Below are 72,089 nucleotides of genomic sequence, written 5' to 3'. Positions count from 1 at the left end.
AGGAAACCACTTTTCACACTTGTGTTAGTGTTGAAAACCCACTTTTCGCACATGTGTTGGTGAAGGAAACCACTTTTCGCACTTGTGTTGGTGCAGGAAACCACTTTTGCACTTGTATTAGTGTGGAAAAAACACTTTTTGCACTTGTGATAGTGTTGAAAAACCACTTTTCGCACTTGTGTTAGTGTTGAAAAACCACTTTTCGCACTTGTGTTGGTACATGAAACCACTTTTGCACTTGTATTAGTGTAGAAAAACCACTTTTCGCACATGTGTTAGTGAAGGAAACCACTTTTCGCACTTGTGTTGGTGCAGGAAACCACTTTTGCACTTGTATTAGTGTGGAAAAACCACTTTTCGCACTTGTGTTAGTGTTGAAAAACCACTTTTCGCAATGGTGTTGGTGAAGGAAACCACTTTTCGCACTTGTGTTAGTGTTGAAAACCCACTTTTCGCACATGTGTTAGTGAAGGAAACCACTTTTCGCACTTGTGTTAGTGTTGAAAAACCACTTTTCGCACTTGTGTTGGTGCAGGAAACCACTTTTGCACTTGTATTAGTGTGGAAAAAACACTTTTTGCACTTGTGATAGTGTTGAAAAACCACTTTTTGCGCTTGTGTTAGTGTTGAAAAACCACTTTTCGCACTTGTGTTGGTGCAGGAAACCACTTTTGCACTTGTATTGGTGTGGAAAAACCACTTTTCGCACTTGTGTTAGTGTTGAAAAACCACTTTTTGCACTTGTGTTAGTGTTGAAAAACCACTTTTCGCAATTGTGTTGGTGCAGGAAACCACTTTTGCACTTGTATTAGTGTGGAAAAAACACTTTTTGCACTTGTGATAGTGTTGAAAAACCACTTTTCGCACTTGTGTTGGTGAAGGAAACCACTTTTCACACTTGTGTTAGTCTTGAAAAACCACTTTTCGCACTTGTGTTAGTGTTGAAAATCCACTTTTCCCACTTGTGTTAGTGTTGAAAAACCACTTTTCGCACTTGTGTTTGTGAAGGAAACCACTTTTCGCACTTGTGTTAGTCTTGAAAAACCACTTTTCGCACTTGTGTTAGTGTTGAAAAACTAGTTTTCGCACTTGTGTTGGTGTTGAAAACCCACTTTTCGCACATGTGTTAGTGAAGGAAACCACTTTTCGCACTTGTGTTAGTGTTGAAAAACCACTTTTCGCACTTGTGTTAGTGTTGAAAAACCACTTTTCGCACTTGGTTTGGTGCAGGAAACCACTTTTGCACTTGTATTAGTGTGGAAAAAACACTTTTTGCACTTGTGATAGTGTTGAAAACCCACTTTTCGCACTTGTGTTAGTGTTGAAAAACTACTTTTCGCACTTGTGTTGGTGCAGGAAACCACTTTTGCACTTGTATTAGTGTGGAAAAACCACTTTTCGCACTTGTGTTAGTGTTGAAAAACCACTTCTTTGCACTTGTGTTAGTGTTGAAAAACCACTTTTCGCACTTGTGTTGGTGCAGGAAACCACTTTTGCACTTGTATTAGTGTGGAAAAACCACTTTTCGCACTTGTGATAGTGTTGAAAAACCACTTTTTGCACATGTGTTAGTGAAAGAAACCACTTTTCGCACTTGTGTTGGTGCAGGAAACCACTTTTGCACTTGTATTAGTGTGGAAAAACCACTTTTTGCACTTGTGTTAGTGTTGAAAAACCACTTTTTGCACTTGTGTTAGTGTTGAAAAACCACTTTTTGCACTTGTGTTAGTGTTGAAAAACCACTTTTCGCACTTGTGTTGGTGAAGGAAACCACTTTTCGCACTTGTGTTAGTGTTGAAAAACCACTTTTTGCACATGTGTTAGTGAAAGAAACCACTTTTCGCACTTGTGTTGGTGCAGGAAACCACTTTTGCACTTGTATTAGTGTGGAAAAACCACTTTTTGCACTTGTGTTAGTGTTGAAAAACCACTTTTTGCACTTGTGTTAGTGTTGAAAAACCACTTTTTGCACTTGTGTTAGTGTTGAAAAACCACTTTTCGCACTGGTGTTGGTGAAGGAAACCACTTTTCGCACTTGTGTTAGTGTTGAAAACCCACTTTTTGCACATGTGTTGGTGAAAGAAACCACTTTTTGCACTTGTGTTAGTGCAGGAAACCACTTTTGCACTTGTATTAGTGTGGAAAAAACACTTTTTGCACTTGTGATAGTGTTGAAAAACCACTTTTCGCACTTGTGTTGGTGCAGGAAACCACTTTTGCACTTGTATTAGTGTGGAAAAACCACTTTTCGCACTTGTGTTAGTGTTGAAAAACCACTTTTCGCACTGGTGTTGGTGAAGGAAACCACTTTTCGCACTTCTGTTAGTGTTGAAAACCCACTTTTCACACATGTGTTAGTGAAGGAAACCACTTTTCGCACTTGTGTTAGTGTTGAAAAACCACTTATCGCACTGGTGTTGGTGAAGGAAACCACTTTTCGCACTTGTGTTAGTGTTGAAAACCCACTTTTTGCACATGTGTTAGTGAAAGAAACCACTTTTTGCACTTGTGTTAGTGCAGGAAACCACTTTTGCACTTGTATTAGTGTGGAAAAAACCCTTTTTGCACTTGTGATAGTGTTGAAAAACCACTTTTCGCACTTGTGTTAGTGTTGAAAAACCACTTTCGCACTTGTGTTGGTGCAGGAAACCACTTTTGCACTTGTATTAGTGTGGGAAAACCACTTTTCGCATTGTGTTAGTGTTGAAAAACCACTTTTCGCACTTGTGTTGGTGAAGGAAACCACTTTTCGCACTTGTGTTAGTGTTGAAAACCCACTTTTCGCACATGTGTTAGTGAAGGAAACCACTTTTCGCACTTGTGTTCGTGTTGAAAAACCACTTTTCGCACTTGTGTTGGTGCAGGAAACCACTTTTGCACTTGTATTAGTGTGGAAAAACCACTTTTCGCACTTGTGTTAGTGTTGAAAACCCACTTTTCGCACATGTGTTAGTGAAGGAAACCACTTTTCGCATTTGTGTTAGTGTTGAAAAACCACTTATCGCACTTGTGTTGGTGCAGGAAACCACTTTTGCACTTGTATTAGTGTGGAAAAACCACTTTTCGCACTTGTGTTAGTGTTGAAAAACCACTTTTCGCACTTGTGTTAGTGTTGAAAAACCACTTTTCGCACTTGTGTTGGTGCAGGAAACCACTTTTGCACTTGTATTAGTGTGGAAAAAACACTTTTTGCACTTGTGATAGTGTTGAAAAACCACATTTCGCACTTGTGTTAGTGTTGAAAAACCACTTTTCGCACATGTGTTAGTGAAGGAAACCACTTTTCGCACTTGTGTTAGTGTTGAAAAACCACTTTTCGCACTTGTGTTGGTGCAGGAAACCACTTTTGCACTTGTATTAGTGTGGAAAAAACACTTTTTGCACTTGTGATAGTGTTGAAAAACCACTTTTTGCGCTTGTGTTAGTGTTGAAAAACCACTTTTCGCACTTGTGTTGGTGCAGGAAACCACTTTTGCACTTGTATTGGTGTGGAAAAACCACTTTTCGCACTTGTGTTAGTGTTGAAAAACCACTTTTTGCACTTGTGTTAGTGTTGAAAAACCACTTTTCGCAATTGTGTTGGTGCAGGAAACCACTTTTGCACTTGTATTAGTGTGGAAAAAACACTTTTTGCACTTGTGATAGTGTTGAAAAACCACTTTTCGCACTTGTGTTGGTGAAGGAAACCACTTTTCACACTTGTGTTAGTCTTGAAAAACCACTTTTCGCACTTGTGTTAGTGTTGAAAATCCACTTTTCCCACTTGTGTTAGTGTTGAAAAACCACTTTTCGCACTTGTGTTGGTGAAGGAAACCACTTTTCGCACTTGTGTTAGTCTTGAAAAACCACTTTTCGCACTTGTGTTAGTGTTGAAAAACTAGTTTTCGCACTTGTGTTGGTGTTGAAAACCCACTTTTCGCACATGTGTTAGTGAAGGAAACCACTTTTCGCACTTGTGTTAGTGTTGAAAAACCACTTTTCGCACTTGTGTTAGTGTTGAAAAACCACTTTTCGCACTTGGTTTGGTGCAGGAAACCACTTTTGCACTTGTATTAGTGTGGAAAAAACACTTTTTGCACTTGTGATAGTGTTGAAAACCCACTTTTCGCACTTGTGTTAGTGTTGAAAAACTACTTTTCGCACTTGTGTTGGTGCAGGAAACCACTTTTGCACTTGTATTAGTGTGGAAAAACCACTTTTCGCACTTGTGTTAGTGTTGAAAAACCACTTCTTTGCACTTGTGTTAGTGTTGAAAAACCACTTTTCGCACTTGTGTTGGTGCAGGAAACCACTTTTGCACTTGTATTAGTGTGGAAAAACCACTTTTCGCACTTGTGATAGTGTTGAAAAACCACTTTTTGCACATGTGTTAGTGAAAGAAACCACTTTTCGCACTTGTGTTGGTGCAGGAAACCACTTTTGCACTTGTATTAGTGTGGAAAAACCACTTTTTGCACTTGTGTTAGTGTTGAAAAACCACTTTTTGCACTTGTGTTAGTGTTGAAAAACCACTTTTTGCACTTGTGTTAGTGTTGAAAAACCACTTTTCGCACTTGTGTTGGTGAAGGAAACCACTTTTCGCACTTGTGTTAGTGTTGAAAAACCACTTTTTGCACATGTGTTAGTGAAAGAAACCACTTTTCGCACTTGTGTTGGTGCAGGAAACCACTTTTGCACTTGTATTAGTGTGGAAAAACCACTTTTTGCACTTGTGTTAGTGTTGAAAAACCACTTTTTGCACTTGTGTTAGTGTTGAAAAACCACTTTTTGCACTTGTGTTAGTGTTGAAAAACCACTTTTCGCACTGGTGTTGGTGAAGGAAACCACTTTTCGCACTTGTGTTAGTGTTGAAAACCCACTTTTTGCACATGTGTTGGTGAAAGAAACCACTTTTTGCACTTGTGTTAGTGCAGGAAACCACTTTTGCACTTGTATTAGTGTGGAAAAAACACTTTTTGCACTTGTGATAGTGTTGAAAAACCACTTTTCGCACTTGTGTTGGTGCAGGAAACCACTTTTGCACTTGTATTAGTGTGGAAAAACCACTTTTCGCACTTGTGTTAGTGTTGAAAAACCACTTTTCGCACTGGTGTTGGTGAAGGAAACCACTTTTCGCACTTGTGTTAGTGTTGAAAACCCACTTTTCACACATGTGTTAGTGAAGGAAACCACTTTTCGCACTTGTGTTAGTGTTGAAAAACCACTTATCGCACTGGTGTTGGTGAAGGAAACCACTTTTCGCACTTGTGTTAGTGTTGAAAACCCACTTTTTGCACATGTGTTAGTGAAAGAAACCACTTTTTGCACTTGTGTAAGTGCAGGAAACCACTTTTGCACTTGTATTAGTGTGGAAAAAACCCTTTTTGCACTTGTGATAGTGTTGAAAAACCACTTTTCGCACTTGTGTTAGTGTTGAAAAACCACTTTCGCACTTGTGTTGGTGCAGGAAACCACTTTTGCACTTGTATTAGTGTGGGAAAACCACTTTTCGCATTGTGTTAGTGTTGAAAAACCACTTTTCGCACTTGTGTTGGTGAAGGAAACCACTTTTCGCACTTGTGTTAGTGTTGAAAACCCACTTTTCGCACATGTGTTAGTGAAGGAAACCACTTTTCGCACTTGTGTTCGTGTTGAAAAACCACTTTTCGCACTTGTGTTGGTGCAGGAAACCACTTTTGCACTTGTATTAGTGTGGAAAAACCACTTTTCGCACTTGTGTTAGTGTTGAAAAACCACTTTTCGCACTTGTGTTGGTGAAGGAAACCACTTTTCGCACTTGTGTTAGTGTTGAAAACCCACTTTTCGCACATGTGTTAGTGAAGGAAACCACTTTTCGCACTTGTGTTCGTGTTGAAAAACCACTTTTCGCACTTGTGTTGGTGCAGGAAACCACTTTTGCACTTGTATTAGTGTGGAAAAACCACTTTTCGCACTTGTGTTAGTGTTGAAAAACCACTTTTCGCACTTGTGTTGGTGAAGGAAACCACTTTTCGCACTTGTGTTAGTGTTGAAAACCCACTTTTCGCACATGTGTTAGTGAAGGAAACCACTTTTCGCACTTGTGTTCGTGTTGAAAAACCACTTTTCGCACTTGTGTTGGTGCAGGAAACCACTTTTGCACTTGTATTAGTGTGGAAAAACCACTTTTCGCACTTGTGTTAGTGTTGAAAACCCACTTTTCGCACATGTGTTAGTGAAGGAAACCACTTTTCGCATTTGTGTTAGTGTTGAAAAACCACTTATCGCACTTGTGTTGGTGCAGGAAACCACTTTTGCACTTGTATTAGTGTGGAAAAACCACTTTTCGCACTTGTGTTAGTGTTGAAAAACCACTTTTCACACTTGTGTTAGTGTTGAAAAACCACTTTTCGCACTTGTGTTGGTGCAGGAAACCACTTTTGCACTTGTATTAGTGTGGAAAAAACACTTTTTGCACTTGTGATAGTGTTGAAAAACCACATTTCGCACTTGTGTTAGTGTTGAAAAACCACTTTTCGCACATGTGTTAGTGAAGGAAACCACTTTTCGCACTTGTGTTAGTGTTGAAAAACCACTTTTCGCACTTGTGTTGGTGCAGGAAACCACTTTTGCACTTGTATTAGTGTGGAAAAAACACTTTTTGCACTTGTGATAGTGTTGAAAAACCACTTTTTGCGCTTGTGTTAGTGTTGAAAAACCACTTTTCGCACTTGTGTTGGTGCAGGAAACCACTTTTGCACTTGTATTGGTGTGGAAAAACCACTTTTCGCACTTGTGTTAGTGTTGAAAAACCACTTTTTGCACTTGTGTTAGTGTTGAAAAACCACTTTTCGCAATTGTGTTGGTGCAGGAAACCACTTTTGCACTTGTATTAGTGTGGAAAAAACACTTTTTGCACTTGTGATAGTGTTGAAAAACCACTTTTCGCACTTGTGTTGGTGAAGGAAACCACTTTTCACACTTGTGTTAGTCTTGAAAAACCACTTTTCGCACTTGTGTTAGTGTTGAAAATCCACTTTTCCCACTTGTGTTAGTGTTGAAAAACCACTTTTCGCACTTGTGTTGGTGAAGGAAACCACTTTTCGCACTTGTGTTAGTCTTGAAAAACCACTTTTCGCACTTGTGTTAGTGTTGAAAAACTAGTTTTCGCACTTGTGTTGGTGTTGAAAACCCACTTTTCGCACATGTGTTAGTGAAGGAAACCACTTTTCGCACTTGTGTTAGTGTTGAAAAACCACTTTTCGCACTTGTGTTAGTGTTGAAAAACCACTTTTCGCACTTGGTTTGGTGCAGGAAACCACTTTTGCACTTGTATTAGTGTGGAAAAAACACTTTTTGCACTTGTGATAGTGTTGAAAACCCACTTTTCGCACTTGTGTTAGTGTTGAAAAACTACTTTTCGCACTTGTGTTGGTGCAGGAAACCACTTTTGCACTTGTATTAGTGTGGAAAAACCACTTTTCGCACTTGTGTTAGTGTTGAAAAACCACTTCTTTGCACTTGTGTTAGTGTTGAAAAACCACTTTTCGCACTTGTGTTGGTGCAGGAAACCACTTTTGCACTTGTATTAGTGTGGAAAAACCACTTTTCGCACTTGTGATAGTGTTGAAAAACCACTTTTTGCACATGTGTTAGTGAAAGAAACCACTTTTCGCACTTGTGTTGGTGCAGGAAACCACTTTTGCACTTGTATTAGTGTGGAAAAACCACTTTTTGCACTTGTGTTAGTGTTGAAAAACCACTTTTTGCACTTGTGTTAGTGTTGAAAAACCACTTTTTGCACTTGTGTTAGTGTTGAAAAACCACTTTTCGCACTTGTGTTGGTGAAGGAAACCACTTTTCGCACTTGTGTTAGTGTTGAAAAACCACTTTTTGCACATGTGTTAGTGAAAGAAACCACTTTTCGCACTTGTGTTGGTGCAGGAAACCACTTTTGCACTTGTATTAGTGTGGAAAAACCACTTTTTGCACTTGTGTTAGTGTTGAAAAACCACTTTTTGCACTTGTGTTAGTGTTGAAAAACCACTTTTTGCACTTGTGTTAGTGTTGAAAAACCACTTTTCGCACTGGTGTTGGTGAAGGAAACCACTTTTCGCACTTGTGTTAGTGTTGAAAACCCACTTTTTGCACATGTGTTGGTGAAAGAAACCACTTTTTGCACTTGTGTTAGTGCAGGAAACCACTTTTGCACTTGTATTAGTGTGGAAAAAACACTTTTTGCACTTGTGATAGTGTTGAAAAACCACTTTTCGCACTTGTGTTGGTGCAGGAAACCACTTTTGCACTTGTATTAGTGTGGAAAAACCACTTTTCGCACTTGTGTTAGTGTTGAAAAACCACTTTTCGCACTGGTGTTGGTGAAGGAAACCACTTTTCGCACTTCTGTTAGTGTTGAAAACCCACTTTTCACACATGTGTTAGTGAAGGAAACCACTTTTCGCACTTGTGTTAGTGTTGAAAAACCACTTATCGCACTGGTGTTGGTGAAGGAAACCACTTTTCGCACTTGTGTTAGTGTTGAAAACCCACTTTTTGCACATGTGTTAGTGAAAGAAACCACTTTTTGCACTTGTGTTAGTGCAGGAAACCACTTTTGCACTTGTATTAGTGTGGAAAAAACCCTTTTTGCACTTGTGATAGTGTTGAAAAACCACTTTTCGCACTTGTGTTAGTGTTGAAAAACCACTTTCGCACTTGTGTTGGTGCAGGAAACCACTTTTGCACTTGTATTAGAGTGGGAAAACCACTTTTCGCATTGTGTTAGTGTTGAAAAACCACTTTTCGCACTTGTGTTGGTGAAGGAAACCACTTTTCGCACTTGTGTTAGTGTTGAAAACCCACTTTTCGCACATGTGTTAGTGAAGGAAACCACTTTTCGCACTTGTGTTCGTGTTGAAAAACCACTTTTCGCACTTGTGTTGGTGCAGGAAACCACTTTTGCACTTGTATTAGTGTGGAAAAACCACTTTTCGCACTTGTGTTAGTGTTGAAAACCCACTTTTCGCACATGTGTTAGTGAAGGAAACCACTTTTCGCATTTGTGTTAGTGTTGAAAAACCACTTATCGCACTTGTGTTGGTGCAGGAAACCACTTTTGCACTTGTATTAGTGTGGAAAAACCACTTTTCGCACTTGTGTTAGTGTTGAAAAACCACTTTTCGCACTTGTGTTAGTGTTGAAAAACCACTTTTCGCACTTGTGTTGGTGCAGGAAACCACTTTTGCACTTGTATTAGTGTGGAAAAAACACTTTTTGCACTTGTGATAGTGTTGAAAAACCACATTTCGCACTTGTGTTAGTGTTGAAAAACCACTTTTCGCACATGTGTTAGTGAAGGAAACCACTTTTCGCACTTGTGTTAGTGTTGAAAAACCACTTTTCGCACTTGTGTTGGTGCAGGAAACCACTTTTGCACTTGTATTAGTGTGGAAAAAACACTTTTTGCACTTGTGATAGTGTTGAAAAACCACTTTTTGCGCTTGTGTTAGTGTTGAAAAACCACTTTTCGCACTTGTGTTGGTGCAGGAAACCACTTTTGCACTTGTATTGGTGTGGAAAAACCACTTTTCGCACTTGTGTTAGTGTTGAAAAACCACTTTTTGCACTTGTGTTAGTGTTGAAAAACCACTTTTCGCAATTGTGTTGGTGCAGGAAACCACTTTTGCACTTGTATTAGTGTGGAAAAAACACTTTTTGCACTTGTGATAGTGTTGAAAAACCACTTTTCGCACTTGTGTTGGTGAAGGAAACCACTTTTCACACTTGTGTTAGTCTTGAAAAACCACTTTTCGCACTTGTGTTAGTGTTGAAAATCCACTTTTCCCACTTGTGTTAGTGTTGAAAAACCACTTTTCGCACTTGTGTTGGTGAAGGAAACCACTTTTCGCACTTGTGTTAGTCTTGAAAAACCACTTTTCGCACTTGTGTTAGTGTTGAAAAACTAGTTTTCGCACTTGTGTTGGTGTTGAAAACCCACTTTTCGCACATGTGTTAGTGAAGGAAACCACTTTTCGCACTTGTGTTAGTGTTGAAAAACCACTTTTCGCACTTGTGTTAGTGTTGAAAAACCACTTTTCGCACTTGGTTTGGTGCAGGAAACCACTTTTGCACTTGTATTAGTGTGGAAAAAACACTTTTTGCACTTGTGATAGTGTTGAAAACCCACTTTTCGCACTTGTGTTAGTGTTGAAAAACTACTTTTCGCACTTGTGTTGGTGCAGGAAACCACTTTTGCACTTGTATTAGTGTGGAAAAACCACTTTTCGCACTTGTGTTAGTGTTGAAAAACCACTTCTTTGCACTTGTGTTAGTGTTGAAAAACCACTTTTCGCACTTGTGTTTTTTTTTTTTTTTTTTTTTTTTTTTTTTTTTTTTGTATACTGAATCGAGGCTCGTGAAAGAGCTAACATTTACTTCACAAACAAATCAACCAGACAAACAAAATATATAAAAAGCGGGAGCGGAAAACAAGATGGGGAGAGAAGGTGAAGCACACAAACACAACATTTGAGAGCAGGGAGATGTGTGGAAGGGAGAGGGCCTGGGGGGAGGAGGCATGGGAAGGGGGGGGGGGGGGGGGTGGAGGGAGAAGTTTTAAACACAAGGACACCAATGACTTCCAGGCCAGAAGTTGGCATTTCAAAAAAGTGGAATTGGGGTGAAATTAGCGGGGGTAGAAAAGATCAAGGTTTTGGATGGGGGAAGATAAGAGATGGTGGTGAACAGCTGTTTTAAAGACCTGGAGGGTGGAGTGGGATTGAAGAGAGTGAGGGAGTTTGTTCCAGAGGCGGGAGAAAAGAGGAATGAAGGAGTGAAGGTGAGCAGAGAGTCTTGATTTTGGCAGTTTGACCATAAGAGGGTTGCAGGCAGATCTTGTGCGACCTGTAGGAATATTTGCGGGACAGAGCCCAGAGAGAGCTGGGGGGGCAAGGCCAGAGAGGAGTCGGTAGAAGATGGAAAGACCACCAACCTGCCTGCGGTGAGTGAGTGAGAGGCCCTTGGAGTTAGCTTCATCGCGGGAGATTCCAATAATTCTGAATGCTTTGGTTTCAACAGCGTGAAGACGAGCTAGGTGTGAGGCAGGAGCACCAGCCCAGAGGGGAGAGCAGTATTCCATTGAGCTGCGGATGAAAGCCTTGTATGTGGTGAGGAGCTCAGGTGTGCCAAGGAAGGACTTCGCACGACGGAGGATGCCCAGTCGGCGACTGGCTTTGGAGGCCAGATTTGAAATGTGGTTTTCCCAGGAAAGATCATGGCAGATAGTGAGACCCAAAAGCTTGAGTGACAGAACTTCTTGGAGAGGATTATTCAGAAAGTGGATGGGAGGGTTGTCCAGTCGGTCTTTTCGGAGAGACATCGTAAGAGTGTGAGATTTGTCAGGATTGAAAGACATGTTCCACTTGTTTGCCCAGTCTGTGATTTTGTCCAGGTCTGCAGAGAGTGAGGAGGCAGCAGACTGCCGATCTGAGGGATGAAGAATGGAGCGACAGAGAGTAGAGTCATCAGCAAAGAGATACAGAGGATTTTCAAGAGAGTCAGAGAGATCATTGATGAAGACCAGAAAAAGGACAGGGCCTAGAACACTGCCTTGTGGAACTCCAGCCTGAACAGGAAGAGGAGATGAGAGAAACCCATTCAGGGCCACACGTTGACTACGACTAGAGAGGAAGTCCGCCAGCCATGCGTGGAGATTTCCATGGATACCAAAAGAGGAGAGTTTGGTGAGCAGAGCGGGGTGCCAGACCGTATCGAAGGCACGTGATATGTCAAGGGAGACTGCTCTAATTTCCTGTTTGGCATTGAGGACCTCCATCCATTGTTGAGAAAGCAGAAGCAGCATGTCCAGAGTAGAGTGTCCAGGTCTGAAACCAAATTGATGATCAGAGATCAAGCCATTGGAGAAGAGGAAAGATTTCATATCTGAAGCAATGATGGATTCCATGACTTTGCTGATAATTGGGAGAAGGCTGATTGGTCTGTAGTTGCTGGGATCTGTTTTTGCACCTTGTTTGTGCAAAGCGGTGATGTTGGCAGATTTCCAAGCAGATGGAAGATGACCTTGAGCAAAAGAGAGGGTGAAGAGAACAGAGAGAGGGAGTGAAAGAGCGGAAGCACATGATTTTAGGACCCGTGGGCTGATGCCGTCAGGTCCAGTTGCAGAATCCGAGTCGAGGGTTGACAGAAACTTTTCCACCTTGTCAGGAGGAAAGGACACAGAGTCCAGGAGCAGCTGGGTACGACTGGGTACGGTGGGTACAGAGAGGGATGGGTTTGGGACACAGGATTTAGAGGCAAACACAGAGTTGAGGCATTCAGCTTTTTCACGTGCGGAGTCAGCCGTGTGGCCATTTGAGGTGAGGGAGGGGATGGAGGGGGAACAAACACCAGAAACAGATTTGACCAGACGCCACCAGGATTTGGAAGAGGGAGACAGATAAGAGAGTTCGGTCCTGAGAACGGAGAGATATTGTTTCCTGGCTCTCCTGAGGGTGGACACACACTTGTTTCGGGCTTTGTGAAAGGAAATGAGATTTCCTTCCGTTGGATTTGCTTTCCAGGAGACGAAAGCAAGTTGTTTCTGGGCAATAGCCTCACCACAAGATTCCGTGTACCATGGACGGGAGGAAGGGTATGACAACAGAAGACGAGATGGGATAAATCTGTGCATGAGAGAGAGCAGTTTGCTTTGGAAGAATTCCCAGGAAGAATTTATGTCAGAGGCAGTAGAGATGGGAGACCAGTCCAGATGATTGATGGCTGCTTGAAGACCGTGCCAGTTGGCCTTAGTGAAATGCCAGACTCGTCGACGCTGAGGAGGCTCTCTGAGAATGGTCAGAGAGATGTCCACTTTAACAAGCACATGATCAGAAGAGCCGATTGGAGCAGAAGAAGAGCAGCAGACATTTTCAGGGAAGTTAGTCATAACCAAGTCCAGAAGAGAAGATGCTCCGTTGACTGAAATCCGGGTCGGGAAATTGACAGTTTGTGTCAGTCCCAGTGAGTCACAGAAGTCCTTTGCTGAAGAGCCATGGCTGGTGAGAGAGGTACCCACACCCAGCCAACTGGCATGGTGACAGTTGAAATCACCACATATAATCACCACAAGTGTTGGTGCAGGAAACCACTTTTGCACTTGTATTAGTGTGGAAAAACCACTTTTCGCACTTGTGATAGTGTTGAAAAACCACTTTTTGCACATGTGTTAGTGAAAGAAACCACTTTTCGCACTTGTGTTGGTGCAGGAAACCACTTTTGCACTTGTATTAGTGTGGAAAAACCACTTTTTGCACTTGTGTTAGTGTTGAAAAACCACTTTTTGCACTTGTGTTAGTGTTGAAAAACCACTTTTTGCACTTGTGTTAGTGTTGAAAAACCACTTTTCGCACTTGTGTTGGTGAAGGAAACCACTTTTCGCACTTGTGTTAGTGTTGAAAAACCACTTTTTGCACATGTGTTAGTGAAAGAAACCACTTTTCGCACTTGTGTTGGTGCAGGAAACCACTTTTGCACTTGTATTAGTGTGGAAAAACCACTTTTTGCACTTGTGTTAGTGTTGAAAAACCACTTTTTGCACTTGTGTTAGTGTTGAAAAACCACTTTTTGCACTTGTGTTAGTGTTGAAAAACCACTTTTCGCACTGGTGTTGGTGAAGGAAACCACTTTTCGCACTTGTGTTAGTGTTGAAAACCCACTTTTTGCACATGTGTTGGTGAAAGAAACCACTTTTTGCACTTGTGTTAGTGCAGGAAACCACTTTTGCACTTGTATTAGTGTGGAAAAAACACTTTTTGCACTTGTGATAGTGTTGAAAAACCACTTTTCGCACTTGTGTTGGTGCAGGAAACCACTTTTGCACTTGTATTAGTGTGGAAAAACCACTTTTCGCACTTGTGTTAGTGTTGAAAAACCACTTTTCGCACTGGTGTTGGTGAAGGAAACCACTTTTCGCACTTGTGTTAGTGTTGAAAACCCACTTTTCACACATGTGTTAGTGAAGGAAACCACTTTTCGCACTTGTGTTAGTGTTGAAAAACCACTTATCGCACTGGTGTTGGTGAAGGAAACCACTTTTCGCACTTGTGTTAGTGTTGAAAACCCACTTTTTGCACATGTGTTAGTGAAAGAAACCACTTTTTGCACTTGTGTAAGTGCAGGAAACCACTTTTGCACTTGTATTAGTGTGGAAAAAACCCTTTTTGCACTTGTGATAGTGTTGAAAAACCACTTTTCGCACTTGTGTTAGTGTTGAAAAACCACTTTCGCACTTGTGTTGGTGCAGGAAACCACTTTTGCACTTGTATTAGTGTGGGAAAACCACTTTTCGCATTGTGTTAGTGTTGAAAAACCACTTTTCGCACTTGTGTTGGTGAAGGAAACCACTTTTCGCACTTGTGTTAGTGTTGAAAACCCACTTTTCGCACATGTGTTAGTGAAGGAAACCACTTTTCGCACTTGTGTTCGTGTTGAAAAACCACTTTTCGCACTTGTGTTGGTGCAGGAAACCACTTTTGCACTTGTATTAGTGTGGAAAAACCACTTTTCGCACTTGTGTTAGTGTTGAAAAACCACTTTTCGCACTTGTGTTGGTGAAGGAAACCACTTTTCGCACTTGTGTTAGTGTTGAAAACCCACTTTTCGCACATGTGTTAGTGAAGGAAACCACTTTTCGCACTTGTGTTCGTGTTGAAAAACCACTTTTCGCACTTGTGTTGGTGCAGGAAACCACTTTTGCACTTGTATTAGTGTGGAAAAACCACTTTTCGCACTTGTGTTAGTGTTGAAAAACCACTTTTCGCACTTGTGTTGGTGAAGGAAACCACTTTTCGCACTTGTGTTAGTGTTGAAAACCCACTTTTCGCACATGTGTTAGTGAAGGAAACCACTTTTCGCACTTGTGTTCGTGTTGAAAAACCACTTTTCGCACTTGTGTTGGTGCAGGAAACCACTTTTGCACTTGTATTAGTGTGGAAAAACCACTTTTCGCACTTGTGTTAGTGTTGAAAACCCACTTTTCGCACATGTGTTAGTGAAGGAAACCACTTTTCGCATTTGTGTTAGTGTTGAAAAACCACTTATCGCACTTGTGTTGGTGCAGGAAACCACTTTTGCACTTGTATTAGTGTGGAAAAACCACTTTTCGCACTTGTGTTAGTGTTGAAAAACCACTTTTCACACTTGTGTTAGTGTTGAAAAACCACTTTTCGCACTTGTGTTGGTGCAGGAAACCACTTTTGCACTTGTATTAGTGTGGAAAAAACACTTTTTGCACTTGTGATAGTGTTGAAAAACCACATTTCGCACTTGTGTTAGTGTTGAAAAACCACTTTTCGCACATGTGTTAGTGAAGGAAACCACTTTTCGCACTTGTGTTAGTGTTGAAAAACCACTTTTCGCACTTGTGTTGGTGCAGGAAACCACTTTTGCACTTGTATTAGTGTGGAAAAAACACTTTTTGCACTTGTGATAGTGTTGAAAAACCACTTTTTGCGCTTGTGTTAGTGTTGAAAAACCACTTTTCGCACTTGTGTTGGTGCAGGAAACCACTTTTGCACTTGTATTGGTGTGGAAAAACCACTTTTCGCACTTGTGTTAGTGTTGAAAAACCACTTTTTGCACTTGTGTTAGTGTTGAAAAACCACTTTTCGCAATTGTGTTGGTGCAGGAAACCACTTTTGCACTTGTATTAGTGTGGAAAAAACACTTTTTGCACTTGTGATAGTGTTGAAAAACCACTTTTCGCACTTGTGTTGGTGAAGGAAACCACTTTTCACACTTGTGTTAGTCTTGAAAAACCACTTTTCGCACTTGTGTTAGTGTTGAAAATCCACTTTTCCCACTTGTGTTAGTGTTGAAAAACCACTTTTCGCACTTGTGTTGGTGAAGGAAACCACTTTTCGCACTTGTGTTAGTCTTGAAAAACCACTTTTCGCACTTGTGTTAGTGTTGAAAAACTAGTTTTCGCACTTGTGTTGGTGTTGAAAACCCACTTTTCGCACATGTGTTAGTGAAGGAAACCACTTTTCGCACTTGTGTTAGTGTTGAAAAACCACTTTTCGCACTTGTGTTAGTGTTGAAAAACCACTTTTCGCACTTGGTTTGGTGCAGGAAACCACTTTTGCACTTGTATTAGTGTGGAAAAAACACTTTTTGCACTTGTGATAGTGTTGAAAACCCACTTTTCGCACTTGTGTTAGTGTTGAAAAACTACTTTTCGCACTTGTGTTGGTGCAGGAAACCACTTTTGCACTTGTATTAGTGTGGAAAAACCACTTTTCGCACTTGTGTTAGTGTTGAAAAACCACTTCTTTGCACTTGTGTTAGTGTTGAAAAACCACTTTTCGCACTTGTGTTGGTGCAGGAAACCACTTTTGCACTTGTATTAGTGTGGAAAAACCACTTTTCGCACTTGTGATAGTGTTGAAAAACCACTTTTTGCACATGTGTTAGTGAAAGAAACCACTTTTCGCACTTGTGTTGGTGCAGGAAACCACTTTTGCACTTGTATTAGTGTGGAAAAACCACTTTTTGCACTTGTGTTAGTGTTGAAAAACCACTTTTTGCACTTGTGTTAGTGTTGAAAAACCACTTTTTGCACTTGTGTTAGTGTTGAAAAACCACTTTTCGCACTTGTGTTGGTGAAGGAAACCACTTTTCGCACTTGTGTTAGTGTTGAAAAACCACTTTTTGCACATGTGTTAGTGAAAGAAACCACTTTTCGCACTTGTGTTGGTGCAGGAAACCACTTTTGCACTTGTATTAGTGTGGAAAAACCACTTTTTGCACTTGTGTTAGTGTTGAAAAACCACTTTTTGCACTTGTGTTAGTGTTGAAAAACCACTTTTTGCACTTGTGTTAGTGTTGAAAAACCACTTTTCGCACTGGTGTTGGTGAAGGAAACCACTTTTCGCACTTGTGTTAGTGTTGAAAACCCACTTTTTGCACGTGTTGGTGAAAGAAACCACTTTTTGCACTTGTGTTAGTGCAGGAAACCACTTTTGCACTTGTATTAGTGTGGAAAAAACACTTTTTGCACTTGTGATAGTGTTGAAAAACCACTTTTCGCACTTGTGTTGGTGCAGGAAACCACTTTTGCACTTGTATTAGTGTGGAAAAACCACTTTTCGCACTTGTGTTAGTGTTGAAAAACCACTTTTCGCACTGGTGTTGGTGAAGGAAACCACTTTTCGCACTTGTGTTAGTGTTGAAAACCCACTTTTCACACATGTGTTAGTGAAGGAAACCACTTTTCGCACTTGTGTTAGTGTTGAAAAACCACTTATCGCACTGGTGTTGGTGAAGGAAACCACTTTTCGCACTTGTGTTAGTGTTGAAAACCCACTTTTTGCACATGTGTTAGTGAAAGAAACCACTTTTTGCACTTGTGTTAGTGCAGGAAACCACTTTTGCACTTGTATTAGTGTGGAAAAAACCCTTTTTGCACTTGTGATAGTGTTGAAAAACCACTTTTCGCACTTGTGTTAGTGTTGAAAAACCACTTTCGCACTTGTGTTGGTGCAGGAAACCACTTTTGCACTTGTATTAGTGTGGGAAAACCACTTTTCGCATTGTGTTAGTGTTGAAAAACCACTTTTCGCACTTGTGTTGGTGAAGGAAACCACTTTTCGCACTTGTGTTAGTGTTGAAAACCCACTTTTCGCACATGTGTTAGTGAAGGAAACCACTTTTCGCACTTGTGTTCGTGTTGAAAAACCACTTTTCGCACTTGTGTTGGTGCAGGAAACCACTTTTGCACTTGTATTAGTGTGGAAAAACCACTTTTCGCACTTGTGTTAGTGTTGAAAACCCACTTTTCGCACATGTGTTAGTGAAGGAAACCACTTTTCGCATTTGTGTTAGTGTTGAAAAACCACTTATCGCACTTGTGTTGGTGCAGGAAACCACTTTTGCACTTGTATTAGTGTGGAAAAACCACTTTTCGCACTTGTGTTAGTGTTGAAAAACCACTTTTCGCACTTGTGTTAGTGTTGAAAAACCACTTTTTGCACTTGTGTTGGTGCAGGAAACCACTTTTGCACTTGTATTAGTGTGGAAAAAACACTTTTTGCACTTGTGATAGTGTTGAAAAACCACATTTCGCACTTGTGTTAGTGTTGAAAAACCACTTTTCGCACTTGTGTTGGTGCAGGAAACCACTTTTGCACTTGTATTAGTGTGGAAAAACCACTTGTCGCACTTGTGTTAGTGTTGAAAAACCACTTTTCGCACTTGTGTTAGTGCAGGATACCACTTTTCGCACTTGTGTTACTGTTGAAAACCCACTTTTTGCACATGTGTTAGTGAAAGAAACCACTTTTCGCACTTGTGTTAGTGCAGGAAACCACTTTTGCACTTGTATTAGTGTGGAAAAAACACTTTTTGCACTTGTGATAGTGTTGAAAAACAACTTTTCGCACTTGTGTTCGTGTTGAAAAACCACTTTTCGCACTTGTGTTGTTGCAGGAAACCACTTTTGCACTTGTATTAGTGTGGAAAAAACACTTTTTGCACTTGTGATAGTGTTGAAAAACCACTTTTCGCACTTGTGTTGGTGCAGGAAACCACCTTTGCACTTGTATTAGTGTGGAAAAACCACTTTTCGCACTTGTGTTAGTGTTGAAAAACCACTTTTCGCACTGGTGTTAGTGAAGGAAACCACTTTTCGCACTTATGTTAGTGTTGAAAACCCACTTTTTGCACATGCGTTAGTGAAGGAAACCACTTTTCGCACTTGTGTTGGTGCAGGAAACCACTTTTGCACTTGTATTAGTGTGGAAAAAACACTTTTTGCACTTGTGATAGTGTTGAAAAACCACTTTTCGCACTTGTGTTAGTGTTGAAAAACCACTTTTCGCACTTGTGTTGGTGCAGGAAACCACTTTTGCACTTGTATTAGTGTGGAAAAACCACTTTTCGCACTTGTATTAGTGTTGAAAAACCACTTTTCGCACAGGTGTTGGTGAAGGAAACCACATTTCGCACTTGTGTTAGTGTTGAAAACCCACTTTTTGCACATGTGTTAGTGAAGGAAACCACATTTCACACTTGTGTTGGGGCAGGAAACCACTTTTGCACTTGTATTAGTGTGGAAAAAACACTTTTTGCACTAGTGATAGTGTTGAAAAACCACTTTTCGCGCTTGTGTTAGTGTTGAAAAAACACTTTTCGCACTTGTGTTGGTGCAGGAAACCACTTTTGCACTTGTATTAGTGTGGAAAAACCACTTTTCGCACTTGTGTTAGTGTTGAAAAACCACTTTTCGCACTTGTGTTAGTGTTGAAAAACCACTTTTCGCAATTGTGTTGGTGCAGGAAACCACTTTTGCACTTGTATTAGTGTGGAAAACAACTTTTTGCACTTGTGATAGTGTTGAAAAACTACTTTTCGCACTTGTGTTAGTGTTGAAAAACCACTTTTCACAATGGTGTTGGTGAAGGAAACCACTTTTCACACTTGTGTTAGTGTTGAAAACCCACTTTTCGCACATGTGTTGGTGAAGGAAACCACTTTTCGCACTTGTGTTGGTGCAGGAAACCACTTTTGCACTTGTATTAGTGTGGAAAAAACACTTTTTGCACTTGTGATAGTGTTGAAAAACCACTTTTCGCACTTGTGTTAGTGTTGAAAAACCACTTTTCGCACTTGTGTTGGTACATGAAACCACTTTTGCACTTGTATTAGTGTAGAAAAACCACTTTTCGCACATGTGTTAGTGAAGGAAACCACTTTTCGCACTTGTGTTGGTGCAGGAAACCACTTTTGCACTTGTATTAGTGTGGAAAAACCACTTTTCGCACTTGTGTTAGTGTTGAAAAACCACTTTTCGCAATGGTGTTGGTGAAGGAAACCACTTTTCGCACTTGTGTTAGTGTTGAAAACCCACTTTTCGCACATGTGTTAGTGAAGGAAACCACTTTTCGCACTTGTGTTAGTGTTGAAAAACCACTTTTCGCACTTGTGTTGGTGCAGGAAACCACTTTTGCACTTGTATTAGTGTGGAAAAAACACTTTTTGCACTTGTGATAGTGTTGAAAAACCACTTTTTGCGCTTGTGTTAGTGTTGAAAAACCACTTTTCGCACTTGTGTTGGTGCAGGAAACCACTTTTGCACTTGTATTGGTGTGGAAAAACCACTTTTCGCACTTGTGTTAGTGTTGAAAAACCACTTTTTGCACTTGTGTTAGTGTTGAAAAACCACTTTTCGCAATTGTGTTGGTGCAGGAAACCACTTTTGCACTTGTATTAGTGTGGAAAAAACACTTTTTGCACTTGTGATAGTGTTGAAAAACCACTTTTCGCACTTGTGTTGGTGAAGGAAACCACTTTTCACACTTGTGTTAGTCTTGAAAAACCACTTTTCGCACTTGTGTTAGTGTTGAAAATCCACTTTTCCCACTTGTGTTAGTGTTGAAAAACCACTTTTCGCACTTGTGTTGGTGAAGGAAACCACTTTTCGCACTTGTGTTAGTCTTGAAAAACCACTTTTCGCACTTGTGTTAGTGTTGAAAAACTAGTTTTCGCACTTGTGTTGGTGTTGAAAACCCACTTTTCGCACATGTGTTAGTGAAGGAAACCACTTTTCGCACTTGTGTTAGTGTTGAAAAACCACTTTTCGCACTTGTGTTAGTGTTGAAAAACCACTTTTCGCACTTGGTTTGGTGCAGGAAACCACTTTTGCACTTGTATTAGTGTGGAAAAAACACTTTTTGCACTTGTGATAGTGTTGAAAACCCACTTTTCGCACTTGTGTTAGTGTTGAAAAACTACTTTTCGCACTTGTGTTGGTGCAGGAAACCACTTTTGCACTTGTATTAGTGTGGAAAAACCACCTTTCGCACTTGTGTTAGTGTTGAAAAACCACTTCTTTGCACTTGTGTTAGTGTTGAAAAACCACTTTTCGCACTTGTGTTGGTGCAGGAAACCACTTTTGCACTTGTATTAGTGTGGAAAAACCACTTTTCGCACTTGTGATAGTGTTGAAAAACCACTTTTTGCACATGTGTTAGTGAAAGAAACCACTTTTCGCACTTGTGTTGGTGCAGGAAACCACTTTTGCACTTGTATTAGTGTGGAAAAACCACTTTTTGCACTTGTGTTAGTGTTGAAAAACCACTTTTTGCACTTGTGTTAGTGTTGAAAAAACCACTTTTTGCACTTGTGTTAGTGTTGAAAAACCACTTTTCGCACTTGTGTTGGTGAAGGAAACCACTTTTCGCACTTGTGTTAGTGTTGAAAAACCACTTTTTGCACATGTGTTAGTGAAAGAAACCACTTTTCGCACTTGTGTTGGTGCAGGAAACCACTTTTGCACTTGTATTAGTGTGGAAAAACCACTTTTTGCACTTGTGTTAGTGTTGAAAAACCACTTTTTGCACTTGTGTTAGTGTTGAAAAACCACTTTTTGCACTTGTGTTAGTGTTGAAAAACCACTTTTCGCACTGGTGTTGGTGAAGGAAACCACTTTTCGCACTTGTGTTAGTGTTGAAAACCCACTTTTTGCACATGTGTTGGTGAAAGAAACCACTTTTTGCACTTGTGTTAGTGCAGGAAACCACTTTTGCACTTGTATTAGTGTGGAAAAAACACTTTTTGCACTTGTGATAGTGTTGAAAAACAACCTTTCGCACTTGTGCTCGTGTTGAAAAACCACTTTTCGCACTTGTGTTGGTGCAGGAAACCACTTTTGCACTTGTATTAGTGTGGAAAAACCACTTTTCGCACTTGTGTTAGTGTTGAAAAACCACTTTTCGCACTGGTGTTGGTGAAGGAAACCACTTTTCGCACTTGTGTTAGTGTTGAAAACCCACTTTTCACACATGTGTTAGTGAAGGAAACCACTTTTCGCACTTGTGTTAGTGTTGAAAAACCACTTATCGCACTTGTGTTGGTGCAGGAAACCACTTTTGCACTTGTATTAGTGTGGAAAAACCACTTTTCGCACTTGTGTTAGTGTTGAAAAACCACTTTTCGCACTTGTGTTAGTGTTGAAAAACCACTTTTCGCACTTGTGTTGGTGCAGGAAACCACATTTGCACTTGTATTAGTGTGGAAAAACCACTTTTCGCACTTGTGTTAGTGTTGAAAAACCACTTTTCGCACTTGTGTTAGTGTTGAAAAACCAATTTTTGTACATGTGTTAGTGAAAGAAACCACTTTTCGCACTTGTGTTGGTGCAGGAAACCACTTTTGCACTTGTATTAGTGTGGAAAAACCACTTTTTGCACTTGTGTTAGTGTTGAAAAACCACTTTTTGCACTTGTGTTAGTGTTGAAAAACCACTTTTCGCACTGGTGTTGGTGAAGGAAACCACTTTTCGCACTTGTGTTAGTGTTGAAAACCCACTTTTTGCACATGTGTTAGTGAAAGAAACCACTTTTTGCACTTGTGTTAGTGCAGGAAACCACTTTTGCACTTGTATTAGTGTGGAAAAAACACTTTTTGCACTTGTGATAGTGTTGAAAAACCACTTTTCGCACTTGTGTTAGTGTTGAAAAACCACTTTCGCACTTGTGTTGGTGCAGGAAACCACTTTTGCACTTGTATTAGTGTGGGAAAACCACTTTTTGCATTGTGTTAGTGTTGAAAAACCACTTTTCGCACTGGTGTTGGTGAAGGAAACCACTTTTCGCACTTGTGTTAGTGTTGAAAACCCACTTTTCGCACATGTGTTAGTGAAGGAAACCACTTTTCGCACTTGTGTTGGTACAGGAAACCACTTTTGCACTTGTATTAGTGTGGCAAAAACACTTTTTGCACTTGTGATAGTGTTGAAAAACCACCTTTCGCACTTGTGTTCGTGTTGAAAAACCACTTTTCGCACTTGTGTTGGTGCAGGAAACCACTTTTGCACTTGTATTAGTGTGGAAAAACCACTTTTCGCACTTTAATTAGTGTTGAAAAACCACTTTTCGCACTGGTGTTGGTGAAGGAAACCACTTTTCGCACTTGTGTTAGTGTTGAAAACCCACTTTTCGCACATGTGTTAGTGAAGGAAACCACTTTTCGCACTTGTGTTAGTGTTGAAAAACCACTTATCGCACTTGTGTTGGTGCAGGAAACCACTTTTGCACTTGTATTAGTGTGGAAAAACCACTTTTCGCACTTGTGTTAGTGTTGAAAAACCACTTTTCGCACTTGTGTTAGTGTTGAAAAACCACTTTTCGTACTTGTGTTGGTGCAGGAAACCACTTTTGCACTTGTATTAGTGTGGAAAAAACACTTTTTGCACTTGTGATAGTGTTGAAAAACCACATTTCGCACTTGTGTTAGTGTTGAAAAACCACTTTTCGCACTTGTGTTGGTGCAGGAAACCACTTTTGCACTTGTATTAGTGTGGAAAAAACACTTTTTGCACTTGAGATAGTGTTGAAAAACCACTTGTCGCACTTGTGTTAGTGTTGAAAAACCACTTTTCGCACTTGTGTTAGTGCAGGATACCACTTTTCGCACTTGTGTTAGTGTTGAAAACCCACTTTTTGCACATGTGTTAGTGAAAGAAACCACTTTTCGCACTTGTGTTAGTGCAGGAAACCACTTTTGCACTTGTATTAGTGTGGAAAAAACACTTTTTGCACTTGTGATAGTGTTGAAAAACCACTTTTCGCACTTGTGTTCGTGTTGAAAAACCACTTTTCGCACTTGTGTTGGTGCAGGAAACCACTTTTGCACTTGTATTAGTGTGGAAAAAACACTTTTTGCACTTGTGATAGTGTTGAAAAACCACTTTTTGCACTTGTGTTTGTGTTGAAAAACCACTTTTCGCACTTGTGTTAGTGTTGAAAAACCACTTTTTGCACTAGTGTTAGTGTTGAAAAACCACTTTTCGCACTGGTGTTGGTGAAGGAAACCACTTTTCGCACTTGTGTTAGTGTTGAAAACCCACTTTTTGCACATGTGTTAGTGAAAGAAACCACTTTTTGCACTTGTGTTAGTGCAGGAAACCACTTTTGCACTTGTATTAGTGTGGAAAAACACTTTTTGCACTTGTGATAGTGTTGAAAAACCAGTTTTCGCACTTGTGTTAGTGTTGAAAAACCACTTTCGCACTTGTGTTGGTGCAGGAAACCACTTTTGCACTTGTATTAGTGTGGGAAAACCACTTTTTGCATTGTGTTAGTGTTGAAAAACCACTTTTCGCACTGGTGTTGGTGAAGGAAACCACTTTTCGCACTTGTGTTAGTGTTGAAAACCCACTTTTCGCACATGTGTTAGTGAAGGAAACCACTTTTCGCACTTGTGTTGGTACAGGAAACCACTTTTGCACTTGTATTAGTGTGGAAAAAACACTTTTTGCACTTGTGATAGTGTTGAAAAACCACCTTTCGCACTTGTGTTCGTGTTGAAAAACCACTTTTCGCACTTGTGTTGGTGCAGGAAACCACTTTTGCACTTGTATTAGTGTGGAAAAACCACTTTTCGCACTTGTGTTAGTGTTGAAAAACCACTTTTCGCACTGGTGTTGGTGAAGGAAACCACTTTTCGCACTTGTGTTAGTGTTGGAAACCCACTTTTCGCACATGTGTTAGTGAAGGAAACCACTTTTCGCACTTGTGTTAGTGTTGAAAAACCACTTATCGCACTTGTGTCTGTGCAGGAAATCACTTTTGCACTTGTATTAGTGTGGAAAAACCACTTTTCGCACTTGTGTTAATGTTGAAAAACCACTTTTCGCACTTGTGTTAGTGTTGAAAAACCACTTTTTGCACTTGTGTTGGTGCAGGAAACCACTTTTGCACTTGTATTAGTGTGGAAAAAACACTTTTTGCACTTGTGATAGTGTTGAAAAACCACATTTCGCACTTGTGTTAGTGTTGAAAAACCACTTTTCGCACTTGTGTTGGTGCAGGAAACCACTTTTGCACTTGTATTAGTGTGGAAAAAACACTTTTTGCACTTGTGATAGTGTTGAAAAACCACTTGTCGCACTTGTGTTAGTGTTGAAAAACCACTTTTCGCACTTGTGTTAGTGCAGGATACCACTTTTCGCACTTGTGTTAGTGTTGAAAACCCACTTTTTGCACATGTGTTCGTGAAAGAAACCACTTTTCGCACTTGTGTTAGTGCAGGAAACCACTTTTGCACTTGTATTAGTGTGGAAAAAACACTTTTTGCACTTGTGATAGTGTTGAAAAACCACTTTTCGCACTTGTGTTCGTGTTGAAAAACCACTTTTCGCACTTGTGTTGGTGCAGGAAACCACTTTTGCACTTGTATTAGTGTGGAAAAAACACTTTTTGCACTTGTGATAGTGTTGAAAAACCACTTTTTGCACTTGTGTTAGTGTTGAAAAACCACTTTTCGCACTTGTGTTGGTGCAGGAAACCACTTTTGCACTTGTATTAGTGTGGAAAAACCACTTTTCGCACTTGTGTTAGTGTTGAAAAACCACTTTTCGCACTGGTGTTAGTGAAGGAAACCACTTTTCGCACTTGTGTTAGTGTTGAAAACCCACTTTTTGCACATGCGTTATTGAAGGAAACCACTTTTCGCACTTGTGTTGGTGCAGGAAACCACTTTTGCACTTGTATTAGTGTGGAAAAAACACTTTTTGCACTTGTGATAGTGTTGAAAAACCACTTTTCGCACTTGTGTTAGTGTTGAAAAACCACTTTTCGCACTTGTGTTGGTGCAGGAAACCACTTTTGCACTTGTATTAGTGTGGAAAAACCACTTTTCGCACTTGTGTTAGTGTTGAAAAACCACTTTTCGCACAGGTGTTGGTGAAGGAAACCACATTTCGCACTTGTGTTAGTGTTGAAAACCCACTTTTTGCACATGTGTTAGTGAAGGAAACCACATTTCACACTTGTGTTGGTGCAGGAAACCACTTTTGCACTTGTATTAGTGTGGAAAAAACACTTTTTGCACTAGTGATAGTGTTGAAAAACCACTTTTCGCGCTTGTGTTAGTGTTGAAAAACCACTTTTCGCACTTGTGTTGGTGCAGGAAACCACTTTTGCACTTGTATTAGTGTGGAAAAACCACTTTTCGCACTTGTGTTAGTGTTGAAAAACCACTTTTCGCACTTGTGTTAGTGTTGAAAAACCACTTTTCGCAATTGTGTTGGTGCTGGAAACCACTTTTGCACTTGTATTAGTGTGGAAAAAACACTTTTTGCACTTGTGATAGTGTTGAAAAACTACTTTTCGCACTTGTGTTAGTGTTGAAAAACCACTTTTCGCACTTGTGTTGGTGAAGGAAACCACTTTTCGCAATTGTGTTAGTCTTGAAAAACCACTTTTCGCACTTGTGTTAGTGTTGAAAATCCACTTTTCCCACTTGTGTTAGTGTTGAAAAACCACTTTTCGCACTTGTGTTGGTGAAGGAAACCACTTTTCGCACTTGTGTTAGTCTTGAAAAACCACTTTTCGCACTTGTGTTAGTGTTGAAAAACTAGTTTTCGCACTTGTGTTGGTGTTGAAAAAACACTTTTCGCACTTGTGTTAGTGTTGAAAACCCACTTTTCGCACATGTGTTAGTGAAGGAAACCACTTTTCGCACTTGTGTTAGTGTTGAAAAACCACTTTTCGCACTTGTGTTAGTGTTGAAAAACCACTTTTCGCACTTGTGTTGATGCAGGAAACCACTTTTGCACTTGTATTAGTGTGGAAAAAACACTTTTTGCACTTGTGATAGTGTTGAAAACCCACTTTTCGCACTTGTGTTAGTGTTGAAAAACCACTTTTCGCACTTGTGTTGGTGCAGGAAACCACTTTTGCACTTGTATTAGTGTGGAAAAACCACTTTTCGCACTTGTGTTAGTGTTGAAAAACCACCTCTTTGCACTTGTGTTAGTGTTGAAAAACCACTTTTCGCACATGTGTTGGTGCAGGAAACCACTTTTGCACTTGTATTAGTGTGGAAAAACCACTTTTCGCACTTGTGTTAGTGTTGAAAAACCACTTTTCGCACTTGTGTTAGTGTTGAAAAACCACTTTTTGCACATGTGTTAGTGAAAGAAACCACTTTTCGCACTTGTGTTGGTGCAGGAAACCACTTTTGCACTTGTATTAGTGTGGAAAAACCACTTTTCGCACTTGTGTTAGTGTTGAAAAACCACTTTTTGCACTTGTGTTAGTGTTGAAAAACCACTTTTCGCACTGGTGTTGGTGAAGGAAACCACTTTTCGCACTTGTGTTAGTGTGGAAAAAACACTTTTTGCACTTGTGATAGTGTTGAAAAACCACTTTTTGCACTTGTGTTAGTGTTGAAAAACCACTTTTCGCACTTGTGTTGGTGCAGGAAACCACTTTTGCACTTGTATTAGTGTGGAAAAACCACTTTTCGCACTTGTGTTAGTGTTGAAAAACCACTTTTCGCACTGGTGTTAGTGTTGAAAAACCACTTTTCGCACAGGTGTTGGTGAAGGAAACCACATTTCGCACTTGTGTTAGTGTTGAAAACCCACTTTTTGCACATGTGTTAGTGAAGGAAACCACATTTCACACTTGTGTTGGTGCAGGAAACCACTTTTGCACTTGTATTAGTGTGGAAAAAACACTTTTTGCACTAGTGATAGTGTTGAAAAACCACTTTTCGCGCTTGTGTTAGTGTTGAAAAACCACTTTTCGCACTTGTGTTGGTGCAGGAAACCACTTTTGCACTTGTATTAGTGTGGAAAAACCACTTTTCGCACTTGTGTTAGTGTTGAAAAACCACTTTTCGCACTTGTGTTAGTGTTGAAAAACCACTTTTCGCAATTGTGTTGGTGCTGGAAACCACTTTTGCACTTGTATTAGTGTGGAAAAAACACTTTTTGCACTTGTGATAGTGTTGAAAAACTACTTTTCGCACTTGTGTTAGTGTTGAAAAACCACTTTTCGCACTTGTGTTGGTGAAGGAAACCACTTTTCGCAATTGTGTTAGTCTTGAAAAACCACTTTTCGCACTTGTGTTAGTGTTGAAAATCCACTTTTCCCACTTGTGTTAGTGTTGAAAAACCACTTTTCGCACTTGTGTTGGTGAAGGAAACCACTTTTCGCACTTGTGTTAGTCTTGAAAAACCACTTTTCGCACTTGTGTTAGTGTTGAAAAACTAGTTTTCGCACTTGTGTTGGTGTTGAAAAAACACTTTTCGCACTTGTGTTAGTGTTGAAAACCCACTTTTCGCACATGTGTTAGTGAAGGAAACCACTTTTCGCACTTGTGTTAGTGTTGAAAAACCACTTTTCGCACTTGTGTTAGTGTTGAAAAACCACTTTTCGCACTTGTGTTGGTGCAGGAAACCACTTTTGCACTTGTATTAGTGTGGAAAAAACACTTTTTGCACTTGTGATAGTGTTGAAAACCCACTTTTCGCACTTGTGTTAGTGTTGAAAAACCACTTTTCGCACTTGTGTTGGTGCAGGAAACCACTTTTGCACTTGTATTAGTGTGGAAAAACCACTTTTCGCACTTGTGTTAGTGTTGAAAAACCACCTCTTTGCACTTGTGTTAGTGTTGAAAAACCACTTTTCGCACATGTGTTGGTGCAGGAAACCACTTTTGCACTTGTATTAGTGTGGAAAAACCACTTTTCGCACTTGTGTTAGTGTTGAAAAACCACTTTTCGCACTTGTGTTAGTGTTGAAAAACCACTTTTTGCACATGTGTTAGTGAAAGAAACCACTTTTCGCACTTGTGTTGGTGCAGGAAACCACTTTTGCACTTGTATTAGTGTGGAAAAACCACTTTTCGCACTTGTGTTAGTGTTGAAAAACCACTTTTTGCACTTGTGTTAGTGTTGAAAAACCACTTTTCGCACTGGTGTTGGTGAAGGAAACCACTTTTCGCACTTGTGTTAGTGTTGAAAACCCACTTTTTGCACATGTGTTAATGAAAGAAACCACTTTTTGCACTTGTGTTAGTGCAGGAAACCACTTTTGCACTTGTATTAGTGTGGAAAAAACACTTTTTGCACTTGTGATAGTGTTGAAAAACCACTTTTCGCACTTGTGTTAGTGTTGAAAAACCACTTTCGCACTTGTGTTGGTGCAGGAAACCACTTTTGCACTTGTATTAGTGTGGGAAAACCACTTTTCGCATTGTGTTAGTGTTGAAAAACCACTTTTCGCACTGGTGCTGGTGAAGGAAACCACTTTTCGCACTTGTGTTAGTGTTGAAAACCCACTTTTCGCACATGTGTTAGTGAAGGAAACCACTTTTCGCACTTGTGTTGGTACAGGAAACCACTTTTGCACTTGTATTAGTGTGGAAAAAACACTTTTTGCACTTGTGATAGTGTTGAAAAACCACTTTTCGCACTTGTGTTGGTGCAGGAAACCACTTTTGCACTTGTATTAGTGTGGAAAAACCACTTTTCGCACTTGTGTTAGTGTTGAAAAACCACTTTTCGCACTGGTGTTAGTGAAGGAAACCACTTTTCGCACTTGTGTTAGTGTTGAAAACCCACTTTTTGCACATGCGTTAGTGAAGGAAACCACTTTTCGCACTTGTGTTGGTGCAGGAAACCACTTTTGCACTTGTATTAGTGTGGAAAAAACACTTTTTGCACTTGTGATAGTGTTGAAAAACCACTTTTCGCACTTGTGTTAGTGTTGAAAAACCACTTTTCGCACTTGTGTTGGTGCAGGAAACCACTTTTGCACTTGTATTAGTGTGGAAAAACCACTTTTCGCACTTGTGTTAGTGTTGAAAAACCACTTTTCGCACAGGTGTTGGTGAAGGAAACCACATTTCGCACTTGTGTTAGTGTTGAAAACCCACTTTTTGCACATGTGTTAGTGAAGGAAACCACATTTCACACTTGTTTTGGGGCAGGAAACCACTTTTGCACTTGTATTAGTGTGGAAAAAACACTTTTTGCACTAGTGATAGTGTTGAAAAACCACTTTTCGCGCTTGTGTTAGTGTTGAAAAAACACTTTTCGCACTTGTGTTGGTACAGGAAACCACTTTTGCACTTGTATTAGTGTGGAAAAACCACTTTTCGCACTTGTGTTAGTGTTGAAAAACCACTTTTCGCACTTGTGTTAGTGTTGATAAACCACTTTTCGCAATTGTGTTGGTGCAGGAAACCACTTTTGCACTTGTATTAGTGTGGAAAACCACTTTTTGCACTTGTGATAGTGTTGAAAAACCACTTTTCGCACTTGTGTTGGTGCAGGAAACCACTTTTGCACTTGTATTAGTGTGGAAAAAACACTTTTTGCACTTGTGATAGTGTTGAAAAACCACTTGTCGCACTTGTGTTAGTGTTGAAAAACCACTTTTCGCACTTGTGTTAGTGCAGGATACCACTTTTCGCACTTGTGTTACTGTTGAAAACCCACTTTTTGCACATGTGTTAGTGAAAGAAACCACTTTTCGCACTTGTGTTAGTGCAGGAAACCACTTTTGCACTTGTATTAGTGTGGAAAAAACACTTTTTGCACTTGTGATAGTGTTGAAAAACAACTTTTCGCACTTGTGTTCGTGTTGAAAAACCACTTTTCGCACTTGTGTTGTTGCAGGAAACCACTTTTGCACTTGTATTAGTGTGGAAAAAACACTTTTTGCACTTGTGATAGTGTTGAAAAACCACTTTTTGCACTTGTGTTAGTGTTGAAAAACCACTTTTCGCACTTGTGTTGGTGCAGGAAACCACCTTTGCACTTGTATTAGTGTGGAAAAACCACTTTTCGCACTTGTGTTAGTGTTGAAAAACCACTTTTCGCACTGGTGTTAGTGAAGGAAACCACTTTTCGCACTTATGTTAGTGTTGAAAACCCACTTTTTGCACATGCGTTAGTGAAGGAAACCACTTTTCGCACTTGTGTTGGTGCAGGAAACCACTTTTGCACTTGTATTAGTGTGGAAAAAACACTTTTTGCACTTGTGATAGTGTTGAAAAACCACTTTTCGCACTTGTGTTAGTGTTGAAAAACCACTTTTCGCACTTGTGTTGGTGCAGGAAACCACTTTTGCACTTGTATTAGTGTGGAAAAACCACTTTTCGCACTTGTATTAGTGTTGAAAAACCACTTTTCGCACAGGTGTTGGTGAAGGAAACCACATTTCGCACTTGTGTTAGTGTTGAAAACCCACTTTTTGCACATGTGTTAGTGAAGGAAACCACATTTCACACTTGTGTTGGGGCAGGAAACCACTTTTGCACTTGTATTAGTGTGGAAAAAACACTTTTTGCACTAGTGATAGTGTTGAAAAACCACTTTTCGCGCTTGTGTTAGTGTTGAAAAAACACTTTTCGCACTTGTGTTGGTGCAGGAAACCACTTTTGCACTTGTATTAGTGTGGAAAAACCACTTTTCGCACTTGTGTTAGTGTTGAAAAACCACTTTTCGCACTTGTGTTAGTGTTGAAAAACCACTTTTCGCAATTGTGTTGGTGCAGGAAACCACTTTTGCACTTGTATTAGTGTGGAAAACCACTTTTTGCACTTGTGATAGTGTTGAAAAACTACTTTTCGCACTTGTGTTAGTGTTGAAAAACCACTTTTCACAATGGTGTTGGTGAAGGAAACCACTTTTCACACTTGTGTTAGTGTTGAAAACCCACTTTTCGCACATGTGTTGGTGAAGGAAACCACTTTTCGCACTTGTGTTGGTGCAGGAAACCACTTTTGCACTTGTATTAGTGTGGAAAAAACACTTTTTGCACTTGTGATAGTGTTGAAAAACCACTTTTCGCACTTGTGTTAGTGTTGAAAAACCACTTTTCGCACTTGTGTTGGTGCAGGAAACCACTTTTGCACTTGTATTAGTGTGGAAAAACCACTTTTCGCACTTGTGTTAGTGTTGAAAAACCACTTTTCGCACAGGTGTTGGTGAAGGAAACCACATTTCGCACTTGTGTTAGTGTTGAAAACCCACTTTTTGCACATGTGTTAGTGAAGGAAACCACATTTCACACTTGTGTTGGTGCAGGAAACCACTTTTGCACTTGTATTAGTGTGGAAAAAACACTTTTTGCACTAGTGATAGTGTTGAAAAACCACTTTTCGCGCTTGTGTTAGTGTTGAAAAACCACTTTTCGCACTTGTGTTGGTGCAGGAAACCACTTTTGCACTTGTATTAGTGTGGAAAAACCACTTTTCGCACTTGTGTTAGTGTTGAAAAACCACTTTTCGCACTTGTGTTAGTGTTGAAAAACCACTTTTCGCAATTGTGTTGGTGCTGGAAACCACTTTTGCACTTGTATTAGTGTGGAAAAAACACTTTTTGCACTTGTGATAGTGTTGAAAAACTACTTTTCGCACTTGTGTTAGTGTTGAAAAACCACTTTTCGCACTTGTGTTGGTGAAGGAAACCACTTTTCGCAATTGTGTTAGTCTTGAAAAACCACTTTTCGCACTTGTGTTAGTGTTGAAAATCCACTTTTCCCACTTGTGTTAGTGTTGAAAAACCACTTTTCGCACTTGTGTTGGTGAAGGAAACCACTTTTCGCACTTGTGTTAGTCTTGAAAAACCACTTTTCGCACTTGTGTTAGTGTTGAAAAACTAGTTTTCGCACTTGTGTTGGTGTTGAAAAAACACTTTTCGCACTTGTGTTAGTGTTGAAAACCCACTTTTCGCACATGTGTTAGTGAAGGAAACCACTTTTCGCACTTGTGTTAGTGTTGAAAAACCACTTTTCGCACTTGTGTTAGTGTTGAAAAACCACTTTTCGCACTTGTGTTGGTGCAGGAAACCACTTTTGCACTTGTATTAGTGTGGAAAAAACACTTTTTGCACTTGTGATAGTGTTGAAAACCCACTTTTCGCACTTGTGTTAGTGTTGAAAAACCACTTTTCGCACTTGTGTTGGTGCAGGAAACCACTTTTGCACTTGTATTAGTGTGGAAAAAACACTTTTTGCACTAGTGATAGTGTTGAAAAACCACTTTTCGCGCTTGTGTTAGTGTTGAAAAAACACTTTTCGCACTTGTGTTGGTACAGGAAACCACTTTTGCACTTGTATTAGTGTGGAAAAACCACTTTTCGCACTTGTGTTAGTGTTGAAAAACCACTTTTCGCACTTGTGTTAGTGTTGATAAACCACTTTTCGCAATTGTGTTGGTGCAGGAAACCACTTTTGCACTTGTATTAGTGTGGAAAACCACTTTTTGCACTTGTGATAGTGTTGAAAAACCACTTTTCGCACTTGTGTTGGTGCAGGAAACCACTTTTGCACTTGTATTAGTGTGGAAAAAACACTTTTTGCACTTGTGATAGTGTTGAAAAACCACTTGTCGCACTTGTGTTAGTGTTGAAAAACCACTTTTCGCACTTGTGTTAGTGCAGGATACCACTTTTCGCACTTGTGTTACTGTTGAAAACCCACTTTTTGCACATGTGTTAGTGAAAGAAACCACTTTTCGCACTTGTGTTAGTGCAGGAAACCACTTTTGCACTTGTATTAGTGTGGAAAAAACACTTTTTGCACTTGTGATAGTGTTGAAAAACAACTTTTCGCACTTGTGTTCGTGTTGAAAAACCACTTTTCGCACTTGTGTTGTTGCAGGAAACCACTTTTGCACTTGTATTAGTGTGGAAAAAACACTTTTTGCACTTGTGATAGTGTTGAAAAACCACTTTTTGCACTTGTGTTAGTGTTGAAAAACCACTTTTCGCACTTGTGTTGGTGCAGGAAACCACCTTTGCACTTGTATTAGTGTGGAAAAACCACTTTTCGCACTTGTGTTAGTGTTGAAAAACCACTTTTCGCACTGGTGTTAGTGAAGGAAACCACTTTTCGCACTTATGTTAGTGTTGAAAACCCACTTTTTGCACATGCGTTAGTGAAGGAAACCACTTTTCGCACTTGTGTTGGTGCAGGAAACCACTTTTGCACTTGTATTAGTGTGGAAAAAACACTTTTTGCACTTGTGATAGTGTTGAAAAACCACTTTTCGCACTTGTGTTAGTGTTGAAAAACCACTTTTCGCACTTGTGTTGGTGCAGGAAACCACTTTTGCACTTGTATTAGTGTGGAAAAACCACTTTTCGCACTTGTATTAGTGTTGAAAAACCACTTTTCGCACAGGTGTTGGTGAAGGAAACCACATTTCGCACTTGTGTTAGTGTTGAAAACCCACTTTTTGCACATGTGTTAGTGAAGGAAACCACATTTCACACTTGTGTTGGGGCAGGAAACCACTTTTGCACTTGTATTAGTGTGGAAAAAACACTTTTTGCACTAGTGATAGTGTTGAAAAACCACTTTTCGCGCTTGTGTTAGTGTTGAAAAAACACTTTTCGCACTTGTGTTGGTGCAGGAAACCACTTTTGCACTTGTATTAGTGTGGAAAAACCACTTTTCGCACTTGTGTTAGTGTTGAAAAACCACTTTTCGCACTTGTGTTAGTGTTGAAAAACCACTTTTCGCAATTGTGTTGGTGCAGGAAACCACTTTTGCACTTGTATTAGTGTGGAAAACCACTTTTTGCACTTGTGATAGTGTTGAAAAACTACTTTTCGCACTTGTGTTAGTGTTGAAAAACCACTTTTCACAATGGTGTTGGTGAAGGAAACCACTTTTCACACTTGTGTTAGTGTTGAAAACCCACTTTTCGCACATGTGTTGGTGAAGGAAACCACTTTTCGCACTTGTGTTGGTGCAGGAAACCACTTTTGCACTTGTATTAGTGTGGAAAAAACACTTTTTGCACTTGTGATAGTGTTGAAAAACCACTTTTCGCACTTGTGTTAGTGTTGAAAAACCACTTTTCGCACTTGTGTTGGTGCAGGAAACCACTTTTGCACTTGTATTAGTGTGGAAAAACCACTTTTCGCACTTGTGTTAGTGTTGAAAAACCACTTTTCGCACAGGTGTTGGTGAAGGAAACCACATTTCGCACTTGTGTTAGTGTTGAAAACCCACTTTTTGCACATGTGTTAGTGAAGGAAACCACATTTCACACTTGTGTTGGTGCAGGAAACCACTTTTGCACTTGTATTAGTGTGGAAAAAACACTTTTTGCACTAGTGATAGTGTTGAAAAACCACTTTTCGCGCTTGTGTTAGTGTTGAAAAACCACTTTTCGCACTTGTGTTGGTGCAGGAAACCACTTTTGCACTTGTATTAGTGTGGAAAAACCACTTTTCGCACTTGTGTTAGTGTTGAAAAACCACTTTTCGCACTTGTGTTAGTGTTGAAAAACCACTTTTCGCAATTGTGTTGGTGCTGGAAACCACTTTTGCACTTGTATTAGTGTGGAAAAAACACTTTTTGCACTTGTGATAGTGTTGAAAAACTACTTTTCGCACTTGTGTTAGTGTTGAAAAACCACTTTTCGCACTTGTGTTGGTGAAGGAAACCACTTTTCGCAATTGTGTTAGTCTTGAAAAACCACTTTTCGCACTTGTGTTAGTGTTGAAAATCCACTTTTCCCACTTGTGTTAGTGTTGAAAAACCACTTTTCGCACTTGTGTTGGTGAAGGAAACCACTTTTCGCACTTGTGTTAGTCTTGAAAAACCACTTTTCGCACTTGTGTTAGTGTTGAAAAACTAGTTTTCGCACTTGTGTTGGTGTTGAAAAAACACTTTTCGCACTTGTGTTAGTGTTGAAAACCCACTTTTCGCACATGTGTTAGTGAAGGAAACCACTTTTCGCACTTGTGTTAGTGTTGAAAAACCACTTTTCGCACTTGTGTTAGTGTTGAAAAACCACTTTTCGCACTTGTGTTGGTGCAGGAAACCACTTTTGCACTTGTATTAGTGTGGAAAAAACACTTTTTGCACTTGTGATAGTGTTGAAAACCCACTTTTCGCACTTGTGTTAGTGTTGAAAAACCACTTTTCGCACTTGTGTTGGTGCAGGAAACCACTTTTGCACTTGTATTAGTGTGGAAAAACCACTTTTCGCACTTGTGTTAGTGTTGAAAAACCACCTCTTTGCACTTGTGTTAGTGTTGAAAAACCACTTTTCGCACATGTGTTGGTGCAGGAAACCACTTTTGCACTTGTATTAGTGTGGAAAAACCACTTTTCGCACTTGTGTTAGTGTTGAAAAACCACTTTTCGCACTTGTGTTAGTGTTGAAAAACCACTTTTTGCACATGTGTTAGTGAAAGAAACCACTTTTCGCACTTGTGTTGGTGCAGGAAACCACTTTTGCACTTGTATTAGTGTGGAAAAACCACTTTTCGCACTTGTGTTAGTGTTGAAAAACCACTTTTTGCACTTGTGTTAGTGTTGAAAAACCACTTTTCGCACTGGTGTTGGTGAAGGAAACCACTTTTCGCACTTGTGTTAGTGTTGAAAACCCACTTTTTGCACATGTGTTAATGAAAGAAACCACTTTTTGCACTTGTGTTAGTGCAGGAAACCACTTTTGCACTTGTATTAGTGTGGAAAAAACACTTTTTGCACTTGTGATAGTGTTGAAAAACCACTTTTCGCACTTGTGTTAGTGTTGAAAAACCACTTTCGCACTTGTGTTGGTGCAGGAAACCACTTTTGCACTTGTATTAGTGTGGGAAAACCACTTTTCGCATTGTGTTAGTGTTGAAAAACCACTTTTCGCACTGGTGCTGGTGAAGGAAACCACTTTTCGCACTTGTGTTAGTGTTGAAAACCCACTTTTCGCACATGTGTTAGTGAAGGAAACCACTTTTCGCACTTGTGTTGGTACAGGAAACCACTTTTGCACTTGTATTAGTGTGGAAAAAACACTTTTTGCACTTGTGATAGTGTTGAAAAACCACTTTTCGCACTTGTGTTGGTGCAGGAAACCACTTTTGCACTTGTATTAGTGTGGAAAAACCACTTTTCGCACTTGTGTTAGTGTTGAAAAACCACTTTTCGCACTGGTGTTAGTGAAGGAAACCACTTTTCGCACTTGTGTTAGTGTTGAAAACCCACTTTTTGCACATGCGTTAGTGAAGGAAACCACTTTTCGCACTTGTGTTGGTGCAGGAAACCACTTTTGCACTTGTATTAGTGTGGAAAAAACACTTTTTGCACTTGTGATAGTGTTGAAAAACCACTTTTCGCACTTGTGTTAGTGTTGAAAAACCACTTTTCGCACTTGTGTTGGTGCAGGAAACCACTTTTGCACTTGTATTAGTGTGGAAAAACCACTTTTCGCACTTGTGTTAGTGTTGAAAAACCACTTTTCGCACAGGTGTTGGTGAAGGAAACCACATTTCGCACTTGTGTTAGTGTTGAAAACCCACTTTTTGCACATGTGTTAGTGAAGGAAACCACATTTCACACTTGTTTTGGGGCAGGAAACCACTTTTGCACTTGTATTAGTGTGGAAAAAACACTTTTTGCACTAGTGATAGTGTTGAAAAACCACTTTTCGCGCTTGTGTTAGTGTTGAAAAAACACTTTTCGCACTTGTGTTGGTACAGGAAACCACTTTTGCACTTGTATTAGTGTGGAAAAACCACTTTTCGCACTTGTGTTAGTGTTGAAAAACCACTTTTCGCACTTGTGTTAGTGTTGATAAACCACTTTTCGCAATTGTGTTGGTGCAGGAAACCACTTTTGCACTTGTATTAGTGTGGAAAACCACTTTTTGCACTTGTGATAGTGTTGAAAAACCACTTTTCGCACTTGTGTTGGTGCAGGAAACCACTTTTGCACTTGTATTAGTGTGGAAAAAACACTTTTTGCACTTGTGATAGTGTTGAAAAACCACTTGTCGCACTTGTGTTAGTGTTGAAAAACCACTTTTCGCACTTGTGTTAGTGCAGGATACCACTTTTCGCACTTGTGTTACTGTTGAAAACCCACTTTTTGCACATGTGTTAGTGAAAGAAACCACTTTTCGCACTTGTGTTAGTGCAGGAAACCACTTTTGCACTTGTATTAGTGTGGAAAAAACACTTTTTGCACTTGTGATAGTGTTGAAAAACAACTTTTCGCACTTGTGTTCGTGTTGAAAAACCACTTTTCGCACTTGTGTTGTTGCAGGAAACCACTTTTGCACTTGTATTAGTGTGGAAAAAACACTTTTTGCACTTGTGATAGTGTTGAAAAACCACTTTATGCACTTGTGTTAGTGTTGAAAAACCACTTTTCGCACTTGTGTTGGTGCAGGAAACCACCTTTGCACTTGTATTAGTGTGGAAAAACCACTTTTCGCACTTGTGTTAGTGTTGAAAAACCACTTTTCGCACTGGTGTTAGTGAAGGAAACCACTTTTCGCACTTATGTTAGTGTTGAAAACCCACTTTTTGCACATGCGTTAGTGAAGGAAACCACTTTTCGCACTTGTGTTGGTGCAGGAAACCACTTTTGCACTTGTATTAGTGTGGAAAAAACACTTTTTGCACTTGTGATAGTGTTGAAAAACCACTTTTCGCACTTGTGTTAATGTTGAAAAACCACTTTTCGCACTTGTGTTGGTGCAGGAAACCACTTTTGCACTTGTATTAGTGTGGAAAAACCACTTTTCGCACTTGTATTAGTGTTGAAAAACCACTTTTCGCACAGGTGTTGGTGAAGGAAACCACATTTCGCACTTGTGTTAGTGTTGAAAACCCACTTTTTGCACATGTGTTAGTGAAGGAAACCACATTTCACACTTGTGTTGGGGCAGGAAACCACTTTTGCACTTGTATTAGTGTGGAAAAAACACTTTTTGCACTAGTGATAGTGTTGAAAAACCACTTTTCGCGCTTGTGTTAGTGTTGAAAAAACACTTTTCGCACTTGTGTTGGTGCAGGAAACCACTTTTGCACTTGTATTAGTGTGGAAAAACCACTTTTCGCACTTGTGTTAGTGTTGAAAAACCACTTTTCGCACTTGTGTTAGTGTTGAAAAACCACTTTTCGCAATTGTGTTGGTGCAGGAAACCACTTTTGCACTTGTATTAGTGTGGAAAACCACTTTTTGCACTTGTGATAGTGTTGAAAAACTACTTTTCGCACTTGTGTTAGTGTTGAAAAACCACTTTTCACAATGGTGTTGGTGAAGGAAACCACTTTTCACACTTGTGTTAGTGTTGAAAACCCACTTTTCGCACATGTGTTGGTGAAGGAAACCACTTTTCGCACTTGTGTTGGTGCAGGAAACCACTTTTGCACTTGTATTAGTGTGGAAAAAACACTTTTTGCACTTGTGATAGTGTTGAAAAACCACTTTTCGCACTTGTGTTAGTGTTGAAAAACCACTTTTCGCACTTGTGTTGGTACATGAAACCACTTTTGCACTTGTATTAGTGTAGAAAAACCACTTTTCGCACATGTGTTAGTGAAGGAAACCACTTTTCGCACTTGTGTTGGTGCAGGAAACCACTTTTGCACTTGTATTAGAGTGGAAAAACCACTTTTCGCACTTGTGTTAGTGTTGAAAAACCACTTTTCGCAATGGTGTTGGTGAAGGAAACCACTTTTCGCACTTGTGTTAGTGTTGAAAACCCACTTTTCGCACATGTGTTAGTGAAGGAAACCACTTTTCGCACTTGTGTTAGTGTTGAAAAACCACTTTTCGCACTTGTGTTGGTGCAGGAAACCACTTTTGCACTTGTATTAGTGTGGAAAAAACACTTTTTGCACTTGTGATAGTGTTGAAAAACCACTTTTTGCGCTTGTGTTAGTGTTGAAAAACCACTTTTCGCACTTGTGTTGGTGCAGGAAACCACTTTTGCACTTGTATTGGTGTGGAAAAACCACTTTTCGCACTTGTGTTAGTGTTGAAAAACCACTTTTTGCACTTGTGTTAGTGTTGAAAAACCACTTTTCGCAATTGTGTTGGTGCAGGAAACCACTTTTGCACTTGTATTAGTGTGGAAAAAACACTTTTTGCACTTGTGATAGTGTTGAAAAACCACTTTTCGCACTTGTGTTGGTGAAGGAAACCACTTTTCACACTTGTGTTAGTCTTGAAAAACCACTTTTCGCACTTGTGTTAGTGTTGAAAATCCACTTTTCCCACTTGTGTTAGTGTTGAAAAACCACTTTTCGCACTTGTGTTGGTGAAGGAAACCACTTTTCGCACTTGTGTTAGTCTTGAAAAACCACTTTTCGCACTTGTGTTAGTGTTGAAAAACTAGTTTTCGCACTTGTGTTGGTGTTGAAAACCCACTTTTCGCACATGTGTTAGTGAAGGAAACCACTTTTCGCACTTGTGTTAGTGTTGAAAAACCACTTTTCGCACTTGTGTTAGTGTTGAAAAACCACTTTTCGCACTTGGTTTGGTGCAGGAAACCACTTTTGCACTTGTATTAGTGTGGAAAAAACACTTTTTGCACTTGTGATAGTGTTGAAAACCCACTTTTCGCACTTATGTTAGTGTTGAAAAACTACTTTTCGCACTTGTGTTGGTGCAGGAAACCACTTTTGCACTTGTATTAGTGTGGAAAAACCACTTTTCGCACTTGTGTTAGTGTTGAAAAACCACTTCTTTGCACTTGTGTTAGTGTTGAAAAACCACTTTTCGCACTTGTGTTGGTGCAGGAAACCACTTTTGCACTTGTATTAGTGTGGAAAAACCACTTTTCGCACTTGTGATAGTGTTGAAAAACCACTTTTTGCACATGTGTTAGTGAAAGAAACCACTTTTCGCACTTGTGTTGGTGCAGGAAACCACTTTTGCACTTGTATTAGTGTGGAAAAACCACTTTTTGCACTTGTGTTAGTGTTGAAAAACCACTTTTTGCACTTGTGTTAGTGTTGAAAAACCACTTTTTGCACTTGTGTTAGTGTTGAAAAACCACTTTTCGCACTTGTGTTGGTGAAGGAAACCACTTTTCGCACTTGTGTTAGTGTTGAAAAACCACTTTTTGCACATGTGTTAGTGAAAGAAACCACTTTTCGCACTTGTGTTGGTGCAGGAAACCACTTTTGCACTTGTATTAGTGTGGAAAAACCACTTTTTGCACTTGTGTTAGTGTTGAAAAACCACTTTTTGCACTTGTGTTAGTGTTGAAAAACCACTTTTTGCACTTGTGTTAGTGTTGAAAAACCACTTTTCGCACTGGTGTTGGTGAAGGAAACCACTTTTCGCACTTGTGTTAGTGTTGAAAACCCACTTTTTGCACATGTGTTGGTGAAAGAAACCACTTTTTGCACTTGTGTTAGTGCAGGAAACCACTTTTGCACTTGTATTAGTGTGGAAAAAACACTTTTTGCACTTGTGATAGTGTTGAAAAACCACCTTTCGCACTTGTGCTCGTGTTGAAAAACCACTTTTCGCACTTGTGTTGGTGCAGGAAACCACTTTTGCACTTGTATTAGTGTGGAAAAACCACTTTTCGCACTTGTGTTAGTGTTGAAAAACCACTTTTCGCACTGGTGTTGGTGAAGGAAACCACTTTTCGCACTTGTGTTAGTGTTGAAAACCCACTTTTCACACATGTGTTAGTGAAGGAAACCACTTTTCGCACTTGTGTTAGTGTTGAAAAACCACTTATCGCACTTGTGTTGGTGCAGGAAACCACTTTTGCACTTGTATTAGTGTGGAAAAACCACTTTTCGCACTTGTGTTAGTGTTGAAAAACCACTTTTCGCACTTGTGTTAGTGTTGAAAAACCACTTTTCGCACTTGTGTTGGTGCAGGAAACCACATTTGCACTTGTATTAGTGTGGAAAAACCACTTTTCGCACTTGTGTTAGTGTTGAAAAACCACTTTTCGCACTTGTGTTAGTGAAAGAAACCACTTTTCGCACTTGTGTTAGTGCAGGAAACCACTTTTGCACTTGTATTAGTGTGGAAAAAACACTTTTTGCACTTGTGATAGTGTTGAAAAACAACTTTTCGCACTTGTGTTCGTGTTGAAAAACCACTTTTCGCACTTGTGTTGTTGCAGGAAACCACTTTTGCACTTGTATTAGTGTGGAAAAAACACTTTTTGCACTTGTGATAGTGTTGAAAAACCACTTTTTGCACTTGTGTTAGTGTTGAAAAACCACTTTTCGCACTTGTGTTGGTGCAGGAAACCACTTTTGCACTTGTATTAGTGTGGAAAAACCACTTTTCGCACTTGTGTTAGTGTTGAAAAACCACTTTTCGCACTGGTGTTAGTGAAGGAAACCACTTTTCGCACTTATGTTAGTGTTGAAAACCCACTTTTTGCACATGCGTTAGTGAAGGAAACCACTTTTCGCACTTGTGTTGGTGCAGGAAACCACTTTTGCACTTGTATTAGTGTGGAAAAAACACTTTTTGCACTTGTGATAGTGTTGAAAAACCACTTTTCGCACTTGTGTTAGTGTTGAAAAACCACTTTTCGCACTTGTGTTGGTGCAGGAAACCACTTTTGCACTTGTATTAGTGTGGAAAAACCACTTTTCGCACTTGTATTAGTGTTGAAAAACCACTTTTCGCACAGGTGTTGGTGAAGGAAACCACATTTCGCACTTGTGTTAGTGTTGAAAACCCACTTTTTGCACATGTGTTAGTGAAGGAAACCACATTTCACACTTGTGTTGGGGCAGGAAACCACTTTTGCACTTGTATTAGTGTGGAAAAAACACTTTTTGCACTAGTGATAGTGTTGAAAAACCACTTTTCGCGCTTGTGTTAGTGTTGAAAAAACACTTTTCGCACTTGTGTTGGTGCAGGAAACCACTTTTGCACTTGTATTAGTGTGGAAAAACCACTTTTCGCACTTGTGTTAGTGTTGAAAAACCACTTTTCGCACTTGTGTTAGTGTTGAAAAACCACTTTTCGCAATTGTGTTGGTGCAGGAAACCACTTTTGCACTTGTATTAGTGTGGAAAACCACTTTTTGCACTTGTGATAGTGTTGAAAAACTACTTTTCGCACTTGTGTTAGTGTTGAAAAACCACTTTTCACAATGGTGTTGGTGAAGGAAACCACTTTTCACACTTGTGTTAGTGTTGAAAACCCACTTTTCGCACATGTGTTGGTGAAGGAAACCACTTTTCGCACTTGTGTTGGTGCAGGAAACCACTTTTGCACTTGTATTAGTGTGGCAAAAAACACTTTTTGCACTTGTGATAGTGTTGAAAAACCACTTTTCGCACTTGTGTTAGTGTTGAAAAACCACTTTTCGCAATGGTGTTAGTGTTGAAAAACCACTTTTCGCAATGGTGTTGGTGCAGGAAACCACTTTTGCACTTGTATTAGTGTGGAAAAACCACTTTTCGCACTTGTGTTAGTGTTGAAAAACCACTTTTCGCAATGGTGTTGGTGAAGGAAACCACTTTTCGCACTTGTGTTAGTGTTGAAAACCCACTTTTCGCACATGTGTTAGTGAAGGAAACCACTTTTCGCACTTGTGTTAGTGTTGAAAAACCACTTTTCGCACTTGTGTTGGTGCAGGAAACCACTTTTGCACTTGTATTAGTGTGGAAAAAACACTTTTTGCACTTGTGATAGTGTTGAAAAACCACTTTTTGCGCTTGTGTTAGTGTTGAAAAACCACTTTTCGCACTTGTGTTGGTGCAGGAAACCACTTTTGCACTTGTATTGGTGTGGAAAAACCACTTTTCGCACTTGTGTTAGTGTTGAAAAACCACCTTTTGCACTTGTGTTAGTGTTGAAAAACCACTTTTCGCAATTGTGTTGGTGCAGGAAACCACTTTTGCACTTGTATTAGTGTGGAAAAAACACTTTTTGCACTTGTGATAGTGTTGAAAAACCACTTTTCGCACTTGTGTTGGTGAAGGAAACCACTTTTCACACTTGTGTTAGTCTTGAAAAACCACTTTTCGCACTTGTGTTAGTGTTGAAAATCTACTTTTCCCACTTGTGTTAGTGTTGAAAAACCACTTTTCGCACTTGTGTTGGTGAAGGAAACCACTTTTCGCACTTGTGTTAGTCTTGAAAAACCACTTTTCGCACTTGTGTTAGTGTTGAAAAACTAGTTTTCGCACTTGTGTTGGTGTTGAAAACCCACTTTTCGCACATGTGTTAGTGAAGGAAACCACTTTTCGCACTTGTGTTAGTGTTGAAAAACCACTTTTCGCACTTGTGTTAGTGTTGAAAAACCACTTTTCGCACTTGGTTTGGTGCAGGAAACCACTTTTGCACTTGTATTAGTGTGGAAAAAACACTTTTTGCACTTGTGATAGTGTTGAAAACCCACTTTTCGCACTTGTGTTAGTGTTGAAAAACTACTTTTCGCACTTGTGTTGGTGCAGGAAACCACTTTTGCACTTGTATTAGTGTGGAAAAACCACTTTTCGCACTTGTGTTAGTGTTGAAAAACCACTTCTTTGCACTTGTGTTCGTGTTGAAAAACCACTTTTCGCACTTGTGTTGGTGCAGGAAACCACTTTTGCACTTGTATTAGTGTGGAAAAACCACTTTTCGCACTTGTGATAGTGTTGAAAAACCACTTTTTGCACATGTGTTAGTGAAAGAAACCACTTTTCGCACTTGTGTTGGTGCAGGAAACCACTTTTGCACTTGTATTAGTGTGGAAAAACCACTTTTTGCACTTGTGTTAGTGTTGAAAAACCACTTTTTGCACTTGTGTTAGTGTTGAAAAACCACTTTTTGCACTTGTGTTAGTGTTGAAAAACCACTTTTCGCACTTGTGTTGGTGAAGGAAACCACTTTTCGCACTTGTGTTAGTGTTGAAAAACCACTTTTTGCACATGTGTTAGTGAAAGAAACCACTTTTCGCACTTGTGTTGGTGCAGGAAACCACTTTTGCACTTGTATTAGTGTGGAAAAACCACTTTTTGCACTTGTGTTAGTGTTGAAAAACCACTTTTTGCACTTGTGTTAGTGTTGAAAAACCACTTTTTGCACTTGTGTTAGTGTTGAAAAACCACTTTTCGCACTGGTGTTGGTGAAGGAAACCACTTTTCGCACTTGTGTTAGTGTTGAAAACCCACTTTTTGCACATGTGTTGGTGAAAGAAACCACTTTTTGCACTTGTGTTAGTGCAGGAAACCACTTTTGCACTTGTATTAGTGTGGAAAAAACACTTTTTGCACTTGTGATAGTGTTGAAAAACCACCTTTCGCACTTGTGCTCGTGTTGAAAAACCACTTTTCGCACTTGTGTTGGTGCAGGAAACCACTTTTGCACTTGTATTAGTGTGGAAAAACCACTTTTCGCACTTGTGTTAGTGTTGAAAAACCACTTTTCGCACTGGTGTTGGTGAAGGAAACCACTTTTCGCACTTGTGTTAGTGTTGAAAACCCACTTTTCACACATGTGTTAGTGAAGGAAACCACTTTTCGCACTTGTGTTAGTGTTGAAAAACCACTTATCGCACTTGTGTTGGTGCAGGAAACCACTTTTGCACTTGTATTAGTGTGGAAAAACCACTTTTCGCACTTGTGTTAGTGTTGAAAAACCACTTTTCGCACTTGTGTTAGTGTTGAAAAACCACTTTTCGCACTTGTGTTGGTGCAGGAAACCACATTTGCACTTGTATTAGTGTGGAAAAACCACTTTTCGCACTTGTGTTAGTGTTGAAAAACCACTTTTCGCACTTGTGTTAGTGTTGAAAAACCACTTTTTGTACATGTGTTAGTGAAAGAAACCACTTTTCGCACTTGTGTTGGTGCAGGAAACCACTTTTGCACTTGTATTAGTGTGGAAAAACCACTTTTTGCACTTGTGTTAGTGTTGAAAAACCACTTTTTGCAGTTGTGTTAGTGTTGAAAAACCACTTTTCGCACTGGTGTTGGTGAAGGAAACCACTTTTCGCACTTGTGTTAGTGTTGAAAACCCACTTTTTGCACATGTGTTAGTGAAAGAAACCACTTTTTGCACTTGTGTTAGTGCAGGAAACCACTTTTGCACTTGTATTAGTGTGGAAAAAACACTTTTTGCACTTGTGATAGTGTTGAAAAACCACTTTTCGCACTTGTGTTAGTGTTGAAAAACCACTTTCGCACTTGTGTTGGTGCAGGAAACCACTTTTGCACTTGTATTAGTGTGGGAAAACCACTTTTTGCATTGTGTTAGTGTTGAAAAACCACTTTTCGCACTGGTGTTGGTGAAGGAAACCACTTTTCGCACTTGTGTTAGTGTTGAAAACCCACTTTTCGCACATGTGTTAGTGAAGGAAACCACTTTTCGCACTTGTGTTGGTACAGGAAACCACTTTTGCACTTGTATTAGTGTGGCAAAAACACTTTTTGCACTTGTGATAGTGTTGAAAAACCACCTTTCGCACTTGTGTTCGTGTTGAAAAACCACTTTTCGCACTTGTGTTGGTGCAGGAAACCACTTTTGCACTTGTATTAGTGTGGAAAAACCACTTTTCGCACTTGTGTTAGTGTTGAAAAACCACTTTTCGCACTGGTTTTGGTGAAGGAAACCACTTTTCGCACTTGTGTTAGTGTTGAAAACCCACTTTTCGCACATGTGTTAGTGAAGGAAACCACTTTTCGCACTTGTGTTAGTGTTGAAAAACCACTTATCGCACTTGTGTTGGTGCAGGAAACCACTTTTGCACTTGTATTAGTGTGGAAAAACCACTTTTCGCACTTGTGTTAGTGTTGAAAAACCACTTTTCGCACTTGTGTTAGTGTTGAAAAACCACTTTTCGTACTTGTGTTGGTGCAGGAAACCACTTTTGCACTTGTATTAGTGTGGAAAAAACACTTTTTGCACTTGTGATAGTGTTGAAAAACCACATTTCGCACTTGTGTTAGTGTTGAAAAACCACTTTTCGCACTTGTGTTGGTGCAGGAAACCACTTTTGCACTTGTATTAGTGTGGAAAAAACACTTTTTGCACTTGTGATAGTGTTGAAAAACCACTTGTCGCACTTGTGTTAGTGTTGAAAAACCACTTTTCGCACTTGTGTTAGTGCAGGATACCACTTTTCGCACTTGTGTTAGTGTTGAAAACCCACTTTTTGCACATGTGTTAGTGAAAGAAACCACTTTTCGCACTTGTGTTAGTGCAGGAAACCACTTTTGCACTTGTATTAGTGTGGAAAAAACACTTTTTGCACTTGTGATAGTGTTGAAAAACAACTTTTCGCACTTGTGTTCGTGTTGAAAAACCACTTTTCGCACTTGTGTTGTTGCAGGAAACCACTTTTGCACTTGTATTAGTGTGGAAAAAACACTTTTTGCACTTGTGTTAGTGTTGAAAAACCACTTTTCGCACTTGTGTTCGTGTTGAAAAACCACTTTTCGCACTTGTGTTGGTGCAGGAAACCACTTTTGCACTTGTATTAGTGTGGAAAAAACACTTTTTGCACTTGTGATAGTGTTGAAAAACCACTTTTTGCACTTGTGTTTGTGTTGAAAAACCACTTTTCGCACTTGTGTTAGTGTTGAAAAACCACTTTTTGCACTTGTGTTAGTGTTGAAAAACCACTTTTCGCACTGGTGTTGGTGAAGGAAACCACTTTTCGCACTTGTGTTAGTGTTGAAAACCCACTTTTTGCACATGTGTTAGTGAAAGAAACCACTTTTTGCACTTGTGTTAGTGCAGGAAACCACTTTTGCACTTGTATTAGTGTGGAAAAACACTTTTTGCACTTGTGATAGTGTTGAAAAACCAGTTTTCGCACTTGTGTTAGTGTTGAAAAACCACTTTCGCACTTGTGTTGGTGCAGGAAACCACTTTTGCACTTGTATTCGTGTGGGAAAACCACTTTTTGCATTGTGTTAGTGTTGAAAAACCACTTTTCGCACTGGTGTTGGTGAAGGAAACCACTTTTCGCACTTGTGTTAGTGTTGAAAACCCACTTTTCGCACATGTGTTAGTGAAGGAAACCACTTTTCGCACTTGTGTTGGTACAGGAAACCACTTTTGCACTTGTATTAGTGTGGAAAAAACACTTTTTGCACTTGTGATAGTGTTGAAAAACCACCTTTCGCACTTGTGTTCGTGTTGAAAAACCACTTTTCGCACTTGTGTTGGTGCAGGAAACCACTTTTGCACTTGTATTAGTGTGGAAAAACCACTTTTCGCACTTGTGTTAGTGTTGAAAAACCACTTTTCGCACTGGTGTTGGTGAAGGAAACCACTTTTCGCACTTGTGTTAGTGTTGGAAACCCACTTTTCGCACATGTGTTAGTGAAGGAAACCACTTTTCGCACTTGTGTTAGTGTTGAAAAACCACTTATCGCACTTGTGTCTGTGCAGGAAATCACTTTTGCACTTGTATTAGTGTGGAAAAACCACTTTTCGCACTTGTGTTAGTGTTGAAAAACCACTTTTCGCACTTGTGTTAGTGTTGAAAAACCACTTTTTGCACTTGTGTTGGTGCAGGAAACCACTTTTGCACTTGTATTAGTGTGGAAAAAACACTTTTTGCACTTGTGATAGTGTTGAAAAACCACATTTCGCACTTGTGTTAGTGTTGAAAAACCACTTTTCGCACTTGTGTTGGTGCAGGAAACCACTTTTGCACTTGTATTAGTGTGGAAAAAACACTTTTTGCACTTGTGATAGTGTTGAAAAACCACTTGTCGCACTTGTGTTAGTGTTGAAAAACCACTTTTCGCACTTGTGTTAGTGCAGGATACCACTTTTCGCACTTGTGTTAGTGTTGAAAACCCACTTTTTGCACATGTGTTCGTGAAAGAAACCACTTTTCGCACTTGTGTTAGTGCAGGAAACCACTTTTGCACTTGTATTAGTGTGGAAAAAACACTTTTTGCACTTGTGATAGTGTTGAAAAACCACTTTTCGCACTTGTGTTCGTGTTGAAAAACCACTTTTCGCACTTGTGTTGGTGCAGGAAACCACTTTTGCACTTGTATTAGTGTGGAAAAAACACTTTTTGCACTTGTGATAGTGTTGAAAAACCACTTTTTGCACTTGTGTTAGTGTTGAAAAACCACTTTTCGCACTTGTGTTGGTGCAGGAAACCACTTTTGCACTTGTATTAGTGTGGAAAAACCACTTTTCGCACTTGTGTTAGTGTTGAAAAACCACTTTTCGCACTGGTGTTAGTGAAGGAAACCACTTTTCGCACTTGTGTTAGTGTTGAAAACCCACTTTTTGCACATGCGTTATTGAAGGAAACCACTTTTCGCACTTGTGTTGGTGCAGGAAACCACTTTTGCACTTGTATTAGTGTGGAAAAAACACTTTTTGCACTTGTGATAGTGTTGAAAAACCACTTTTCGCACTTGTGTTAGTGTTGAAAAACCACTTTTCGCACTTGTGTTGGTGCAGGAAACCACTTTTGCACTTGTATTAGTGTGGAAAAACCACTTTTCGCACTTGTGTTAGTGTTGAAAAACCACTTTTCGCACAGGTGTTGGTGAAGGAAACCACATTTCGCACTTGTGTTAGTGTTGAAAACCCACTTTTTGCACATGTGTTAGTGAAGGAAACCACATTTCACACTTGTGTTGGTGCAGGAAACCACTTTTGCACTTGTATTAGTGTGGAAAAAACACTTTTTGCACTAGTGATAGTGTTGAAAAACCACTTTTCGCGCTTGTGTTAGTGTTGAAAAACCACTTTTCGCACTTGTGTTGGTGCAGGAAACCACTTTTGCACTTGTATTAGTGTGGAAAAACCACTTTTCGCACTTGTGTTAGTGTTGAAAAACCACTTTTCGCACTTGTGTTAGTGTTGAAAAACCACTTTTCGCAATTGTGTTGGTGCTGGAAACCACTTTTGCACTTGTATTAGTGTGGAAAAAACACTTTTTGCACTTGTGATAGTGTTGAAAAACTACTTTTCGCACTTGTGTTAGTGTTGAAAAACCACTTTTCGCACTTGTGTTGGTGAAGGAAACCACTTTTCGCAATTGTGTTAGTCTTGAAAAACCACTTTTCGCACTTGTGTTAGTGTTGAAAATCCACTTTTCCCACTTGTGTTAGTGTTGAAAAACCACTTTTCGCACTTGTGTTGGTGAAGGAAACCACTTTTCGCACTTGTGTTAGTCTTGAAAAACCACTTTTCGCACTTGTGTTAGTGTTGAAAAACTAGTTTTCGCACTTGTGTTGGTGTTGAAAAAACACTTTTCGCACTTGTGTTAGTGTTGAAAACCCACTTTTCGCACATGTGTTAGTGAAGGAAACCACTTTTCGCACTTGTGTTAGTGTTGAAAAACCACTTTTCGCACTTGTGTTAGTGTTGAAAAACCACTTTTCGCACTTGTGTTGGTGCAGGAAACCACTTTTGCACTTGTATTAGTGTGGAAAAAACACTTTTTGCACTTGTGATAGTGTTGAAAACCCACTTTTCGCACTTGTGTTAGTGTTGAAAAACCACTTTTCGCACTTGTGTTGGTGCAGGAAACCACTTTTGCACTTGTATTAGTGTGGAAAAACCACTTTTCGCACTTGTGTTAGTGTTGAAAAACCACCTCTTTGCACTTGTGTTAGTGTTGAAAAACCACTTTTCGCACTTGTGTTGGTGCAGGAAACCACTTTTGCACTTGTATTAGTGTGGAAAAACCACTTTTCGCACTTGTGTTAGTGTTGAAAAACCACTTTTCGCACTTGTGTTAGTGTTGAAAAACCACTTTTTGCACATGTGTTAGTGAAAGAAACCACTTTTCGCACTTGTGTTGGTGCAGGAAACCACTTTTGCACTTGTATTAGTGTGGAAAAACCACTTTTCGCACTTGTGTTAGTGTTGAAAAACCACTTTTTGCACTTGTGTTAGTGTTGAAAAACCACTTTTCGCATTGGTGTTGGTGAAGGAAACCACTTTTCGCACTTGTGTTAGTGTTGAAAACCCACTTTTTGCACATGTGTTAATGAAAGAAACCACTTTTTGCACTTGTGTTAGTGCAGGAAACCACTTTTGCACTTGTATTAGTGTGGAAAAAACACTTTTTGCACTTGTGATAGTGTTGAAAAACCACTTTTCGCACTTGTGTTAGTGTTGAAAAACCACTTTCGCACTTGTGTTGGTGCAGGAAACCACTTTTGCACTTGTATTAGTGTGGGAAAACCACTTTTCGCATTGTGTTAGTGTTGAAAAACCACTTTTCGCACTGGTGCTGGTGAAGGAAACCACTTTTCGCACTTGTGTTAGTGTTGAAAACCCACTTTTCGCACATGTGTTAGTGAAGGAAACCACTTTTCGCACTTGTGTTGGTACAGGAAACCACTTTTGCACTTGTATTAGTGTGGAAAAAACACTTTTTGCACTTGTGATAGTGTTGAAAAACCACTTTTCGCACTTGTGTTGGTGCAGGAAACCACTTTTGCACTTGTATTAGTGTGGAAAAACCACTTTTCGCACTTGTGTTAGTGTTGAAAAACCACTTTTCGCACTGGTGTTAGTGAAGGAAACCACTTTTCGCACTTGTGTTAGTGTTGAAAACCCACTTTTTGCACATGCGTTAGTGAAGGAAACCACTTTTCGCACTTGTGTTGGTGCAGGAAACCACTTTTGCACTTGTATTAGTGTGGAAAAAACACTTTTTGCACTTGTGATAGTGTTGAAAAACCACTTTTCGCACTTGTGTTAGTGTTGAAAAACCACTTTTCGCACTTGTGTTGGTGCAGGAAACCACTTTTGCACTTGTATTAGTGTGGAAAAACCACTTTTCGCACTTGTGTTAGTGTTGAAAAACCACTTTTCGCACAGGTGTTGGTGAAGGAAACCACATTTCGCACTTGTGTTAGTGTTGAAAACCCACTTTTTGCACATGTGTTAGTGAAGGAAACCACATTTCACACTTGTTTTGGGGCAGGAAACCACTTTTGCACTTGTATTAGTGTGGAAAAAACACTTTTTGCACTAGTGATAGTGTTGAAAAACCACTTTTCGCGCTTGTGTTAGTGTTGAAAAAACACTTTTCGCACTTGTGTTGGTACAGGAAACCACTTTTGCACTTGTATTAGTGTGGAAAAACCACTTTTCGCACTTGTGTTAGTGTTGAAAAACCACTTTTCGCACTTGTGTTAGTGTTGATAAACCACTTTTCGCAATTGTGTTGGTGCAGGAAACCACTTTTGCACTTGTATTAGTGTGGAAAACCACTTTTTGCACTTGTGATAGTGTTGAAAAACTACTTTTCGCACTTGTGTTAGTGTTGAAAAACCACTTTTCACAATGGTGTTGGTGAAGGAAACCACTATTCACACTTGTGTTAGTGTTGAAAACCCACTTTTCGCACATGTGTTGGTGAAGGAAACCACTTTTCGCACTTGTGTTGGTGCAGGAAACCACTTTTGCACTTGTATTAGTGTGGAAAAAACACTTTTTGCACTTGTGATAGTGTTGAAAAACCACTTTTCGCACTTGTGTTAGTGTTGAAAAACCACTTTTCGCACTTGTGTTGGTACATGAAACCACTTTTGCACTTGTATTAGTGTAGAAAAACCACTTTTCGCACATGTGTTAGGGAAGGAAACCACTTTTCGCACTTGTGTTGGTGCAGGAAACCACTTTTGCACTTGTATTAGTGTGGAAAAACCACTTTTCGCACTTGTATTAGTGTTGAAAAACCACTTTTCGCACTTGTGTTGGTGCAGGAAACCACTTTTGCACTTGTATTAGTGTGGAAAAACCACTTTTCGCACTTGTGTTAGTGTTGAAAACCCACTTTTTGCACATGCGTTATTGAAGGAAACCACTTTTCGCACTTGTGTTGGTGCAGGAAACCACTTTTGCACTTGTATTAGTGTGGAAAAAACACTTTTTGCACTTGTGATAGTGTTGAAAAACCACTTTTCGCACTTGTGTTAGTGTTGAAAAACCACTTTTCGCACTTGTGTTGGTGCAGGAAACCACTTTTGCACTTGTATTAGTGTGGAAAAACCACTTTTCGCACTTGTGTTAGTGTTGAAAAACCACTTTTCGCACAGGTGTTGGTGAAGGAAACCACATTTCGCACTTGTGTTAGTGTTGAAAACCCACTTTTTGCACATGTGTTAGTGAAGGAAACCACATTTCACACTTGTGTTGGTGCAGGAAACCACTTTTGCACTTGTATTAGTGTGGAAAAAACACTTTTTGCACTAGTGATAGTGTTGAAAAACCACTTTTCGCGCTTGTGTTAGTGTTGAAAAACCACTTTTCGCACTTGTGTTGGTGCAGGAAACCACTTTTGCACTTGTATTAGTGTGGAAAAACCACTTTTCGCACTTGTGTTAGTGTTGAAAAACCACTTTTCGCACTTGTGTTAGTGTTGAAAAACCACTTTTCGCAATTGTGTTGGTGCTGGAAACCACTTTTGCACTTGTATTAGTGTGGAAAAAACACTTTTTGCACTTGTGATAGTGTTGAAAAACTACTTTTCGCACTTGTGTTAGTGTTGAAAAACCACTTTTCGCACTTGTGTTGGTGAAGGAAACCACTTTTCGCAATTGTGTTAGTCTTGAAAAACCACTTTTCGCACTTGTGTTAGTGTTGAAAATCCACTTTTCCCACTTGTGTTAGTGTTGAAAAACCACTTTTCGCACTTGTGTTGGTGAAGGAAACCACTTTTCGCACTTGTGTTAGTCTTGAAAAACCACTTTTCGCACTTGTGTTAGTGTTGAAAAACTAGTTTTCGCACTTGTGTTGGTGTTGAAAAACACTTTTCGCACTTGTGTTAGTGTTGAAAACCCACTTTTCGCACATGTGTTAGTGAAGGAAACCACTTTTCGCACTTGTGTTAGTGTTGAAAAACCACTTTTCGCACTTGTGTTAGTGTTGAAAAACCACTTTTCGCACTTGTGTTGGTGCAGGAAACCACTTTTGCACTTGTATTAGTGTGGAAAAAACACTTTTTGCACTTGTGATAGTGTTGAAAACCCACTTTTCGCACTTGTGTTAGTGTTGAAAAACCACTTTTCGCACTTGTGTTGGTGCAGGAAACCACTTTTGCACTTGTATTAGTGTGGAAAAACCACTTTTCGCACTTGTGTTAGTGTTGAAAAACCACCTCTTTGCACTTGTGTTAGTGTTGAAAAACCACTTTTCGCACTTGTGTTGGTGCAGGAAACCACTTTTGCACTTGTATTAGTGTGGAAAAACCACTTTTCGCACTTGTGTTAGTGTTGAAAAACCACTTTTCGCACTTGTGTTAGTGTTGAAAAACCACTTTTTGCACATGTGTTAGTGAAAGAAACCACTTTTCGCACTTGTGTTGGTGCAGGAAACCACTTTTGCACTTGTATTAGTGTGGAAAAACCACTTTTCGCACTTGTGTTAGTGTTGAAAAACCACTTTTTGCACTTGTGTTAGTGTTGAAAAACCACTTTTCGCACTGGTGTTGGTGAAGGAAACCACTTTTCGCACTTGTGTTAGTGTTGAAAACCCACTTTTTGCACATGTGTTAATGAAAGAAACCACTTTTTGCACTTGTGTTAGTGCAGGAAACCACTTTTGCACTTGTATTAGTGTGGAAAAAACACTTTTTGCACTTGTGATAGTGTTGAAAAACCACTTTTCGCACTTGTGTTAGTGTTGAAAAACCACTTTCGCACTTGTGTTGGTGCAGGAAACCACTTTTGCACTTGTATTAGTGTGGGAAAACCACTTTTCGCATTGTATTAGTGTTGAAAAACCACTTTTCGCACTGGTGCTGGTGAAGGAAACCACTTTTCGCACTTGTGTTAGTGTTGAAAACCCACTTTTCGCACATGTGTTAGTGAAGGAAACCACTTTTCGCACTTGTGTTGGTACAGGAAACCACTTTTGCACTTGTATTAGTGTGGAAAAAACACTTTTTGCACTTGTGATAGTGTTGAAAAACCACTTTTCGCACTTGTGTTGGTGCAGGAAACCACTTTTGCACTTGTATTAGTGTGGAAAAACCACTTTTCGCACTTGTGTTAGTGTTGAAAAACCACTTTTCGCACTGGTGTTAGTGAAGGAAACCACTTTTCGCACTTGTGTTAGTGTTGAAAACCCACTTTTTGCACATGCGTTAGTGAAGGAAACCACTTTTCGCACTTGTGTTGGTGCAGGAAACCACTTTTGCACTTGTATTAGTGTGGAAAAAACACTTTTTGCACTTGTGATAGTGTTGAAAAACCACTTTTCGCACTTGTGTTAGTGTTGAAAAACCACTTTTCGCACTTGTGTTGGTGCAGGAAACCACTTTTGCACTTGTATTAGTGTGGAAAAACCACTTTTCGCACTTGTGTTAGTGTTGAAAAACCACTTTTCGCACAGGTGTTGGTGAAGGAAACCACATTTCGCACTTGTGTTAGTGTTGAAAACCCACTTTTTGCACATGTGTTAGTGAAGGAAACCACATTTCACACTTGTTTTGGGGCAGGAAACCACTTTTGCACTTGTATTAGTGTGGAAAAAACACTTTTTGCACTAGTGATAGTGTTGAAAAACCACTTTTCGCGCTTGTGTTAGTGTTGAAAAAACACTTTTCGCACTTGTGTTGGTACAGGAAACCACTTTTGCACTTGTATTAGTGTGGAAAAACCACTTTTCGCACTTGTGTTAGTGTTGAAAAACCACTTTTCGCACTTGTGTTAGTGTTGATAAACCACTTTTCGCAATTGTGTTGGTGCAGGAAACCACTTTTGCACTTGTATTAGTGTGGAAAACCACTTTTTGCACTTGTGATAGTGTTGAAAAACCACTTTTCGCACTTGTGTTAGTGTTGAAAAACCACTTTTCGCACTTGTGTTGGTACAGGAAACCACTTTTGCACTTGTATTAGTGTGGAAAAAACACTTTTTGCACTTGTGATAGTGTTGAAAAACCACCTTTCGCCCTTGTGTTCGTGTTGAAAAACCACTTTTCGCACTTGTGTTGGTGCAGGAAACCACTTTTGCACTTGTATTAGTGTGGAAAAACCACTTTTCGCACTTGTGTTAGTGTTGAAAAACCACTTTTCGCACTGGTGTTGGTGAAGGAAACCACTTTTCGCACTTGTGTTAGTGTTGGAAACCCACTTTTCGCACATGTGTTAGTGAAGGAACCCACTTTTCGCACTTGTGTTAGTGTTGAAAAACCACTTATCGCACTTGTGTTGGTGCAGGAAACCACTTTTGCACTTGTATTAGTGTGGAAAAACCACTTTTCGCACTTGTGTTAGTGTTGAAAAACCACTTTTCGCACTTGTGTTAGTGTTGAAAAACCACTTTTTGCACTTGTGTTGGTGCAGGAAACCACTTTTGCACTTGTATTAGTGTGGAAAAAACACTTTTTGCACTTGTGATAGTGTTGAAAAACCACATTTCGCACTTGTGTTAGTGTTGAAAAACCACTTTTCGCACTTGTGTTGGTGCAGGAAACCACTTTTGCACTTGTATTAGTGTGGAAAAAACACTTTTTGCACTTGTGATAGTGTTGAAAAACCACTTGTCGCACTTGTGTTAGTGTTGAAAAACCACTTTTCGCACTTGTGTTAGTGCAGGATACCACTTTTCGCACTTGTGTTAGTGTTGAAAACCCACTTTTTGCACATGTGTTCGTGAAAGAAACCACTTTTCGCACTTGTGTTAGTGCAGGAAACCACTTTTGCACTTGTATTAGTGTGGAAAAAACACTTTTTGCACTTGTGATAGTGTTGAAAAACCACTTTTCGCACTTGTATTCGTGTTGAAAAACCACTTTTCGCACTTGTGTTGGTGCAGGAAACCACTTTTGCACTTGTATTAGTGTGGAAAAACACTTTTTGCACTTGTGATAGTGTTGAAAAACCACTTGTCGCACTTGTGTTAGTGTTGAAAAACCACTTTTCGCACTTGTGTTAGTGCAGGATACCACTTTTCGCACTTGTGTTAGTGTTGAAAACCCACTTTTTGCACATGTGTTCGTGAAAGAAACCACTTTTCGCACTTGTGTTAGTGTTGAAAACCCACTTTTTGCACATGCGTTAGTGAAGGAAACCACTTTTCGCACTTGTGTTGGTGCAGGAAACCACTTTTGCACTTGTATTAGTGTGGAAAAAACACTTTTTGCACTTGTGATAGTGTTGAAAAACCACTTTTCGCACTTGTGTTAGTGTTGAAAAACCACTTTTCGCACTTGTGTTGGTGCAGGAAACCACTTTTGCACTTGTATTAGTGTGGAAAAACCACTTTTCGCACTTGTGTTAGTGTTGAAAAACCACTTTTCGCACAGGTGTTGGTGAAGGAAACCACATTTCGCACTTGTGTTAGTGTTGAAAACCCACTTTTTGCACATGTGTTAGTGAAGGAAACCACATTTCACACTTGTTTTGGGGCAGGAAACCACTTTTGCACTTGTATTAGTGTGGAAAAAACACTTTTTGCACTAGTGATAGTGTTGAAAAACCACTTTTCGCGCTTGTGTTAGTGTTGAAAAAACACTTTTCGCACTTGTGTTGGTACAGGAAACCACTTTTGCACTTGTATTAGTGTGGAAAAACCACTTTTCGCACTTGTGTTAGTGTTGAAAAACCACTTTTCGCACTTGTGTTAGTGTTGATAAACCACTTTTCGCAATTGTGTTGGTGCAGGAAACCACTTTTGCACTTGTATTAGTGTGGAAAACCACTTTTTGCACTTGTGATAGTGTTGAAAAACTACTTTTCGCACTTGTGTTAGTGTTGAAAAACCACTTTTCACAATGGTGTTGGTGAAGGAAACCACTTTTCACACTTGTGTTAGTGTTGAAAACCCACTTTTCACACATGTGTTGGTGAAGGAAACCACTTTTCGCACTTGTGTTGGTGCAGGAAACCACTTTTGCACTTGTATTAGTGTGGAAAAAACACTTTTTGCACTTGTGATAGTGTTGAAAAACCACTTTTCGCACTTGTGTTAGTGTTGAAAAACCACTTTTCGCACTTGTGTTGGTACATGAAACCACTTTTGCACTTGTATTAGTGTAGAAAAACCACTTTTCGCACATGTGTTAGGGAAGGAAACCACTTTTCGCACTTGTGTTGGTGCAGGAAACCACTTTTGCACTTGTATTAGTGTGGAAAAACCACTTTTCGCACTTGTATTAGTGTTGAAAAACCACTTTTCGCAATGGTGTTGGTGAAGGAAACCACTTTTCGCACTTGTGTTAGTGTTGAAAACCCACTTTTCGCACATGTGTTAGTGAAGGAAACCACTTTTCGCACTTGTGTTAGTGTTGAAAAACCACTTTTCGCACTTGTGTTGGTGCAGGAAACCACTTTTGCACTTGTATTAGTGTGGAAAAAACACTTTTTGCACTTGTGATAGTGTTGAAAAACCACTTTTCGCGCTTGTGTTAGTGTTGAAAAACCACTTTTCGCACTTGTGTTAGTGTTGAAAACCCACTTTTCGCACATGTGTTAGTGAAGGAAACCACTTTTCGCACTTGTGTTGGTACAGGAAACCACTTTTGCACTTGTATTAGTGTGGAAAAAACACTTTTTGCACTTGTGATAGTGTTGAAAAACCACCTTTCGCCCTTGTGTTCGTGTTGAAAAACCACTTTTCGCACTTGTGTTGGTGCAGGAAACCACTTTTGCACTTGTATTAGTGTGGAAAAACCACTTTTCGCACTTGTGTTAGTGTTGAAAAACCACTTTTCGCACTGGTGTTGGTGAAGGAAACCACTTTTCGCACTTGTGTTAGTGTTGGAAACCCACTTTTCGCACATGTGTTAGTGAAGGAACCCACTTTTCGCACTTGTGTTAGTGTTGAAAAACCACTTATCGCACTTGTGTTGGTGCAGGAAACCACTTTTGCACTTGTATTAGTGTGGAAAAACCACTTTTCGCACTTGTGTTAGTGTTGAAAAACCACTTTTCGCACTTGTGTTAGTGTTGAAAAACCACTTTTTGCACTTGTGTTGGTGCAGGAAACCACTTTTGCACTTGTATTAGTGTGGAAAAAACACTTTTTGCACTTGTGATAGTGTTGAAAAACCACATTTCGCACTTGTGTTAGTGTTGAAAAACCACTTTTCGCACTTGTGTTGGTGCAGGAAACCACTTTTGCACTTGTATTAGTGTGGAAAAAACACTTTTTGCACTTGTGATAGTGTTGAAAAACCACTTGTCGCACTTGTGTTAGTGTTGAAAAACCACTTTTCGCACTTGTATTAGTGCAGGATACCACTTTTCGCACTTGTGTTAGTGTTGAAAACCCACTTTTTGCACATGTGTTCGTGAAAGAAACCACTTTTCGCACTTGTGTTAGTGCAGGAAACCACTTTTGCACTTGTATTAGTGTGGAAAAAACACTTTTTGCACTTGTGATAGTGTTGAAAAACCACTTTTCGCACTTGTGTTCGTGTTGAAAAACCACTTTTCGCACTTGTGTTGGTGCAGGAAACCACTTTTGCACTTGTATTAGTGTGGAAAAACACTTTTTGCACTTGTGATAGTGTTGAAAAACCACTTGTCGCACTTGTGTTAGTGTTGAAAAACCACTTTTCGCACTTGTGTTAGTGCAGGATACCACTTTTCGCACTTGTGTTAGTGTTGAAAACCCACTTTTTGCACATGTGTTCGTGAAAGAAACCACTTTTCGCACTTGTGTTAGTGTTGAAAACCCACTTTTTGCACATGCGTTAGTGAAGGAAACCACTTTTCGCACTTGTGTTGGTGCAGGAAACCACTTTTGCACTTGTATTAGTGTGGAAAAAACACTTTTTGCACTTGTGATAGTGTTGAAAAACCACTTTTCGCACTTGTGTTAGTGTTGAAAAACCACTTTTCGCACTTGTGTTGGTGAAGGAAACCACATTTCGCACTTGTGTTAGTGTTGAAAACCCACTTTTTGCACATGTGTTAGTGAAGGAAACCACATTTCACACTTGTTTTGGGGCAGGAAACCACTTTTGCACTTGTATTAGTGTGGAAAAACCACTTTTCGCACTTGTGTTAGTGTTGAAAAACCACTTTTCGCACTGGTGTTAGTGAAGGAAACCACTTTTCGCACTTGTGTTAGTGTTGAAAACCCACTTTTTGCACATGCGTTAGTGAAGGAAACCACTTTTCGCACTTGTGTTGGTGCAGGAAACCACTTTTGCACTTGTATTAGTGTGGAAAAAACACTTTTTGCACTTGTGATAGTGTTGAAAAACCACTTTTCGCACTTGTGTTAGTGTTGAAAAACCACTTTTCGCACTTGTGTTGGTGCAGGAAACCACTTTTGCACTTGTATTAGTGTGGAAAAACCACTTTTCGCACTTGTGTTAGTGTTGAAAAACCACTTTTCACACAGGTGTTGGTGAAGGAAACCACATTTCGCACTTGTGTTAGTGTTGAAAACCCACTTTTTGCACATGTGTTAGTGAAGGAAACCACATTTCACACTTGTTTTGGGGCAGGAAACCACTTTTGCACTTGTATTAGTGTGGAAAAAACACTTTTTGCACTAGTGATAGTGTTGAAAAACCACTTTTCGCGCTTGTGTTAGTGTTGAAAAAACACTTTTCACACTTGTGTTGGTACAGGAAACCACTTTTGCACTTGTATTAGTGTGGAAAAACCACTTTTCGCACTTGTGTTAGTGTTGAAAAACCACTTTTCGCACTTGTGTTAGTGTTGATAAACCACTTTTCGCAATTGTGTTGGTGCAGGAAACCACTTTTGCACTTGTATTAGTGTGGAAAACCACTTTTTGCACTTGTGATAGTGTTGAAAAACTACTTTTCGCACTTGTGTTAGTGTTGAAAAACCACTTTTCACAATGGTGTTGGTGAAGGAAACCACTTTTCACACTTGTGTTAGTGTTGAAAACCCACTTTTCGCACACGTGTTGATGAAGGAAACCACTTTTCGCACTTGTGTTGGTGCAGGAAACCACTTTTGCACTTGTATTCGTGTGGAAAAAAACACTTTTTGCACTTGTGATAGTGTTGAAAAACCACTTTTCGCACTTGTGTTAGTGTTGAAAAACCACTTTTCGCACTTGTGTTGGTACATGAAACCACTTTTGCACTTGTATTAGTGTAGAAAAACCACTTTTCGCACATGTGTTAGGGAAGGAAACCACTTTTCGCACTTGTGTTGGTGCAGGAAACCACTTTTGCACTTGTATTAGTGTGGAAAAACCACTTTTCGCACTTGTATTAGTGTTGAAAAACCACTTTTCGCAATGGTGTTGGTGAAGGAAACCACTTTTCGCACTTGTGTTAGTGTTGAAAACCCACTTTTCGCACATGTGTTAGTGAAGGAAACCACTTTTCGCACTTGTGTTAGTGTTGAAAAACCACTTTTCGCACTTGTGTTGGTGCAGGAAACCACTTTTGCACTTGTATTAGTGTGGAAAAAACACTTTTTGCACTTGTGATAGTGTTGAAAAACCACTTTTCGCGCTTGTGTTAGTGTTGAAAAACCACTTTTCGCACTTGTGTTAGTGTTGAAAACCCACTTTTCGCACATGTGTTAGTGAAGGAAACCACTTTTCGCACTTGTGTTGGTACAGGAAACCACTTTTGCACTTGTATTAGTGTGGAAAAAACACTTTTTGCACTTGTGATAGTGTTGAAAAACCACCTTTCGCACTTGTGTTCATGTTGAAAAACCACTTTTCGCACTTGTGTTGGTGCAGGAAACCACTTTTGCACTTGTATTAGTGTGGAAAAACCACTTTTCGCACTTGTGTTAGTGTTGAAAAACCACTTTTCGCACTGGTGTTGGTGAAGGAAACCACTTTTCGCACTTGTGTTAGTGTTGGAAACCCACTTTTCGCACATGTGTTAGTGAAGGAAACCACTTTTCGCACTTGTGTTAGTGTTGAAAAACCACTTATCGCACTTGTGTTGGTGCAGGAAACCACTTTTGCACTTGTATTAGTGTGGAAAAACCACTTTTCGCACTTGTGTTAGTGTTGAAAAACCACTTTTCGCACTTGTGTTAGTGTTGAAAAACCACTTTTTGCACTTGTGTTGGTGCAGGAAACCACTTTTGCACTTGTATTAGTGTGGAAAAAACACTTTTTGCACTTGTGATAGTGTTGAAAAACCACATTTCGCACTTGTGTTAGTGTTGAAAAACCACTTTTCGCACTTGTGTTGGTGCAGGAAACCACTTTTGCACTTGTATTAGTGTGGAAAAAACACTTTTTGCACTTGTGATAGTGTTGAAAAACCACTTGTCGCACTTGTGTTAGTGTTGAAAAACCACTTTTCGCACTTGTGTTAGTGCAGGATACCACTTTTCGCACTTGTGTTAGTGCAGGATACCACTTTTCGCACTTGTGTTAGTGTTGAAAACCCACTTTTTGCACATGTGTTCGTGAAAGAAACCACTTTTCGCACTTGTGTTAGTGCAGGAAACCACTTTTGCACTTGTATTAGTGTGGAAAAAACACTTTTTGCACTTGTGATAGTGTTGAAAAACCACTTTTCGCACTTGTGTTAGTGTTGAAAAACCACTTTTCGCACTTGTGTTGGTGCAGGAAACCACTTTTGCACTTGTATTAGTGTGGAAAAACACTTTTTGCACTTGTGATAGTGTTGAAAAACCACTTGTCGCACTTGTGTTAGTGTGGAAAAACCACTTTTCGCACTTGTGTTAGTGCAGGATACCACTTTTCGCACTTGTGTTCGTGTTGAAAACCCACTTTTTGCACATGTGTTCGTGAAAGAAACCACTTTTCGCACTTGTGTTAGTGCAGGAAACCACTTTTGCACTTGTATTAGTGTGGAAAAAACACTTTTTGCACTTGTGATAGTGTTGAAAAACCACTTTTTGCACTTGTGTTAGTGTTGAAAAACCACTTTTCGCACTTGTGTTGGTGCAGGAAACCACTTTTGCACTTGTATTAGTGTGGAAAAACCACTTTTCGCACTTGTGTTAGTGTTGAAAAACCACTTTTCGCACTGGTGTTAGTGAAGGAAACCACTTTTCGCACTTGTGTTAGTGTTGAAAACCCACTTTTTGCACATGCGTTATTGAAGGAAACCACTTTTCGCACTTGTGTTGGTGCAGGAAACCACTTTTGCACTTGTATTAGTGTGGAAAAAACACTTTTTGCACTTGTGATAGTGTTGAAAAACCACTTTTCGCACTTGTGTTAGTGTTGAAAAACCACTTTTCGCACTTGTGTTGGTGCAGGAAACCACTTTTGCACTTGTATTAGTGTGGAAAAACCACTTTTCGCACTTGTGTTAGTGTTGAAAAACCACTTTTCGCACAGGTGTTGGTGAAGGAAACCACATTTCGCACTTGTGTTAGTGTTGAAAACCCACTTTTTGCACATGTGTTAGTGAAGGAAACCACATTTCACACTTGTGTTGGTGCAGGAAACCACTTTTGCACTTGTATTAGTGTGGAAAAAACACTTTTTGCACTAGTGATAGTGTTGAAAAACCACTTTTCGCGCTTGTGTTAGTGTTGAAAAACTAATTTTCGCACTTGTGTTGGTGCAGGAAACCACTTTTGCACTTGTATTAGTGTGGAAAAACCACTTTTCGCACTTGTGTTAGTGTTGAAAAACCACTTTTCGCACTTGTGTTGGTGAAGGAAACCACTTTTCGCACTTGTGTTAGTCTTGAAAAACCACTTTTCGCACTTGTGTTAGTGTTGAAAATCCACTTTTCCCACTTGTGTTAGTGTTGAAAAACCACTTTTCGCACTTGTGTTGGTGAAGGAAACCACTTTTCGCACTTGTGTTAGTCTTGAAAAACCACTTTTCGCACTTGTGTTAGTGTTGAAAAACTAGCTTTCGCACTTGTGTTGGTGTTGAAAAAACACTTTTCGCACTTGTGTTAGTGTTGAAAACCCACTTTTCGCACATGTGTTAGTGAAGGAAACCACTTTTCGCACTTGTGTTAGTGTTGAAAAACTAGTTTTCGCACTTGTGTTGGTGTTGAAAAAACACTTTTCGCACATGTGTTAGTGAAGGAAACCACTTTTCGCACTTGTGTTAGTGTTGAAAAACCACTTTTCGCACTTGTGTTAGTGTTGAAAAACCACTTTTCGCACTTGTGTTGGTGCAGGAAACCACTTTTGCACTTGTATTAGTGTGGAAAAAACACTTTTTGCACTTGTGATAGTGTTGAAAAACCACTTTTTGCACTTGTGTTAGTGTTGAAAAACCACTTTTCGCACTGGTGTTAGTGTTGAAAAACCACTTTTCGCACTTGTATTAGTGTGGAAAAACCACTTTTCGCACTTGTGTTAGTGTTGAAAAACCACTTTTCGCACTGGTGTTAGTGAAGGAAACCACTTTTCGCACTTGTGTTAGTGTTGAAAACCCACTTTTTGCACATGCGTTATTGAAGGAAACCACTTTTCGCACTGGTGTTGGTGAAGGAAACCACATTTCGCACTTGTGTTAGTGTTGAAAACCCACTTTTTGCACATGTGTTAGTGAAGGAAACCACATTTCACACTTGTGTTGGTGCAGGAAACCACTTTTGCACTTGTATTAGTGTGGAAAAAACACTTTTTGCACTAGTGATAGTGTTGAAAAACCACTTTTCGCGCTTGTGTTAAGTGTTGAAAAACCACTTTTCGCACTTGTGTTGGTGCAGGAAACCACTTTTGCACTTGTATTAGTGTGGAAAAACCACTTTTCGCACTTGTGTTAGTGTTGAAAAACCACTTTTCGCACTTGTGTTAGTGTTGAAAAACCACTTTTCGCAATTGTGTTGGTGCTGGAAACCACTTTTGCACTTGTATTAGTGTGGAAAAAACACTTTTTGCACTTGTGATAGTGTTGAAAAACTACTTTTCGCACTTGTGTTAGTGTTGAAAAACCACTTTTCGCACTTGTGTTGGTGAAGGAAACCACTTTTCGCACTTGTGTTAGTCTTGAAAAACCACTTTTCGCACTTGTGTTAGTGTTGAAAAACTAGTTTTCGCACTTGTGTTGGTGTTGAAAAAACACTTTTTGCACTTGTGATAGTGTTGAAAATCCACTTTTCCCACTTGTGTTAGTGTTGAAAAACCACTTTTCGCACTTGTGTTGGTGAAGGAAACCACTTTTCGCACTTGTGTTAGTCTTGAAAAACCACTTTTCGCACTTGTGTTAGTGTTGAAAAACTAGTTTTCGCACTTGTGTTGGTGTTGAAAAAACACTTTTCGCACTTGTGTTAGTGTTGAAAACCCACTTTTCGCACATGTGTTAGTGAAGGAAACCACTTTTCGCACTTGTGTTAGTGTTGAAAAACCACTTTTCGCACTTGTGTTAGTGTTGAAAAACCACTTTTCGCACTTGTGTTGGTGCAGGAAACCACTTTTGCACTTGTATTAGTGTGGAAAAAACACTTTTTGCACTTGTGATAGTGTTGAAAACCCACTTTTCGCACTTGTGTTAGTGTTGAAAAACCACTTTTCGCACTTGTGTTGGTGCAGGAAACCACTTTTGCACTTGTATTAGTGTGGAAAAACCACTTTTCGCACTTGTGTTAGTGTTGAAAAACCACATCTTTGCACTTGTGTTAGTGTTGAAAAACCACTTTTCGCACTTGTGTTGGTGCAGGAAACCACTTTTGCACTTGTATTAGTGTGGAAAAACCACTTTTCGCACTTGTGTTAGTGTTGAAAAACCACTTTTCGCACTTGTGTTAGTGTTGAAAAACCACTTTTTGCACATGTGTTAGTGAAAGAAACCACTTTTCGCACTTGTGTTGGTGCAGGAAACCACTTTTGCACTTGTATTAGTGTGGAAAAACCACTTTTCGCACTTGTGTTAGTGTTGAAAAACCACTTTTTGCACTTGTGTTAGTGTTGAAAAACCACTTTTCGCACTGGTGTTGGTGAAGGAAACCACTTTTCGCACTTGTGTTAGTGTTGAAAACCCACTTTTTGCACATGTGTTGGTGAAGGAAACCACATTTCGCACTTGTGTTAGTGTTGAAAACCCACTTTTTGCACATGTGTTAGTGAAGGAAACCACATTTCACACTTGTGTTGGGGGCAGGAAACCACTTTTGCACTTGTATTAGTGTGGAAAAAACACTTTTTGCACTAGTGATAGTGTTGAAAAACCACTTTTCGCGCTTGTGTTAGTGTTGAAAAACCACTTTTCGCACTTGTGTTGGTGCAGGAAACCACTTTTGCACTTGTATTAGTGTGGAAAAACCACTTTTCGCACTTGTGTTAGTGTTGAAAAACCACTTTTCGCACTTGTGTTAGTGTTGAAAAACCACTTTTCGCAATTGTGTTGGTGCTGGAAACCACTTTTGCACTTGTATTAGTGTGGAAAAAACACTTTTTGCACTTGTGATAGTGTTGAAAAACTACTTTTCGCACTTGTGTTAGTGTTGAAAAACCACTTTTCGCACTTGTGTTGGTGAAGGAAACCACTTTTCGCACTTGTGTTAGTCTTGAAAAACCACTTTTCGCACTTGTGTTAGTGTTGAAAATCCACTTTTCCCACTTGTGTTAGTGTTGAAAAACCACTTTTCGCACTTGTGTTGGTGAAGGAAACCACTTTTCGCACTTGTGTTAGTCTTGAAAAACCACTTTTCGCACTTGTGTTAGTGTTGAAAAACTAGTTTTCGCACTTGTGTTGGTGTTGAAAAAACACTTTTCGCACTTGTGTTCGTGTTGAAAACCCACTTTTCGCACATGTGTTAGTGAAGGAAACCACTTTTCGCACTTGTGTTAGTGTTGAAAAACCACTTTTCGCACTTGTGTTAGTGTTGAAAAACCACTTTTCGCACTTGTGTTGGTGCAGGAAACCACTTTTGCACTTGTATTAGTGTGGAAAAAACACTTTTTGCACTTGTGATAGTGTTGAAAACCCACTTTTCGCACATGTGTTAGTGTTGAAAAACCACTTTTCGCACTTGTGTTGGTGCAGGAAACCACTTTTGCACTTGTATTAGTGTGGAAAAACCACTTTTCGCACTTGTGTTAGTGTTGAAAAACCACTTTTCGCACTTGTGTTGGTGCAGGAAACCACTTTTGCACTTGTATTAGTGTGGAAAAACCACTTTTCGCACTTGTGTTAGTGTTGAAAAACCACTTTTCGCACTTGTGTTAGTGTTGAAAAACCACTTTTTGCACATGTGTTAGTGAAAGAAACCACTTTTCGCACTTGTGTTGGTGCAGGAAACCACTTTTGCACTTGTATTAGTGTGGAAAAACCACTTTTCGCACTTGTGTTAGTGTTGAAAAACCACTTTTTGCACTTGTGTTAGTGTTGAAAAACCACTTTTCGCACTGGTGTTGGTGAAGGAAACCACTTTTCGCACTTGTGTTAGTGTTGAAAACCCACTTTTTGCACATGTGTTAATGAAAGAAACCACTTTTTGCACTTGTGTTAGTGCAGGAAACCACTTTTGCACTTGTGATAGTGTTGAAAAACCACTTTTCGCACTTGTGTTAGTGTTGAAAAACCACTTTCGCACTTGTGTTGGTGCAGGAAACCACTTTTGCACTTGTATTCGTGTGGGAAAACCACTTTTCGCATTGTGTTAGTGTTGAAAAACCACTTTTCGCACTGGTGTTGGTGAAGGAAACCACTTTTCGCACTTGTGTTAGTGTTGAAAACCCACTTTTCGCACATGTGTTAGTGAAGGAAACCACTTTTCGCACTTGTGTTGGTACAGGAAACCACTTTTGCACTTGTATTAGTGTGGAAAAAACACTTTTTGCACTTGTGATAGTGTTGAAAAACCACTTTTCGCACTTGTGTTGGTGCAGGAAACCACTTTTGCACTTGTATTAGTGTGGAAAAACCACTTTTCGCACTTGTGTTAGTGTTGAAAAACCACTTTTCGCACTGGTGTTAGTGAAGGAAACCACTTTTCGCACTTGTGTTAGTGTTGAAAACCCACTTTTTGCACATGTGTTGGTGAAGGAAACCACATTTCGCACTTGTGTTAGTGTTGAAACCCACTTTTTGCACATGTGTTAGTGAAGGAAACCACATTTCACACTTGTGTTGGGGCAGGAAACCACTTTTGCACTTGTATTAGTGTGGAAAAACCACTTTTCGCACTTGTGTTAGTGTTGAAAAACCACTTTTCGCACTTGTGTTAGTGTTGATAAACCACTTTTCGCAATTGTGTTGGTGCAGGAAACCACTTTTGCACTTGTATTAGTGTGGAAAACCACTTTTTGCACTTGTGATAGTGATGAAAAACTACTTTTCGCACTTGTGTTAGTGTTGAAAAACCACTTTTCACAATGGTGTTGGTGAAGGAAACCACTTTTCACACTTGTGTTAGTGTTGAAAACCCACTTTTCGCACATGTGTTGGTGAAGGAAACCACTTTTCGCACTTGTGTTGGTGCAGGAAACCACTTTTGCACTTGTATTAGTGTGGAAAAAACACTTTTTGCACTTGTGATAGTGTTGAAAAACCACTTTTCGCACTTGTGTTAGTGTTGAAAAACCACTTTTCGCACTTGTGTTGGTACATGAAACCACTTTTGCACTTGTATTAGTGTAGAAAAACCACTTTTCGCACATGTGTTAGGGAAGGAAACCACTTTTCGCACTTGTGTTGGTGCAGGAAACCACTTTTGCACTTGTATTAGTGTGGAAAAACCACTTTTCGCACTTGTATTAGTGTTGAAAAACCACTTTTCGCAATGGTGTTGGTGAAGGAAACCACTTTTCGCACTTGTGTTAGTGTTGAAAACCCACTTTTCGCACATGTGTTAGTGAAGGAAACCACTTTTCGCACTTGTGTTAGTGTTGAAAAACCACTTTTCGCACTTGTGTTGGTGCAGGAAACCACTTTTGCACTTGTATTAGTGTGGAAAAAACACTTTTTGCACTTGTGATAGTGTTGAAAAACCACTTTTCGCGCTTGTGTTAGTGTTGAAAAACCACTTTTCGCACTTGTGTTGGTGCAGGAAACCACTTTTGCACTTGTATTAGTGTGGAAAAACCACTTTTCGCACTTGTGTTAGTGTTGAAAAACCACTTTTCGCACTTGTGTTAGTGTTGAAAAACCACTTTTCGCAATTGTGTTGGTGCAGAAAACCACTTTTGCACTTGTATTAGTGTGGAAAAAACACTTTTTGCACTTGTGATAGTGTTGAAAAACTACTTTTCGCACTTGTGTTAGTGTTGAAAAACCACTTTTCGCACTTGTGTTGGTGAAGGAAACCACTTTTCGCACTTGTGTTAGTCTTGAAAAACCACTTTTCGCACTTGTGTTAGTGTTGAAAATCCACTTTTCCCACTTGTGTTAGTGTTGAAAAACCACTTTTCGCACTTGTGTTGGTGAAGGAAACCACTTTTCGCACTTGTGTTAGTCTTGAAAAACCACTTTTCGCACTTGTGTTAGTGTTGAAAAACTAGTTTTCGCACGTGTGTTGGTGCAGGAAACCACTTTTGCACTTGTATTAGTGTGGAAAAAACACTTTTTGCACTTGTGATAGTGTTGAAAAACCACTTTTCGCACTTGTGTTAGTGTTGAAAAACCACTTTTCGCACTTGTGTTGGTGCAGGAAACCACTTTTGCACTTGTATTAGTGTGGAAAAACCACTTTTCGCACTTGTGTTAGTGTTGAAAAACCACTTTTCGCACAGGTGTTGGTGAAGGAAACCACATTTCGCACTTGTGTTAGTGTTGAAAACCCACTTTTTGCACATGTGTTAGTGAAGGAAACCACATTTCACACTTGTGTTGGTGCAGGAAACCACTTTTGCACTTGTATTAGTGTGGAAAAACCACTTTTCGCACTTGTGTTAGTGTTGAAAAACCACTTTTCGCACTTGTGTTAGTGTTGAAAAACCACTTTTCGCAATTGTGTTGGTGCTGGAAACCACTTTTGCACTTGTATTAGTGTGGAAAAAACACTTTTTGCACTTGTGATAGTGTTGAAAAACTACTTTTCGCACTTGTGTTAGTGTTGAAAAACCACTTTTCGCACTTGTGTTGGTGAAGGAAACCACTTTTCGCACTTGTGTTAGTCTTGAAAAACCACTTTTCGCACTTGTGTTAGTGTTGAAAATCCACTTTTCCCACTTGTGTTAGTGTTGAAAAACCACTTTTCGCACTTGTGTTGGTGAAGGAAACCACTTTTCGCACTTGTGTTAGTCTTGAAAAACCACTTTTCGCACTTGTGTTAGTGTTGAAAAACTAGTTTTCGCACTTGTGTTGGTGTTGAAAAAACACTTTTCGCACTTGTGTTAGTGTTGAAAACCCACTTTTCGCACATGTGTTAGTGAAGGAAACCACTTTTCGCACTTGTGTTAGTGTTGAAAAACCACTTTTCGCACTTGTGTTGGTGCAGGAAACCACTTTTGCACTTGTATTAGTGTGGAAAAAACACTTTTTGCACTTGTGATAGTGTTGAAAACCCACTTTTCGCACTTGTGTTAGTGTTGAAAAACCACTTTTCGCACTTGTGTTGGTGCAGGAAACCACTTTTGCACTTGTATTAGTGTGGAAAAACCACTTTTCGCACTTGTGTTAGTGTTGAAAAACCACCTCTTTGCACTTGTGTTAGTGTTGAAAAACCACTTTTCGCACTTGTGTTGGTGCAGGAAACCACTTTTGCACTTGTATTAGTGTGGAAAAACCACTTTTCGCACTTGTGTTAGTGTTGAAAAACCACTTTTCGCACTTGTGTTAGTGTTGAAAAACCACTTTTTGCACATGTGTTAGTGAAAGAAACCACTTTTCGCACTTGTGTTGGTGCAGGAAACCACTTTTGCACTTGTATTAGTGTGGAAAAAACACTTTTCGCACTTGTGTTAGTGTTGAAAAACCACTTTTTGCACTTGTGTTAGTGTTGAAAAACCACTTTTCGCACTGGTGTTGGTGAAGGAAACCACTTTTCGCACTTGTGTTAGTGTTGAAAACCCACTTTTTGCACATGTGTTAATGAAAGAAACCACTTTTTGCACTTGTGTTAGTGCAGGAAACCACTTTTGCACTTGTATTAGTGTGGAAAAAACACTTTTTGCACTTGTGATAGTGTTGAAAAACCACTTTTCGCACTTGTGTTAGTGTTGAAAAACCACTTTCGCACTTGTGTTGGTGCAGGAAACCACTTTTGCACTTGTATTAGTGTGGGAAAACCACTTTTCGCATTGTGTTAGTGTTGAAAAACCACTTTTCGCACTGGTGTTGGTGAAGGAAACCACTTTTCGCACTTGTGTTAGTGTTGAAAAACCACTTTTCGCACTTGTGTTAGTGTTGATAAACCACTTTTCGCAATTGTGTTGGTGCAGGAAACCACTTTTGCACTTGTATTAGTGTGGAAAACCACTTTTTGCACTTGTGATAGTGATGAAAAACTACTTTTCGCACTTGTGTTAGTGTTGAAAAACCACTTTTCACAATGGTGTTGGTGAAGGAAACCACTTTTCACACTTGTGTTAGTGTTGAAAACCCACTTTTCGCACATGTGTTGGTGAAGGAAACCACTTTTCGCACTTGTGTTGGTGCAGTAAACCACTTTTGCACTTGTATTAGTGTGGAAAAAACACTTTTTGCACTTGTGATAGTGTTGAAAAACCACTTTTCGCACTTGTGTTAGTGTTGAAAAACCACTTTTCGCACTTGTGTTGGTACATGAAACCACTTTTGCACTTGTATTAGTGTAGAAAAACCACTTTTCGCACATGTGTTAGGGAAGGAAACCACTTTTCGCACTTGTGTTGGTGCAGGAAACCACTTTTGCACTTGTATTAGTGTGGAAAAACCACTTTTCGCACTTGTATTAGTGTTGAAAAACCACTTTTCGCAATGGTGTTGGTGAAGGAAACCACTTTTCGCACTTGTGTTAGTGTTGAAAACCCACTTTTCGCACATGTGTTAGTGAAGGAAACCACTTTTCGCACTTGTGTTAGTGTTGAAAAACCACTTTTCGCACTTGTGTTGGTGCAGGAAACCACTTTTGCACTTGTATTAGTGTGGAAAAAACACTTTTTGCACTTGTGATAGTGTTGAAAAACCACTTTTCGCGCTTGTGTTAGTGTTGAAAAACCACTTTTCGCACTTGTGTTGGTGCAGGAAACCACTTTTGCACTTGTATTAGTGTGGAAAAACCACTTTTCGCACTTGTGTTAGTGTTGAAAAACCACTTTTCGCACTTGTGTTAGTGTTGAAAAACCACTTTTCGCAATTGTGTTGGTGCAGAAAAACACTTTTGCACTTGTATTAGTGTGGAAAAAACACTTTTTGCACTTGTGATAGTGTTGAAAAACTACTTTTCGCACTTGTGTTAGTGTTGAAAAACCACTTTTCGCACTTGTGTTGGTGAAGGAAACCACTTTTCGCACTTGTGTTAGTCTTGAAAAACCACTTTTCGCACTTGTGTTAGTGTTGAAAATCCACTTTTCCCACTTGTGTTAGTGTTGAAAAACCACTTTTCGCACTTGTGTTGGTGAAGGAAACCACTTTTCGCACTTGTGTTAGTCTTGAAAAACCACTTTTCGCACTTGTGTTAGTGTTGAAAAACTAGTTTTCGCACGTGTGTTGGTGCAGGAAACCACTTTTGCACTTGTATTAGTGTGGAAAAAACACTTTTTGCACTTGTGATAGTGTTGAAAAACCACTTTTCGCACTTGTGTTAGTGTTGAAAAACCACTTTTCGCACTTGTGTTGGTGCAGGAAACCACTTTTGCACTTGTATTAGTGTGGAAAAACCACTTTTCGCACTTGT

This window comes from Myxine glutinosa, chromosome 8, assembly GCF_964187855.1.
Source record: "Myxine glutinosa chromosome 8, kmMyxGlut1.1, whole genome shotgun sequence".
Taxonomy (NCBI): domain Eukaryota; kingdom Metazoa; phylum Chordata; class Myxini; order Myxiniformes; family Myxinidae; genus Myxine; species Myxine glutinosa.
The sequence above is the reverse complement of the archived record's forward strand: the minus strand, read 5'-3'. Positions refer to the sequence as shown.